This window comes from Hibiscus syriacus, unplaced genomic scaffold, assembly GCF_006381635.1.
Source record: "Hibiscus syriacus cultivar Baekdansim isolate YM2019G1 unplaced genomic scaffold, ASM638163v2 tig00016115_pilon, whole genome shotgun sequence".
Taxonomy (NCBI): domain Eukaryota; kingdom Viridiplantae; phylum Streptophyta; class Magnoliopsida; order Malvales; family Malvaceae; genus Hibiscus; species Hibiscus syriacus.
Genome location: NW_024062383.1, coordinates 102,518 through 162,613, shown reverse-complemented (window position 1 = coordinate 162,613; position 60,096 = coordinate 102,518). Strand labels below are relative to the sequence as shown.

Genomic DNA, 60,096 nt, shown 5'->3' with positions numbered 1-60,096 from the left:
AATTTAATCCATTTAATTTGATTTAAAACAGATTAAAACAATTTTAAACATCCGTATGGTAGATGGATAAGTTAACTATTATTATCATTTATAGCAAATTAATTAAGCCTCCACCATAAAACATAAAGTAATTTCCCATAAATATGTACAAAATGTCGGTTGGGAACTCAATTAATTGCCCACAACTTTGCTTTTGTCTGCTCTTTAAACCCAATATTCATGTGACGGTCATTCATTTTTCTTGATGCAATAATTTTATAATGAGAAAATAACATCAGTGACCAAAAATCTCATATAATATACGATTTTAACTAATTTTTTTCGGATTTGCCAAAATGACCAACAAAATCGCAATGCGATCGCTAATTCGCAACGCGATCTCCATTATCGCAAATTCGCGTTGCATTTTCGCAATGCGATAGTTGAAAATCGCTTTGCGATGGTCTACAGTGTCGTTGCGATTTTCCCAATTCGCAATGCGAATAAGTAAATCGCAACGCGAATTGGGAAAATCGCAATGCGATACTGACTATCGCAATGCGATAATACAAAATCGCAACGAGATACTTACTTTCGCAACGCGATACTGACTTTCGCAACGCGATTCTGACTTTCGCAACGCGATAATACATAATCGCAATGCGATTTTCAAAGCGCCATTAGTATCCTGGCCAAGTATTTTATTTTTAAATTCCAAACACGAATATTAATATATTGGAACACTAAACCGTCCACAGTATATCCCGTAATCGTAACTCATAACCTAAAACCTAAAATCACAACTCAGTCCCATCTCCATCTCTCACTCTCTCACCCATCTCCGACGAAATCCGTCTCCATCTCCGGCGAAATCCGTCTATCTCCATCTCTCAGAGCCACCCTCACAATCAGAAATGGAAAATCAACCAAATCAACCAACGAGGGTTAGTTTTTTTAATTATTTTCTTTTTGAAATTTTTGCATTATTATTAGGTTTTTCATATTGAAATTGATGATAAGTTTACTGGTAATTTCAATAATAGATTAACCATTTCACTTAGATTGCTTATTAAATCAACCGAGAATCGCAACGCGAAATGCAAATCGCAACGCGATTTTAGTTTCGCGTTGCGATTCTCTCGTTGCGATAGTCAAATTCGCGTTGCGATAGTCATTTTCGTGTTGCAATTTTCATTTTCAGAAACTATTCTTCTTCTGCAAATTGAAACTTGAATGAATTGCATTACTTCAACCAAAAAACAAAGACAAATACGAAATTCACAGTGTTGCAAATTTAAGTTTGAAGAATAAACTACTACTCTTTATGTTTATTATTGTTTTTGGTATATCTTCACAATGTAGTTTTTGGTATATCTAATTAGTATGTTTATTGTTTTTGTAGAACTTTTATTCGGCTCAATTGACCTTGAGAATAAAGTCAGCCTGGCCAAACAATTGCGTCGAAGCTTTCACCTGCACAAAGAAAAATGTTTGAGGATACATGCTTCGGGCCATGGCTGAAAGTACAACATCCCGGTGGAAATGCGATGTTGACACACCTGTTTCTTCAAACCATGACTAGCGATCTACCAGAGACTATACAACGTCGTGATGAAGAGATATGGTTTGATTTTCCACCGGCGTATACGTGTTTTGGGCGGGAGGAGTTTTGCTTAATTACCGGTCTACGCTTCGGACACGATGATGTAGGTCGGTACACTAGACACATTACCGCCCTCATGGCTATCCCGGGTTTTTCCTGAGCTGGAGAGGCCGAGTCTACACGTAGAAGACCTGACAAGATTGTTGAATAATAAAGACGGTTTTACTCGGATGGATGACGTCGACGTTGTCCGAGTATGCCTTCTAATTCTTTTGCATGCCAGCTTTTAGGCAGAGAGGCCAGACAACCTATTCCAAATGATCTAATCAAATTGGTAGAAGACCTAAATGCGTGGAACCTGTTTCCGTGGGGCTCATATTTATGGAAAGCTACATGGAATAAGTTATCGTTTGCCTTGGATGATCGAAAAAGTTTGCATGGCGATGGTTCCAAATACACTTTGACAGGCTTTATTTGGGCCTTTAAGGTAAGAATTTTTATATGATGTTTCCAAAATTATAAGTAATTATTTAACAATTACTAATGTTTGTTATTATATTGTTTGTAGATTTGGATATTGAGGCCTTTCCCGCCATGAAGACATATGCAATAAAAACTTCAAAGATATTCCCAGGGCTATTTCCTGGAAGAGGAAACAGACCTTGCAATGGGAAGATTTACTACGGTATACGACAATAAATAATGAAAGTTAACATAAATACTACCATATGTTTATAAACAAGTTATTACTAGTACACGTTTAACTTTGTTTGAGCTTTTATATTGTTAGGAGGCCAACACTCCTCTACAGAGGCTGACACCCACGGAAGCTGAGCTTGTCATTGATTGGTGGCAAGCTAGTAAGCGTTTTTTTTGATGGAACGGTTGATGAGCAGCCTCCACTTCGGGAGCCATCACCTCGCCCAGAGCTATCACCTCACCCAGAGCCATCATCTGATCGACCCGTCTATACACCTCCACAACGATATGGTTTCATGACGTCTAATAGTGCAGAATCAATTAACGCTCTAAGTCGTCATTCCCGAAAATTACCCATTACTATGTTAATGGAGTTTTTTCGAGCCTCTATTCAACAGTGGTACTACAAGAAAAGAAACCATGCATGTATTATTTCTTTGAATTCGTAACTTATCATATATTTTACTAAGTATTATTTATTTAAATTTACAGGAACATTGGAACATCGTGTTACACCATGGACTGAAAAAAAGATAACGAAACGTATTGTGAAGTCAACGTCATGGAGAGTTGAACCATGTTCAAACACTTTGTTTGAAGTACTGGATAATAACTTAAATGGGCTTGTCGATCTAAATGCAAGGACGTGTAGTTGTATGAAATGGCAAACATCTGGTTATCCGTGTGGCCATGTTATAAAAGTTGCTCTTCATCTAAACCAAGATGATTCAAGCACATACGCTATGGATTGCTACACTACAGAAGTATATCGACAGACTTATGCCGAGATTGTCTACCCTATTTCACATCCTTCTGAGTGGGACATACCAGATGACTTACAAAACAGTTTTGCCACAAGCCATGGACAGAAGGCTACCTGGCCGACCAAAAAGTCACGATCGTATACCGTCTAAGGGTGAAGAGAAGAAGAGATCGACATGTAGTCGGTGCAAGGAAAGTGGTCATACAAGGTTGACATGTGGATCACCAGTGCCATCACAATAATCTTTTCCTCTACCAAAATATGGATCATCATCAAAATCCAAAGCTCATATGGGTCAAGAAAAAGGCAATCAAAATCGCAATCATCTTTAAAATCCCAATCACAACTGGCTTCACCTTTTGGACTGTTAACTTAGGTGATTTTTAAATGCAAACGTTGTATTATGTAGATTTATGTGTGAACTTTTAACATTTTCAGTTAGGCATGTATTAGTAACTTGAGTTTGAAAATTGCTATGATCTGTTCAGTTGTTATCACTTAATAGGCAATCATCTTAATGTCTATCGCAACGCGGGCGAAATGAAAATCGCAACGAGAGAATCGCAATGCGAAATGAAAATCGCAACGCGAATTTAATTTCGCGTTGCGTTTCTCTCGTTGCGATTTTCATTTCGCGTTGCGATTCTCTCGTTACGATTTTCATTTCGCATTGCGATAGTACTTTTTGCCTTCAACATAATACAGATTGAAATCAACAAAATCAACCATTACATTTCAATCAATTAAACAAGCACAAATAAGAATTATGTTAACATCAATTAAACAAATCAACTTTTACAAATCACCTTTTACAAATCAATTAAACAATCAAAAAATAAGCAATAATTATTAGAGAAAATAACACTTCTACTATTGAATCAACTTTTGCAGCCATACATCATTTTCACGCAGCTCACTTCTGAGATTAACCTGCATAAACCAAACATTTGCTCAAACAACACTTTCTACACATCTAAAACCTACAAACAGCAAATTATTGAATTCTAGGTACTTAACCAAACATTTTCAAACCACAAGCATATAAACATACCAATTGTTTATGGACATTTTTATAACGCGGATGCAGGTAGGCAGCGTCTCGTATATATCGATCTAGCCATATAATGTCGAAACACAAGCCTACTGCAGCTCTATCTATATCGGTGGGAGGTAGATACTTTATACTTCCTGTGATCAAACGGTCCAACGCCAAGCATACGAGAGGACCACAATCACCTCTGGGTCCTTTCGTTTGCTGTGGTGCGGTCTCATCTCTGCTAACTGTAATATTGAGCTTCTTTGGCTTCTTGTTTCCAGAACGAGTCCAATAATTTATCGCATCCAAGAATTTAGCCAAATAAGAGCTCCATCCCTTAATAATATCTCTTAAATCAGCCAATGATATGTAATTTATCATGATGTCATATACTATTGCCTTAAGGGATGGGATCTGAAGCTCGACGAGAAGCCAATGATTACGTTCCAAACAGGATAAACACCTGCAATCATAAGTAATAATTCATTCATTTGCGCACTTATTTATGAATACCTTTAAACTCAATCTAAAATAAACACTAACCTTATCGACCTCCCACCATGCAGGATAAAGTTTAGCTTGTCCATTGCCTAACGCAAATGATTCATCTCGTTGATTCTTCAAGTGAACGGCGTTAAAAGACGTCGGCATAATTGTATATCGTGTATTTCTTTTATTTTCCTTAAGTTTCCTAATTATTAGAAGACATGACACCCACGCATCGATATGCTGTTTTACAAAAAAATACATATTAGTAACTTACATAAATTTACAAAAAAAAATAATCAAATTAAAATATAAGAAAAATATAAGACTTACCCCTCCATCGAAATAGCCATTGTCTTCGACCCCTAATAATACGCCCCACCAAGACCGATCAAACAACAAATAGATATCATCATTGAGCTTGCATATGTCAGTGAAACACCCCTGGCTTCGCTCATGTAGATAAAAATCAACTGCGGTCTTAGCCCAAAGGCTGTTATCCAGAATTGTGTCCGGTAGTTGTTTCCTCTCCTCTTCAGATACCGGTATGGTACTGGCCGGTAACTCATACGAGAGCCAACTTGAATCCATCATGTCCGGCACGTCAGAGGGTTTCTCAAGAATCCTACATATGACGCCATGTGAATCGGGCTCTTGAATGGTGGGAGGGACCTCTTCAACGATGACAGTGGCCTCTTGAACGATGGGAGGGGACTCTCGAGGAATGATAGGGGCCTCTTCAACGATAGGAGTGGACTCTTGAGGGATGACAGACGAGTCGGGCTTCTTCTTGCGGTGTCTTCGCACTATTGGGGTATACGGAGACTTAATAGCACGTGCGCGCCGTCTGATGCGTGAACTCTGTCGTGCAAGAAAAACCCGAGTTAAAGCATCCACCTTATCGGTCCGCTAAATAATTAAATACAAATATCAGTAAATAAACGGACATGATATTTAAACAGTGAAAACAAAGACAAATATATTTCAAAACTTCAACCAAAAGACAAAACAAAGACAAATACTAACTTCACAGTGTTAAAGAATACACAGTTTAGCAGAATTGGCAGCAACCGAATAAATTTACTTCAACCAAAAGACAAAACAAAAAGACAAATACTAACTTCACAGTGTTAATAAACAGTTTAGCAGTATTGGAATCAACCAAATAAATTTACTAAGCAATCTAAGTGAAATGGTTAATTTAAGTGAAATTACGAGTAAATTTATCATCAAGTTAAATATGGAAAATCTTAAACTTACCTCGTTGCGTAGAGTATGAACCTCATTCTGCAATGATACTACTATCTCACTTAGAGCGGCAACCTCACCACGTAAAGTAGACACCTCCACACGCCATGCACCATCGTTATCGCGTAGAGTACCGATCTCCTCACGCAAGGCATTGACCTCCACACGCCATGCACCATCGTTATTGCGTAGAGTACCGATCTCCTCACGCAAGGCATTGACCTCATCACGTAACTCCCTTGACTCATCCCGTGGAGGTGGAGAACAGGGAGATAGAAGTCGTGGCATCTTTGCCGGTCGCCTATCATGAGGTGATGGTGGAGAAGAGGCTCGATGATGTGACGGGATAGGTGATGGCTCTCGTTGTAGAGGTGTATAGTCGGGTCGATCAGGTGATGGCTCTGGGTGAGGTGATGGCTCTCGAAGTGGAGGAAGTGGAGGCTGCTCATCATTCGTGCCATCAAGAAAACGCTGACTAGCTTGCCACCAATCAGTGGCAAGCTCAGCCTCCGTGGGTGTCAGTCTCATTAATGGAATGTTGGCCTCCTAAAAATATAAAAACTCAAACAAAGTTAAACGTCTACTATTAATAACTTGTTTATATATGATAGTATTTGTGTTAACTTACATTATTTATTGTCGCATATGGTATTAAGTCTTCCCAATCCAACAGACGTTTCCTTTTCCAGGAAATAGCCCTGGGAATATCATTTGAAGTTTTTATTGCATATGTTTTCATGGCGGGAAAGGCCTCGAATATCCAAATCTACAAACAATATAATAACAAACATTAGTAATTGTTAAATAATTAATTATAATTTTGAAAACATTATATAGAAATTCTTACCTTAAAGACCCAAACAAAGCCTGACAAAGTGTATTTCGACCCATCGCCCCGCAAACTTTTGCGGTCATCAAAGGCAGACGACAACTTAGTCCAGGTAGCTTTCCATATATACGAACCCCACGGAAACAGATTCCATGCATTTAGGTCCTCTACCAATAATATTAGCTCCTGAGGAATAGGTTGTCTGGCCTCTCTGCCTAAAAAGCCGGCATACAAAAGTAGTAGAAGGCATACTCGGACAACATCGACGTCATTCATCCGAGTAAAACCATCTTTCTTATTAAACAATTTCTTCATGTCGTCGACGTATAAGTTCGGCTTCTCTATTGACTCATCAGGAAAAACCCTGGATAACCATGATGGGCGGGTGATATGACGAGTGTACCGGCCTACATCATCGTGTCCGAATCGTAGACCAGTGATTAAGCAGAACTCCTTCCGCCCAAAACAAGTATACGCCGGTGGAAAATGAAACCATATCTCTTCCTCACCACGTTGTATACTGTCGGGTAGATCTCTAGTCATGGTCTGAAGCCACAAATGGGTCAAATTAGCATCTCCACCCGGATGCTGTACTCTCAGCCATGGCCTGAAGCAGGTTTCCTCAAACAATTTTCTTTGTGCAGGTGAAAGCTTCGAAGCAATTGTAGTGGCTAGGCTAACTTTATTCCTTAATGTCAATGAAGCCGAAAAAAATTTCTACAAAAACAATAAACATACCAAGTTAGATATACCAAAAACTACACTGTCAAGATATACCAAAAACAATAAACATAAATAGTAGTTTATTCTTGAAACTAAAATTTGCAACACTGTTTTGTCTTTTGGTTGAAATGAAAATCGCAACGAGATAAAGAGAATCGCAACGCGAAATGACTATCGCAACGAGAGAATCGCAACGCGAAATGAAAATCGCAACGCGAAATGAAAATCGCAATGCGATTTTGGTTTCGCGTTGCGTTTTTTATTTCGCGTTGCGATTCTCTCGTTGCGATAGTTATTTGCGATTTTCATTCTCGAAACTATTCTTCTTCTGCATTACTTCAACCAAAAGACAAAACAAAGACAAATACTAACTTCACAGGCTAAACAGTTTAGCAGTATTGACAGTAATCGAATGAATTTAATAAGAAATCTAAGTGAAATGGTTAATCTATTATTGAAATTACCAGTAAACTTATCATCAATCTCAATATGAAAAACCTAAAATAATGCAAAAATTTCAAAATAAAATTAAAAAAAATTAACCCTCGGAGGTTGATTTTCAATTTTTGAATGATTGTGAGGGATTTTTGACTGTGAATGGTTGTGAGGGATTTCGCCGGCGATGGGGACGGAAATCTTCGGAGATGGGGACGGATTTCGCCGTAGAGAGTGAGAGATGGAGATGGGACTGAATGTTGTGATTTTGGGTTTGAGGTTATGAGTTGCGATTACTGTGGACGGTTCAGTTTCCGATTTATTAAGAAAAAATTCGTGTTTGGAATTTGAAAAAAAATACGCGTTAATACGAATGACGCTATGTAAATCGCGTTGCGAAAGTCAGAATCGCGTTGCGAAAGTCAGTATCTCGTTGCGATTTTGTATTATCGCATTGCGATAGTAAGTATCGCATTGCGATAGTCAGTATCGCATTGCGATTTTTCCAATTCGCGTTGCGATTTACTTATTCGCATTGCGAATTGGGAAAATCGCAACGACACTGTAGACCATCGCAACGCGATTTCCAACTATCGCAACGCGAATTTGCGATAATGGAGATCGCGTTGCGAATTAGCAATCGCATTGCGATTTTGTTGGTCATTTTGGCAAATCCGAAAAAAGTTAGTTAAAATCGTATATTATAAGGCATTTTTTGGTCACTGAGGCGATTTTCTCTTTTATAATTGCAAATAAGATAATAAACTATAATATAATAGAAAATTCCATACGATACGTAAAATAACAAGAATGTAATAGAAATATAAATATATTGAAATATATAATAAATATTATTCCTATAAACATATCTATATTAAAAGCAAGTAATATATTGAATATTATATGGTATATAAAAAAACAAATATGTAGCTAATGAGTGCTGGCACAAGTGGTTGGGATTCAAGAATTTGAGCTTGTAAGTCCAATCTCGAATCTTACTAGTGTCACTCTTGATGGACAAGCAGTAAATTCTTATATAAATCCTAATTGAGTCTTAAGTATGTCCTGACCCTGGATTAAGAAGTCACCCTTTACCTAAATTTTATGTAATAAAATATATATACTTACCTAAATTTTATGTAATAATAATATATATATATATATATATATATATATATATAAAGTGATGGATTATTTCATCTAATTGGATTTATCTATTAATCGAATCAAGTCGACTATGGCTCTCTTTTTTTTTAGTTTTTATTCGCTACTCAATTTGGCCCGACCTAATTTATAGGCCCCACTCACTTGTCTATTTAAAATAATATAACATTTTAATTATGAACAATAAAAATAATTTTAAATTATTAAATAATAATTTAACTGAAATTATGATCTAAAATTGCTAAATTTAGTGGCCCAAGATCCTGCCCATACGAATAATTCTGTCTATTTAATTTCTGCTAAAAAAAATTCAAAATTAAAGCATTTATCACCCAAAAAGAAAAGCACAGGCTGTTGGGTTGTTTGCTTTGGAAGTTACTTTTCTCACCTCATGAATTTGGAGCCTTTATTTAGATGTCACCATTTTTTAAATAATTATTTAAGGAAATAATATTTATCGTTAATTAGTTATAAAACTATATTATTTTATCGTATGTGACATGTTTATTTATCAATCAAAATATTAAATTAAAAAAAAATAAAGTACGACTCATTTAGTTTGTTTTCATGGTATACAAAATTTTACACAAGTAGTGAATTTTATAAAATTTAATTATTTTTTATATTTTTTATAGATGATCTAACTACGTCTCTTCTAAAATTTTGTAATTGTGTATCTTAAATTTATAATATAAATTATCAAATATGAGGTTCGTTCTTCTTAACAGAAAATCATGTGTCAATTTCTACACACTAAAATCGACATAAATTATTTATTTATTTTTAGAAAAAATCTTAAGACAAAACCTAAAACAATTCTCTTTTTCTTAAGTGTTATCGCTCACTATTAAGATGCTGTTTACTTAAGATCGAAATGACATGATAAAATTATTTCTTTTAGTAAAAGTAAAAGTAATTAAGATGCTATTAATATCTCCCTCCCTACTTTATATATGCCACTCACATGGTGATGGCACTATTTGAAAGCTCCATAACTGAAAACCAAAGGGGAAGAGAAGAAGCAGCAAAGGGAAGCCATGGGAAGACCACCATGCTGTGATAAAGTAGGTATGAAGAAAGGTCCATGGACTCCTGAAGAAGACATCATCCTCGTCTCTTACATTCAAGAACATGGTCCTGGAAACTGGAGATCAGTCCCCGCCAATACTGGTATATATATATTAACTTAATCTGTTTCAGATTTTGATTGAATTTCATAGGTTTGTTTGGCTGATCCAGATCTGTTTAGGGTTGATGAGATGCAGCAAAAGTTGCAGGCTTAGATGGACTAATTATCTCAGACCAGGAATCAAAAGAGGCAACTTCACTCCTCATGAAGAAGGGATGATTGTTCATTTGCAAGCATTATTGGGTAACAAGTAATTGTCAAATCTTTTCCTCTTTTTTTTTTGAATCGGATTTCGAGCTTTGATCGTTTTTCCTTCAATATTATGCGTTTTTTTGTTTGTTTGTTTTGGTTATAGATGGGCAGCCATAGCATCGTATTTGCCGCAAAGAACAGATAATGACATAAAGAACTATTGGAACACTCACTTGAAGAAAAAACTCAGGAAGTTCCAGTCAGTTTTGGAGCCTTCTTCAGTGGCGGCTGCTACCGATGAGATCGATTCGGAGGATAGAAAGAGCTTAGGTTTTGGTACCGACGCTCGATCTGGTTCGAGCAATGTTAAGCTAAGCCAAAGCTCTTCTACTTCTTCTTCTTCGTATGCTTCGAGCACTGAGAATATTTCTCGTCTTCTTCAAGGTTGGATGAGATCGTCTCCCAAGGTTAACGGTGACAGTATTCGGAGCTCTTCTTCTGCTACTGCGAACTGTGATTTGATCTCCCATGGAGACGGTCAGTTAGAATCGATTCTATCGTTCGAAAACATGAACAACGTTGCATTAATGGAGAACTCTACTTCAAAGGGTACTTTTCAAGATTCTGGAAATGGTGAAAGGTTGAACCCAGAAAAGAAGCCAAAAGCTGGTCATCTGAAAAATCTTAATAATAATGACGATGATGATAACGATAACGATAACGATAATCCTCCATTATCGTTTCTTGAGAAGTGGTTTTTGGATGAAAGTTCTGCAGGTCAAGTAGAAGACATGAATCAAATGATGGAATTGTCTTCAATTTTCTAATATTTCTTATTCTTTTTATTTAATTACTTTAATTTCATTTTCAAGCTTTCCGGGGGAAGATGGGAAATAAAAAAAAATAAGTTTGGATTATTTGTGTAGGGTTTAAAATTTTCATTTTTGACATTCTCGATAAGTTTGGGATCTCTTAGTATTAACAAAATGTAATTAGCCTCGACTGTTTCTTTACGAACGCTCGAAGTTAATTATATTTATAAGTAGTAATATATGTTCAAAAGATTCAATCGTTTAATAATGAACATTCAAATATTCTATAGTTACTACTTACTAGTTTTTGAATCCGAAGACTCTGAAAACAATTATCTTTTTAACTATTGAGATCGCTTGATTCAATTTGAGTATATAATTATATAGTTTGTAATATGTTTAGACAACCGTACCAATTTATGGATCTCTCTAAATTTAATATAATTGGAAGTCTCCTATTACACTCTTCCATTGAAAGAAGATTGAGAATTGATGCTACATAATTGTGCTCTTTATTTTTTTATGAATATTTTTATTATTCCATAAATTAAGATTTATTATTATTATTATTAATTAATAACTCGTATTCGATTTATTGATCAACTAATTCAGATCGAATGCTGCAGAGACAATAACAACCCTCTTAACCCAATTTGCTCCATTCACAAACGTCAATATTCAAACCTCTGACCTTGCTTAAGAAATTCAGTGTCTCATCCCACTAGATCAACTGGTTCATGGTAGATTTATTATTATTATTATTGTTTTATAATTTTATAATAATATTACCAATTTTATGTATGTACATTTTTCCTTAAAACATCATCTTTATATATGTAACATTTGAACTCCCATTTTTATATATATACATCAAGTGTCTGTCCCACTAAATTATTAAATTATTGATTTTTTTAAAAAGTTAAAATTTTTAAATTTGATTATGATTATTTTAAATAATTAAACCTTATAAAATAGATAATCAAAAACTACTTTATTTAAGGTATTTAAAATATTTTTTATAATTTTATCAATAATTTTTTTTAAATAATAATAAGTTAAAATTAAAAAAAATTGACTAAAAAAGTCAACAGTAGACAAATTTAATGAGACAAAGGGAGTATATATTAATTTTCTCATTTTTTAATAACATCAATTTACAATTTATTATTATTCTTACATGTTTGAATTCTATAATATATATTATATAATATATATTTATAACATCTTTATTCAATCTTGATAGTTTTATTTTTATTAATATTTTTTTACTTCCAAATACTTAAATATTTATAAAAATATATACGTTTAAGATTGTTTTTATAATGAATAATATTATTTAAAATTTAAATTACATAATTATAATATGTATGATCAAATATGATATTAAAAATTAAGATGCAATTACATTGTCCTTGCCAAACATATCTAGATAGTTAGATTTTTTTTGGTCCTCCTGATTCTAAGGTTTCGTCTTTATTAGTCTGCATTAATCTGCGTCACACATTTGAATTTTGTGGATGAATCTCCCATCATAGATTTTATGCATACATAATAACTCAAACTTGAAATATTACTTACGCGATATCAAGTTACTTACCACTTGAACTAATCTCTCTTGGTAGATAGATAGAGTTTCTAATAATTATACTTTCATAATATAATTATTAAGATAGAAATTACATTTCTATGTAATTACATTATGGTGTCTAAATAAGTTGATTAATGTTTTTACTCACTCGTGACTCGTGAACTTATTGATAAATTCTTTATTACTCCACTAATAATAATTTTTTAGTTAAATTCTGATTTTTTTTCTCTCTCGATTTCAAGATTTTGTCTTGACTATGACGAATCAACCCTCATCGCACACTTGATTTTGGTGGGTGAGTCTCCAAATAGGGATTTTCTGTATACACAAAGATTCGAACTCGAGACCTTACTTAAACGATATCAAACTACTTATCACTTGAACCAACCCATATTAATTTTTATACTTTATAGCCTTTAAGTTTCATTAACTTATTTAAGGCATTAAACAAATTATTTAAAGAAAAAAACAAAGGAAATAATGAAGGGAAAATATTAATTTTATGGATTTAAAATTATAAAAGAAAATGTATATATCATTTTCAGTAAAATATTAATGCAACGGTAGTAATAGCAGTAACAGTTACCAATTTAATAGCCATACCAACGATGTACTTTCATTGTTGTTATTTTATAATTTTGATTTTTATTAATTATATTATATTTTTTTGTATATGTTATATGAGTGAATAAAAATATTTTTTATAATAATATTTACTATACTTAAAGTATAAAAATAATTGTTTTCTAATTAAATTAATGTTAAAGTAAATCAACGGTATTGATTCAAATAATAAGCTGCTTGATCTCTCTTAAGTAAGGTCTCATGCTTAAGTCCTTGTGTATGCATAAAATCCCCGTTGAGAAACTCACCCACCAAATCAGGTGTGCAACCCGGATATGTCCAAAAGGGTAACAAAAAAAATTAATGTTAAAGTAACTTGTAATATCAAAGAATAAGTGTAGATTTATTATATATGTAGCATTAAGAGTGTGACAACTTAATCAATAAAATGTAAATTTAACGACAAAAATGAAATATCAAATGCTTTTATTTTACTTAAAACTTCGTTTTTCTTTATATATAAAAAAATTCCATGCAATTTTTCTTTCGCTGAAAAAGTGCATTCGCATGGATTCATGGACAAGGCAAAGCCAGCGTATATACCGGTTTTGTCGAAACGATTTTTAAACGGGTGGGGGAGCGAGATTTTAGAAACCGCATCATTTTAATTAGGATTGATTTTTTAATTAAAAACAGTGCGATTTTAGAAAACCTCTCGTTTCGAAAAATTGGAAATTCCTTTACGATAAAATATAAGGTTCGAGGAGTCGCCACCAATCTTTGATTAGGGTGTGATTGGGCACCCAAAAACATTGTCATTTTAAATAAAAATTAATTTTAATTAAAACGGAAAAATTTACGGTCTACGTTACCAAAATCCAAGTTCGAGAGTCGGTTACGCGTGGGGAAGGATTAGCACCCCCACAACGCCCTAAATCGGTACCTAGTTGATTAATTAATTTCTTTGCAACGAATTTCGTAAGTTCAAATTTAATTTGATTAATGATCCCTTTAAACAACAAAAATGCAAATTTGCAACATTCAAAGCAACAAAATAGATTTAATTTAAAATTACCAAGTCATTAGAAAGATAAAGAATATTCGATTATTTAAAAATATCAAGACCAGATCTTTAGTTCAGTTCTAACGACCTTTTCTCGAAAAGTTTAAATAGTCGAATATTTCCTTTTCTTTCGCTCCCAAATTTTACTATGATATATCCAAATTTAATTAGGCGTTACTGACGGGATACAATTTTAATTTAAAATTGTCAAAACAACTCTCTAATAAGTTAAGAGAAGCCATTCCGACAGTTTTAAATTAAAAATATATTACCCTTAATCCAATTATGTAACAAGAGTCGAGTCATGCACGTGAGGCTATCATGCGAATCATACAAAGTGATGTTAATGTAAAGATTAATTAAACATGCGATTAAAGTAAATGAGGCTAATCATGCTTTAAAAAGAAATACACCTAAGTGCGTATGGACAACATGCTCGAAATAATATACACATGCAACATACAAATAAACTACGCTTGACTCTATGCGTATGGACAAAAATGCTCGAAATAATATACGCATGCATATATTTAAAATAAATCTAAATTAGCCTAACAAACATGCATAAAATATTAAAAGGACTAAAACATAAAAAATAAATAACAAGTTTTTTCATAACATTTTCATTTTTGGGTACTGCAAACATAATACAACCAAAATACTGCAAATGACCAAATTGAAAGTTTCTCAAATTACACATCCAATGCCTAAACAACATTAAAATGGCCCTAACATGGTTCTGGACTAAGATGTAACACGCTGAAAATTAAGATACAAACTTAGAATTGTAACAAAGCTCGGTTCAGGGATTGAAATAGGACAAAACAAAATTGGGATGACCACACTCACAATTACCCCCCCTAGCAAAACACAGTAGACTCCAGCTTCATGAAACGCAACCGTTTCAAACCATCAGGGAACGACGCCGTTTTGACATATGGGATAATAGGGTAAGTCCTATACCTAATTTCATTTTCTCTTCTCATCATAAACCAAACAGAAGAGCCCCAGCCGTTTTCTCTCATCTCTCCTTCTTCAACCTTCAAACCCCAGACGAAGCATGGCCAACGCCGTGGCCACCGCCGTCTAATGGCTCCGATGAGGAGCCGAGACGTCCTCTAAACTTCCTCCGACGACACCCCTTCAAATACCAACCTAAACCAGCGATCTAAGCCCAAACTAAACTTGAAAACCCGACCGGCTTCACCCTCTAGTAACCTCACAACACTACGGCCACCGTGACCTTTCCCCTCTCTGGAGGACTCCGATGAGAAGTCAAACCCTCACAACCCTGAACCCCTAGTTCGAGCCTCCTTGGTGAAAACTAGGCCCCCCAAAACCTAGGTTCTAGCCGAGTCATGAACCCTAACAAACTAAACCCACCGCCACCGTGACTTCAAGGACTCTGATAAGGAGTCAAACCATTACCCAAACCGACCCTCATCACGAACCAAACTTCCAGAAACCTTTGAATACCCACAGTTTGAAACCTAAAACAAACATGCATGACTCTAGAGGTGACTCCAGAGCAAATCGAAGGTAAAGAGTTTACCTTCTCCTAGACGGGGTCCTGATTCCTAGCGAAGACGACGAAAGTTAAAAGGTAACCTTTCGTTTGCCACTATTCTCTCCTTTCTACGGATGGGTCCCGGTTTTTGTTGGTTCTTTGGTTGATAATGGCTGGTTCTTTTTTCCTTTTTGCTGTTCTTCCCTGTTGCTGATGACTGAGAGTCCCCTCTACTCTCCTTTTCTTTCGTTTTTTTTTGTTCCCTCGTTCATCCGCCCCCCTTTCTTCTTCTTTGGTCCCTCTCTATATCTATTTTTTTGTTGTTGGTTTTCTCTCCTCGATTTCTCCGTGCCTCTCGTTCTGCTTCTTGTTTCGTGTGTTTGCAGGGCACTGGCGAGAGCAGATCACGGGCAGCAGCTGTGGGGAGGTGAGCTATTGTCCGGTTGGGCGTGCGTGATCTGATAGCAGGGTTGGCTTCACGTGAGACTGCAGCTGGCTCGGGGATTGCTGGGAGTTGGGAACCGTTGGATCTTGAATCCAGATCCAACGGCCTTCAATGATACGGTGCTGGAGGCTGTGACAGGGAACCCTAACGGGTTTAGGTTTTCTAGAGTTGGGCCCATAACAACCGGGCTGTTGTGTTTTTCATTGGTTCAAGCCTGTTTGGTTCGGCCTGTAACAAAAATGGAAATATTTAGTGCATATTTTATATATTTAATTATTTAATTATTTAACTATTTAATTACTTATCCGCATATATATATATATATATATATATTAATAACTACATAATACCAAACTTATAATAATAACCAAAATAACAATAATAAAACCCGAATTAAACTCAAATAATCCCGGACAAATCGAGCATCTACAGCTGCCCCTCTTTGCTCATTGTTGTATAACGAGAATAGAGTAAAGATCAAAAGATGATCAAGTTTGTCCGACCATAAGAACTTTGATAGACTCATCCGCTCCACTCTTCCTCTAGGGTGAGTGAGAGTTGAAAAAATCTTTTGAAAACGGGTTCGCTCCCTCTTTCTCCCGGAGAATAGAACTGGGGCATCTTCAAAAACCGCGTCAGCTCCCCAGTCCTTCAGAGAGTATAGAACTCGAACATCTTCTTCTTACGGGTTCGTTCCCTCTTTATCTAGGGAGTATGGAACTCGAACGTCTTTAAACGGGTTCACTCCCTCTTTTTTCAGGGAGAATAGAACTCGAATATCTTCTTCAAACGAGTTTGCTCCCTCTTTCTCTAGGGAGTATAAGACTCGAACAATCTTCAACAATCGTGTCTGCTCCCTATTTCTTCAGAGAGTATGAGACTCGAATAATCTTCAATAATCGTGTCTGCTCCCTATTTCTTCAGAGAGTATGAGACTCGAACAATCTTCAACAATCGTGTCTACTCCCTATTTCTTCAGAGAGTATGAGACTCGAACAATCTTCAACAATCGTGTCTGCTCCCTATTTCTTCAGAGAGTATGAGACTCGAATAATCTTCAACAATCGTGTCTGCTCCCTATTTCTCCAGAGAGTATGAAACTCGAACAATCTTCAACAATCGTGTCTGCTCCCTATTTCTTCAGAGAGTATGAGACTCGAACAATCTTCAACAATCGTTGGGAAACCTGTAAATATTTAAGTCGTCATGCAATGTCATGATCCTATTCATGCCTAAAAGGTATGCAAATGTGCAATTTAATGCATTTTCTTCTTCGAAGGAACATCATCTCTTTTGATTTCAATGGAACTCGATTTCGTTTCGGGTACAGAGCATTTGACCCGTTCACCCCAGCTAACACTCTCAATACCATATCTTTTGGCTCGACAGGACTTTGACTTCTTTCTTTCTTGAAACCTGCCGATACACATGACCAACTTCTTGATAAATGATAATTTCTTTGGGTCATCTATTAATGGTTAAGATTGTCTATGAATTCCAAAGTTTTAGCTTTTCGCAACCCTACAAGCTTATGGGTAAAACCATTGCTAGCTTCAGAATACCTGCATTTCCAAAACCTTTTGCATAATAATACAAAATGATCTCATGTACCACAAGTTAAGCTATGCGTTTTAACTTTTTCAAAATTAGATGCTTGTAAAAGGGAAATTAAGAAGGTAAAATATCTCTTTATTTATATAAATGCGAAGAATTTTTAGGCAACTACATGACAAACTTTTAATCGGAAAAGAACCAAAGGATAGGTGTCTTCAAATATCAATAACACAAATGCTTTTGAACTGGCACGCCGTCAGAATGACTCGAGTGTAGCTTCTGTCAAAAGGATCTCCAAAATGGTGATGACACCTAAGAGTGAAAAACTCTTTCTGAACCCCAAAATCTCCCATTATTAGATGCCATAAACCAATATTAAATCTCACGTGCATTCAATTCCTCCTCTGGTTGTCCCCATCGAGACTCATTAATCTTTGGTCTCAACCCCCATGGCCATTGTCGTTACCCATGTCAGGAGCTCTTCCTACTCCCCAAAACAATTCAGATCCTCCACCATACACGAACTCTGAATTTAAAACTCAAGTCGCCCTTTGCGGGTTTTCGACTCGACCTCCTTTGGTTTCAAGACGCCCTTTTCGAGTTTTCATCTTGAACCCTCATTTTTTCATTCATTTTTAATTTTTTTATTATATTTTTTCACTCATTTTTCTTCTTCTTTTTCTTCAAGCAAAATACTTCTTAACTGCGTCAGAATTCACTGGATAAGGTAATTCAGACCCATCCATCTCAGTTAAGACTAGAGCTCCCCCAGAGAAGGCTTTCTTGACAACATAGGGTCCTTCCCACTTGGGCATCCATTTCCCTCGGAAATCTTTTTGAATGGGCAATATCCTCCTGAGCACCAAATCTCCTTCGTGGATTTCTCGAGGGCGAACTTTCTTATCATGTGCGCGTATCATCCGCTTCTGGTATATCTGACCGTGACAAATAGCCTTCAATCTCTTTTCTTCAATCAGATTCAATTGGTCATATCTGGCCTGTACCCATTCTGCCTCATTTAGCTTCACCTCCGATAAAACCCGGAGCGAGGGAATTTCCACTTCAATAGGGAGGACAGCTTCCATCCCATAAACTAGAGAAAACGGAGTTGCCCCAGTTGACGTCCGTACAGAAGTCCGATTGGCAAACAAAGCAAATGGAAACTTCTCATGCCAATCCTTATAATTTTCAGTCATCTTCTCTATAAGCCTCTTAATGTTCTTATTAGCCGCCTCCACTGCCCCATTCATCTTTGGGCGATAAACCGTGGAATTATGATGCTTTATTTTGAATTGCTCACATACAGATTTCATCATCTTGTTGTTTAAGTTCAATGCATTGTCAGAGATAATTCTCTCTGGTAAGCCATATCTGCAGATGATTTCCTTCTTCAAGAACCTACATATCGTTGACTGGGTAACACTTGCATAGGAAGCTGCTTCTACCCACTTGGTGAAGTAATCTATTGCTACCAAAATGAAGCGATGACCATTTGACGCTTTCGGAAAAATTTGCCCAATAACATCCATGCCCCACATAGAAAACGGCCACGGAGCTGTCATCACATGCAACGGATGAGGAGGGGTGTGCATTCTATCCCCATAAATCTGACACTTGTGACACTTTCGGGCATAATTGATGCAATCAGTTTCCATAGTTGACCAATAATACCCAAATCTCATAATCTGTCTGGCCATTACATGCCCATTAGCATGGGTGCCACATATTCCTTCATGTACTTCTTCAAGAATCATTTTCGCTTCTTTAGTGTCCACACACCTTAATAAGACCTGATCCATGCTTTTCTTATATAAGGTCTCATCATTAAGCACATACCCTGCTGCCATTCTTCTAATGGTTCTTTTGTCATTCTCAATTGCCTGTTCGGGGTAACTTTGATATCTTATATACTGAAAGATATCATAGTACCAAGGTCCTCCATCATCTTCTTCTTCAATGTTAAAGCAGTGGGCTGGATACTCATAAGCCTTCATCTCAATAGGCATCATACTTGAATGCTCGTTCATCTTAAAGGCCGCTGCCAAAGTAGCCAAGGCGTCTGCCATTTGATTTTCTTCTATGGGGAGGTAATTGAAAGTCACTTCTTCAAATTCTTCAATAAGTCCCAGAACTAGTTTACGATATTCCACAAGTTTGGGACCTTTCGTTTCCCATTCACCTCTGAGCTGGTAAATTACCAAAGCTGAATCCCCATATACCCTCAGCATTTTTGCTTTGAGTTCAATAGCTGCTCTAAGACCCATAACACAAGCCTCATATTCAGCCATATTGTTTGTACAATCAAAATTGAGCCGACTGGTAAAAGGATAATGCTCTTCACTTGGTGAGACCAAGATTGCCCCAATCCCATGCCCCAAGGCGTTTGAAGCACCATCAAAGTTCATCTTCCAGTATTTACCGGTGAGCGCAACTGTTTCTTCCTCCGAGATAGCCATTAAATCCTCATCTGGAAAATCGAAGTTCAACTGTTCATATTCTTTTGAAGCCCTACTCGCAATGAATTCTGCTATGGCGCTCCCTTTAACTGCCTTCTGGCTTACATACTGGATATCAAATTCGGACAACAGGATTTGCCAACGGGCTAACCTTCCAGACAATGCAGGTACCCCCATTAGATACTTTAAAGGGTCCAGCTTAGATATGAGCCAGGTAGTATGATACAACATATACTGTCTAAGTCTTCTGGTAGCCCACACTAAAGCGCAACACAATTTTTCAATTGGTGAGTATCTGGCCTCACACTCAGTGAACTTCTTACTGAGATAGTAGATAGCCCTCTCCCTCTTCTCAGTTTGATCATGTTGCCCCAACACACATCCCATTGAATTGTCATAAACGGACAAGTAAAGAATTAAAGGCTTTCTTGGGATAGGTGGCGCTAGGATCGGAGTATTCGAAAGATATCTCTTTACTGCCTCAAAAGCCTCTCGGCAATCCTCACTCTATTCTCCTGAATCATTCTTACGAAGAAGGCGGAATATGGGATCACATCTTTCAGTCAGCTGCGAGATAAACCGAGCGATGTAATTTAATCTCCCCAAAAATCCTCGAACCTCTTTCTGTGTTCTTGGGGCTGGCAAATCTTGAATGGCTTTTACTTTATCGGGATCTATTTCAATTCCCTTTCGGCTCACTACGAATCCCAACAGTTTTCCCGATGTCACCCCAAAAGTACACTTATTTGGGTTAAGTTTTAGTTGGCACTTCTTTAATCTTTGAAAGAGCTTCCTCAAATTCTCGATATGTTCCTCCTCCGTCTTGGCTTTGACAATCATATCATCGACATAGACTTCAATTTCTTTATGCATCATGTCATGAAACAACGTCACCATGGCCCTCTAATAGGTTGCCCCTACATTCTTTAATCCAAACGGCATGACCTTATAGCAAAACGTCCCCCACATAGTGACAAACGTTGTTTTCTCCATATCTTCAGGGTACATTTTAATTTGATTATAGCCGGAGAAACCATCCATAAATGAGAATAAGGAATTTCCAGCAGTATTGTCCACTAACGTATCTATATGTGGCAAAGGAAAATTATCCTTTGGACTAGCTCTATTCAGATCTCTATAGTCGACACACATTCGTACCTTCCCATCCTTCTTTGGTACTGGGACAATATTTGCTACCCACTCAGGATATTTGGCCACTGTGAGAAACCCAACATCAAATTGTTTCTTCACTTCTTCTTTAATCTTGAGCAGCATCTCGGGTCTCATTCTTCTCAGTTTCTGTTGTACGGGCTTACAATCAGGCTTTATCGGTAATTTATGGACAACCAATTCTGTATCCAGCCCTGGCATGTCCTCGTACGACCAAGCAAATACATCCTTGAATTCTTGAAGTAATTCTATCAAGCTTTGCCTTCCTTCAGCAGACAGGGTGGTACCAATCTTTACTTCCTTTCTATCCTCATCTGTGCCCAGGTTCAAGATCTCTGTAAGCTCTTCGTGAGGCAGAATCTGTTCATCTTCCTGTTCCACCATCTTTAGTAATTCTGAGGGTGGTTCACATCCCTCCTCATCATCACAACCTTCGATTTCCCCTTGACATATGGGCATCTCAAAATCAATCTCCGGGTCAGAGTCATTAGCATTCGTATTATTGATATCTGAGTTCCTGAAAGGATAACGAAAAAGAAGATATATATACATATATACATATGGGAGAATCTTTTCCCATATAAACAAATAGAAAGAAATAATATATGCGTATATTCAAACAAAAATGCATGAGGAAATGTTTGCCATTTGGGAATTAACAAAACACATCTTTTATTGAAAGCAAGTAAAAACACACAACTTAACCCTTTACATCAAATCACCTACTGTCCCAGGGTATGAACAATAGGGAAGAGTTCTAGTGTATTACTCTGCAAAAGATTTGTAAACTACAGGCAATTCCTCCGCAGTCCAGTTGTTCAACACAAAGCCCAGTGGCGCAGGGTAAATGCCCGTAGCTCTCATTTCTTTGAACTCCTCATCGGTTATGACATTAATGCCCAAGTCCTCCAAGGCATTCTCAACTATCACTTTACTGCTTTCCAAAGTCCCTTGAAACATATATCCTCCTGATACGAAAATGCTGCTCAATGGCGGGAATGTCATGGGCTCCCAGCTTGAGTCCTCACCAGTCAATCTTGCCTTTCTCAATTCCTGAATCTTCTTGATGCTTCTCAGTTTTTCTTTTAAAGTCGGCTGATACCCTAAACCGAACCTGTCTCTTTTAGTTACAGGGTAGATTGGGCCCACCAATCCTTGCAACCGACGTCCAAACCCTTTGCCAGTTTTTGCTCCTCTTCCAAGAGTCAGCTTAAGCCCCATTTTGGTGCAGTTTGACAATCTAGGCTTCGGGATCTTCTTTCCTTCTGCCACAAACATGGCATTGATATATTCTAACGATCTGAAAGAACATTCAACAGCTTGCTCTTCCACTTCAACGTATGGAGCAGTAGTAGAAACCGAAGCAATAATGTCTTCTTCAGCATGAATGCATATAAGCCTCCCATCAATTGCAAATTTTATCCTTTGGTGCAACGTTGACGGAACCGCACCGGCCTGATGAATCCAGGGCCTTCCCAATAAACAGTTGTATGTAGGCATGATGTCCATCACAAGAAAATCCACTTCGTATATCGCCGGGCCAATAGTCAAAGGGATATCAATCTTGCCTAGAACTTCTCTCTTCGTTCCATCAAAAGCTCGAACCACAGTTTGACAGCTTCTCATCAGGGTGCTATCTACTGGCAGTTTTTTCAGGGTCACCAAGGGCATCACATTTAACGCCGAACCGTTATCTATCAGTACTCTGGATAGAACATGCCCTTTGCACCTAACTGTGATGTGTAGGGCCTTATGATTGCCAATCATCCCAGAAGGGATCTCGTCCTCAGAAAAAGATAAAAAATTATCGGCCTGGATGTTGGCAACTAGTCGGTCCAGCTTTTCTGTGGGTATCTCCTTCGGGACAAAGGTTTGGTTTAAAACTTTTAACAGGGCGTTGCGATGAGCCTCTGAACTCAGAAGAAGTGATAGGACAGAAATACGGGCAGGCAGCTTGTGCAGTTGCTCAACAATACTGTATTCACTATGTTTCAAAAATTTTAAAAATTCCATCGCTTCATTCTCCGTTACTGGCTCATTGACGATGGGTTCATCTTCTCTTATCTGCACATCGATACTTTTTCCTTTCTCGACAGCAATCTTTTTCTCAGGTTCTTTGTGATAACATCTACCACTCCTGGTCATGTGTCCCACTTCATCTACCTCTTCCTGTTGCTTTGTCACCTCTCCTATTTGACAAGTATATCTCCAGGGTACCTGTTTATTGTCTTTGTACGGGAACGGAGAGGGAGGTGTAATAATCACCTTTGGATCTACCTTCCCAGCCACTCGATTCTTGGGAGTAATGACGAGGGGACAACTAGCACTATAGACCCCTTTGGATGATCCCTCAGAGGCATAAATTTCCGCTTCTTCTTTCTCAGCCATTTCTTTGAAGAACTCGATTTCCTTACTATCCATCATCTCTTGTACCAGCCCTAAGAAATCAGAACACTGTTGTATACTGTGTCTCGTGCAGTTATGGTAGTGGCACATCTCTTCATTGTTGAACTGTTTACATGGCAGATTAGTCTTTAATAGTCCTACCTTGACCATTTGGCACCACACCCAAGACATGGGTGACATCACCTCACTAATATTTTTTACAGTCATTCTTCCTTTCTCTTCAACGACTGTATTAATCCCGGCTCCTGCATGGTTTGGCAATGGATTCTGGGCTATGTTTGGCTGTTCACTGTCACCAAAATTGATGACGTTTCTTCTCCTCAGAGCTTGGACGACCTTTTTGAAAGCGGGACAATTTTCAATAGAATGTCCAGAAACCCCTGCATGGTATTCACACTTAGCACTAGCATCATACCACTTGGGATACGGGGGTTGTATAGGGTCCACATGATAAGGTGAGACTACATGTCGATCATATAATTCGTGGAATAACTTCTTATAAGTCATAGGAATCGGATCAAATTGAGGCCTCTCTCTCCTTGGATCTCTTGCCCCTTGTCTATTGTCAATTTGGGGTGATGCTACCGTTCCCTGTGGTCTGGACACTGTGATATTATGGGAATCATATTGCCTTATGTTGCTGACTTCGTTTTCCTTCTTCCTCATCGGCTGTTTCTTGCTGGAATCTCCTCCCTCAAGCTTCCCGCTTTTAATCGCCATTTCAATCATTTCTCCCGCCGTAACTATATCAGCAAAACTTCGAGAAGGATTACCAACAAAATGTGAGAAAAATGGAGCCTTCAAGGTATTAACAAAAAGTAGGTTCGTTTCCTCCTCTACCAACGGTGGGTGGACTTGTACTGCTACCTCTCTCCACCTCTGAGCATATTGTCTGAAACTTTCACTATGCTTTTTCTCCATTGCTTGTAGCACAATTCTGTTAGGCCTGACGTCCTTCACATGCTTATACTGGTCAAGAAAAGATTTGGCCAGGTCTTTCCACGTCCTGACATCAACTCTCCTTAGTTGATTATACCATCGCAATGCTGAGCCTACTAAGCTTTCCTGGAAACAGTGGATCAACAGCTGGTCGTCCCCTACGTAACCAGTCATTTTCCTGCAGAACATTGTGATATGGGCAGAAGGGCATTGGGTACCGTCGTATTTCTCGAAGTCAGGAGTTTTGAACTTGGGAGGTAGGACCAGATCAGGAACTAAACTCAGTTCCTTAGCGTCGAGACCATACAAGCTGGTATCTTCTTTCATAGCTTGTACTTCATTTGCTAGCTGCTTATATTGCTCCTGCAACAACTTGTTTTCGCTCTTTTTTGCTTCTTCATCAAGGTCCGGGACCTAGTGATATGGGCTTTCTTCGGGATGCGAACAAGATCCCGGTTGTGGATTAACTGCAATGCCGTCAGGATTTATGTGTACTTTGGTATGAATAGATGTTCCTTGGATATTCGGAGACTGTACCGGGGTAAACCCTGGAGGGTAAAGTGGTTCTTCACTTGTTTGCTCATGGGCCTTTCCGTGCTCTGGATTTCTCCCTCCCAGCATATTTGCCAACTTAGACAACATATCCTCTTGAGCCTTAAGCATATCTTCTTGCATTTTCCTTAGATCATCTTGCAATTGCAGTTGAGTTCTTTCAATTTGAGCAATCTTATCATCCATGGCCTTCCTTGTGTTATAGTGATGCTTGAAATTTCCCAGTATTCTGTAATGTATCCCTTATTGTTAATCTTAATGCTTTGAGGATGAATGCAAATTATGTAAAGTGTGATAAAGAATGCAACACAAAACTTAAATTGCAAATAAAATGCAAATGCATGTAGAAAGGCATTGATTCATAAGACGCGATCAGTCTTAGAACAACTTTCATTTAGGACAAAAGCATCATCTTTACAAGAAAAGTCCATTACAGAAATGGCCTAGCTCTCATGTTCAGCTCTACTATCTGATTGACAAGCCAATCGACCCTCTTTCCTACGCCTGATGCTGGATTGGTATAGCTCTGGATGACTTTTGCTTGGAGGTCCATCTCTCCCAACTGCCTCGCAACGCCGCTTAACTGATTCATGGTCTCTCGAATCACGTGATTCACGTTTGTATTCCAGTCTCTAAAGTGATCGTTTGAGTTTTGCCATTGCAGTCTGGTGCCTTGGACGGTGCGCTCGAGACCAGCGATTTGTGTCTGGCAGCTTCGTAAGGCAGCCTCTAAATCATGAATCTTCTTTTGCAAAGCAGCGTTCTCCTCGAGGCTAACCCTTTGATCCAATGGGCAACGCTGACTGTTTTCTGCAGATAAGGAACTTTCAAGCTGCATAACGTAGGCATTGTACTCTTCATTCTTTGCCTTGGCTCGAGCTAACTCTTCCTCATGCCTTGATTCCATTTCATGCATCTCTTGATTGAGTACCTCTATCCGTTCGTTCTTTGCTCCGCACCTCTTTATCCAGAGGAATACTTCATCCTGTTTTCCTTGGAGCACACTCTCCCGATGTTGCCTTTCTAACCTCAAGTTCAAGTTGCATGTTATTTGCCTTCATTCTGAGTTCTTCAATATTAGCATGCAATTCTTCTTCTCGCTTCTTGCTCAAGGTGTACCTTTGTCTTAACTCTTTAGCCTCTGTCCTTTCGCTCTTCAGTGCTCTAACCCAGGACCTTCTCTCGGACTCAAGTTCTTGATTTCTTTTCTTCTTCTCTGTCTCTACTTCTCTAACTCGGTGCTCTCTCTCGGCTCTGACGTCTCTAACTCGACGATCCCTCTCAGCCCGGAGCTCTAACCGCCACTGCTCTGAAGTTCTCCCGAGGCCAGCAATTGCCCGTGCTCGACTCATCTTTTGGTAATCGCTCTGTAAACTAGTGAGATTGGCCTCCACTTCATCCTTTCTCTTGCGCATAAGCTCAAACTGTGTATTATAGAACCCCCTATCGATGTCCAACATGAAATTCTTTTGTCTAAGGGCCTCACACTCTGCTTCCTTCCTGGCGATTTTCGCTTCGAATTCACTCTTCAGTATCTCCAACTTAGACGGTACGTATTTAAACTGTGCTTCCAAAGGAATTGTTTGGTCACGATCCGCCAACGGAAGGATATCATTCTTTCGCACCGCCCTCCATGCCACGTAATCTGGTGTCAGCATGACCTCAGCTGCTATGAAATCAGTTCTAAAGGTTGACTTCCACGCCTCTGACATTGCACGAGCAGTCTTCTTGTAGTGATTTCCACAGTACACAAATTCAGATGCCTTCAGACCGGATGTAGCTGGGACGAATTGGCGTGCCCCAAATTGCCTCAGTACCATCAGTGCCGCATAACCTACTCTACCCCATAACCCTAATAGGGTTACCCAATCAGAATCCCCGCATTTGTACAACACATCCACAAAAGCTAACCAGGGGACACGCCACACTATATCATGCTCCTGTAAATTTCTGAAGAGTGAAACCCAATCCTTCCTGGTGAGATGCTCTGGCCACTCTTTAGTGAGGAAATCTTTTAAGGGTGAATAGGCCGTAGAAAACCGTCGACTATACTCTCGGTCAATTTTCCAGAAGTGACTGCGTATCCAAACAGTAAGCAACTGGACACACCCGGTGAAGCGGCTACTCTCAGCTCTTCTGCAACTGCTAAGTGCTCTGAATGTTTCGGCCAAAATCGCAGGAATAGGGTTTACCTTCCTTTCCAAACACTCGAATAAATCGACCACTGCGGCTTCCACGTGATAAAGAACTTTCGGGAAAATCATCAAACCATAAATTCCCAAGGCGAACATCTATATGCTCTTCTCAATATCGCTATGCTTGACGATAAGCTCCTTGAGGTATGACCAAGGGAAGCAATCGGACTCTCCCTTCCTTTGGATTCGATCAGCAACCCACTTCTCTCCCATCCCAGTAATCCTTGCGAGCTTGCTCTTAAAGGATTGTGTCCTTGAGGCTTTTGAGTAGATTCGGTCCAAGTGTATCGTCTCGAAATGAAACAAGGAGGTGTATTCTTCTAACGTGGGAGTCATGTCTTCCTTGTTGAAAGTGAAGCAGCTATATGCGGGATTCCAAAACTGGATGAGAGCTTTGATTAGGGGTTCGTTTACTTTCACGTACAATAGAAGGGCGATGTCACCATACTTTTGCCAGAAAGAGTATTTCACATCAGAATTTCAACTTTCCCAAATTTCGCATAACTCTTGCAAATCGTTTTTCTTTAGACTGACCGGAGCAACCTCTAGTAGTACTGATATGTAATCTTCAGTCAAACTGTCACCTTTCTTCCTCTAAGTTTCCTCGGACCACGACCTCACTTCTGCGTTATCCACTTCCTTGTTATGAAAGCTCTTGTCCATTTTATGACCGCCTTCTACTTTTATGACCACCTTGTGAATCAACACCTTTCTTCATGAATGATGATGCAATGCAGCAGTAATAAATAAAACACAAAACACAAACAAAAATAAAACTGTGTTAGTATATACAATGAATAGTCGAAGAATACATAAACAACATGGAGATAGAAAATATATACATCTTAAACCTTATTCACATGATATCTACCCAACATGATATCTACCCAATCATGCTTTAGTAGATCCTACCCAACATGGTATCTACTCTCAGGTTTCGTTATTCACAAAAAATCCTAACCGCATGGTATCTAATTCACATGCTTGCTCAAAAAATAAACCTGACCACATGATCTCTAGTTCGCATACTTTTTGCAAAAATAAATAAATTCGAGGAAAAGATTAGAATGAGTTTCCCCTCCATGTTTGTGGACAGAGATTTAGCATAGGACGGGCAGAGTTCTGGTATCACTAAAAGGGTCCTCGAATTGTCCTTTGCTGGTGCCCCCTTGAACTTGCCAGACCCTCGATCCTCACCCATTATAGGCTTAAAACGGATCAAGTTCAATTTCGAGAGGATACATTTCCCTATGTCCATGCGAGGAAACTCAATGTTTTCTCGTAGACATAAGGCATGTACCCCAGAGGTTACTAGCTAAAGCCCGTGCGGAGAAAAATAATTTTTCTCACGTAAGCGTAACTTTCACCCCTACTTAATGGGACAGAGCACAGTTAGAAGGCTCTGAATATTGAAGGTTTAGCAACAGTGGGGAAACTCATAATCCTTTGCCTCGATCCAAGAAACTCAACAAACTAAAGGTTAGAAAACTGAAACATGTAGATCACACGTTAGTACAACTATTTATTTGTAAACCAAATCACAAATAAAAATGAAAACAAGAAATTCAACACAAACAAGGGATCAAAAACCAAATTAAAATGAACTTATAACTTTTGTTTGCAAAGACCATTAATTAATCGACCATCGGCTTGACTCTCTAAAAAAAAGTCCCCAGCGGAGTCGCCAAGCTGTCGAAACGATTTTTAAACGGGTGGGGGAGCGAGATTTTAGAAACCGCATCATTTTAATTATGATTGATTTTTTAATTAAAAACAGTGCGATTTTAGAAAACCTCTCGTTTCGAAAAATTAGAAATTCCTTTACGATAAAAATATAAGGTTCGAGGAGTCTCCACCAATCTTTGATTAGGGTGTGATTGGGCACCCAAAAACATTGTCATTTTAAATAAAAATTAATTTTAATTAAAACGGCAAATTTACGGTCTACGTTACCAAAATCCAAGTTCGGGAGTCGGTTACGCGTGGGGAAGAATTAGCACCCCCACAACGCCCTAAATCGGTACCTAGTTGATTAATTAATTTCTTTGCAACGAATTTCATAAGTTCAAATTTAATTTGATTAATGATCCCTTTAAACAACAAAAATGCAAATTTGCAACATTCAAAGCAACAAAATAGATTTAATTTAAAATTACCAAGTCATTAGAAAGATAAAGAATATTCGATTATTTTAAAATACCAAGACCATATCTTTAGTTCAGTTCTAACGACCTTTTCTCGAAAAGTTTAAATAGTCGAATATTTCCTTTTCTTTCGCTCCCAAATTTTACTATCATATATCCAAATTTAATTAGGCGTTACTGACGGGATACAATTTTAATTTAAAATTGTCAAAACAACTCTCTAGTAAGTTAAGAGAAGCCATTCCGACAGTTTTAAATTAAAAATATATTACCCTTAATCCAATTATGTAACAAGAGTCGAGTCATGCACGTGAGGCTATCATGCGAATCATACAAAGTGATGTTAATGTAAAGATTAATTAAACATGCGATTAAAGTAAATGAGGCTAATCATGCTTTAAAAAGAAATACACCTAAATGCGTATGGACAACATACTCGAAATAATATACACATGCAACATACAAATAAACTACGCTTGACTCTATGCGTATGGACAAAAATGCTCGAAATAATATATGCATGCATATATTTAAAATACATCTAAATTAGCCTAACAAACATGCATAAAATATTAAAAGGACTAAAACATAAAAAATAAATAACAAGTTTTTTCATAACATTTTCATTTTTGGGTACTGCAAACATAATACAACCAAAATACTGCAAATGACCAAATTGAAAGTTTCTCAAATTACACATCCAATGCCTAAACAACATTAAAATGGCCCTAACATGGTTCTGGACTAAGATGTAACACGCTGAAAATTAAGATACAAACTTAGAATTGTAACAAAGCTCGGTTCAGGGATTGAAATGGGACAAAACAAAATTGGGATGGCCACACTCACAATTACCCCCCCAGCAAAACACAGTAGACTCCAGCTTCATGAAACGCAACCGTTTCAAACCATCAGGGAACGACGCCGTTTTGATATATGGGATAATAGGGTAAGTCCTATACCTAATTTCATTTTCTCTTCTCATCCTAAACCAAACAGAAGAGCCCCAGCCGTTTTCTCTCATCTCTCCTTCTTCAACCTTCAAACCCCAGACGAAGCATGGCCAACGCTGTGGCCACCGCCGTCTAATGGCTCCGATGAGGAGCCGAGACGTCCTCTAAACTTCCTCCGACGACACCCCTTCAAATACCAACCTAAACCAGCGATCTAAGCCCAAACTAAACTTGAAAACCCGACCGGCTTCACCCTCTAGTAACCTCACAACACTACGGCCACCGTGACCTTTCCCCTCTCTGGAGGACTCCGATGAGAAGTCAAACCCTCGACAACCCTAAACCCCTAGTTCGAGCCTCCTTGGTGAAAACTAGGCCCCCCCCCAAAACCTAGGTTCTAGCCGAGTCATGAACCCTAACAAACTAAACCCACCGCCACCGTGACTTCAAGGACTCTGATGAGGAGTCAAACCACTACCCAAACCGACCCTCATCACGAACCAAACTTCCAGAAACCTTTGAATACCCACAGTTTGAAACCTAAAACAAACATGCATGACTCTAGAGGTGACTCCAGAGCAAATCGAAGGTAAAGAGTTTACCTTCTCCTAGACGGGGTCCTGATTCCTAGCGAAGACGACGAAAGTTAAAAGGTAACCTTTCGTTTGCCACTATTCTCTCCTTTCTACGGATGGGTCTCGGTTTTCGTTGGTTCTTTGGTTGATAATGGCTGGTTCTTTTTTTCCTTTTTGCTGTTCTTCCCTGTTGCTGATGACTGAGAGTCCCCTCTACTCTCCTTTTCTTTCGTTTTTTTTGTTCCCTCGTTCATCCGCCCCCCTTTCTTCTTCTTTGGTCCCTCTCTATATCTGTTTTTTTGTTGTTGGTTTTCTCTCCTCGATTTCTCCGTGCCTCTCGTTCTGCTTCTTGTTTCGTGTGTTTGCAGGGCACTGGCGAGAGCAGATCACGGGCGGCAGCTGTGGGGAGGCGAGCTATTGTCCGGTTGGGCGTGCGTGATCTGGCAGCAGGGTTGGCTTCACGTGAGACTGCAGCTGGCTCGGGGATTGCTGGGAGTTGGGAACCGTTGGATCTTGAATCCAGATCCAACGGCCTTCAATGATACGGCGCTGGAGGCTGTGACAGGGAACCCTAACGGGTTTAGGTTTTCCAGAGTTGGGCCCATAACAATCGGGCTGTTGTGTTTTTCATTGGTTCAAGCCTGTTTGGTTCGGCCTGTAACAAAATGGAAATATTTAGTGCATATTTTATATATTTAATTATTTAATTATTTAACTATTTAATTACTTATCCGCATATATATATATATATATATATATTAATAACTACATAATACCAAACTTATAATAATAACCAAAATAACAATAATAAAACCCGAATTAAACTCAAATAATCCCGGACAAATCGAGCATCTACAGGTTTTTAAGCTATTTGCCCAGTATACGACACCGAGCTTAGCATCATGATTCAGATAAATGTTAAATTATAGTATATATCTAATGTAAATATAGATTTTCTTTTTACATTTAAAATATTATAATTAATTGTACGAACCAACTTACTTCAATGGTTTATGAAATCGTTATCCTCCGGGTTATATCCTTAGAGAGAACAAGCTCAATGGCAATGAGAGAAAAGCAAAGGTAAGTGAGTGTACTCTACCCAAAGCTCTGAGTTTGGTGTCCCTGAAACGAATCCTGATCTTAGTTTTTGAGGGCAAGTGATGGAACTCATTAGAACAGTCAACTTTATGTAACAAGATAACTAAGATATGGTTTTAGTGTCGATGAGGACATCGACCAAAGTGGGTGGGGGAGAATGTCGGGGACATCTCATTTCCATGAGATTGCCCTGACCGTAACCCATTGGAGGGTCGAGTAGTTGCGACTGTGGAACAAGAAAAAGATTTAAGAATGAATATGGAGGGCCTGTCAAGGTAATGACCTCAGTGGTTTATGAAGTTGTTATTCCTAGAGGTTATTTGTTCGAGCACAAAGGACTGCAGCAGGGTGATTGAGGTTCATTCTCAAATAGTGAAAAGTACATAGAACATATATTACTTTACAATCATCCTAGTTTAATAAATAAAATTATAAATTTTTGAAAGATTTAAAGATAAAATAGTTTAAATTAAATAATTAAGTTTAATAAAGGTAATAAAATATAAAAAAATCAAACTTTTTAAATTCGTTTGATAAATTTAGTCGAATCGATTCTTAAATAAGTTTAATCAAGCTAATTTTGAATACTTTTAGGTCAAATTAATCAATTTAATTCCGAAATGAATAAGAAATAATTTGATCAAACTTATTAAATGTCATGGTTATTTTATATTATAATTCTATTATAGGGACGATTATTCTAACTCGATTTGATTCGTTCACAACATCAAGATTTAACATTCGCCTTTACTTAAGAAATTTAGTGCTCATTAGATCAAGTAATTACTGGTATTAAGTTGAGCAAGTTGATTTAATATAAAGTTGGTAGTTTTTATAAATATAATTATTAGTTTATAAGACGTTAAATATTATACGAGTCATATAATATCTATTGGTCGAATATTTTCTTTATGGCCTTCAAATTAGGCCCGTCCGATGACAATGCAGAAAGACTCCTATAACATTTTTCCTTGATCCGGTTAGGAACTATTATAATAAAAATTATTAATTTCCTAGCTAAATTTCTATTGGTCGAGTATTTTTTTATTAAGATAAGGTGATTAAAAAGTAATATATATTTTAAGTTCTCCTAAACATTTAACAATTAACTATCAATCATTCTCGTAGATTCTGATACTCAAACTCGAGAGATCTAAAAATAATAACGATTCTTTTAACTATGAGACATATATAAACCCTAATTCACTCTTCCACAAAACAGAACAATTTATTTTAAAATGTATAGATCCAGGTGAGTAGGGGAGGGATAAGAATTAATATAATTGTGCATATAGTTAAACTTTTAATTTTATAATTAATATTATTTTAAAATTTAATTATTTTTACATATAAAAATATAATTTATATTATCAAATATGATATTAAAAAATTATTACATAATTAGATTCTGCCAGTCAAATATGTATGAAAAATTAAGATAATAATTACATTTTGCATTTTTAAACAATTACACTATAATATCTAAATACGTCCTTAAAATTATTTCTATTCACATATATTTTAAAATGTTAATTGTAATTCATGATTTTTCTAATATGTTAATTTTATAGGTAAACTACATGCTTAATACCTAAACTATCACTTTTGTTCCGTTTTAGTACCTAAACTTTTAATTTTTTTCAAAACGATACCTAAAGTTTACATTTTGTTTCATTTTAGTAATCCCAGTTAAAAATTTAGGTATTAAAATGAAACAAAAAAGTAAATGTTGGGTATGATTTTGAAAAAAACAAAAGTTTAAGTACTAAAACGGAATAAAAGATATACTTTGGGGTACTAAACATGCAGCTTTCGACATTAATTCTCAGCTATCTCTAGCCACAAATGAAAGGTTAAGTGTTTAACTGTGTTATATTTACTCATATTTCTCTAAAACACTCGTGTTCGATATCAATATCAAATGTATATCTCACGTACTTGAATTAGACATATATACCCACACTCACCAGAACCTATAATTCACCAAAAGTTTAGTAGTGCTGCTATAGTTCTTAGCCCCCTCCTCTGGCGAGGAACAGAACGAGAGTACCTCCTAGACTTGTTTATTTTCGTCTTCACACCAGCAACCTTGTGAGCCAATGACTGCCATATCATTTGTACCGCGTCGCCTTCCTTCGATGGATACCGAAACTCGAAAAATGGCTCCACTTGTTTCAATCTCTCCCACATTCGGGTCCATTCATCCTACGTGATGCTGCGGATCCGGTTTATGAGGAACCCTTTTTTCACGGCGTCCAATGCCCGGATGAATATGCAGAATTCGGAGTAGTCGAGAACGTCTTCGTAAGGGAGTTCGATGTCGTCGCTGATGATGACCAGGACACAATGGCTGGCGATGGAGTTGAATAGGCGGTTCGACGACGGGGTGTCGCCGGCAATGTTTAGGCGGAACTTGGATGAATGCATACCTTGGCTTGCCTTGCGAATCCCATTACGTTGAACGCTCCCATATGAGAAATGTACGTCTTTCTCGTTTTTTAGAAGGAAAAACAAATCTTGCCTAGCAAATCCACCCTGCAATCAAGAAAGACATTAATTAAAAACCAAAATAGAAGTATGTGTTCGGAGAATATTAACAAACAACGGAAGGGGCACTTGCATCTTTCCTGTGTATGGCACCTTGGAAGAACAAAAGAGTTTTCCGGCTATCGAAATCGGACGAATCATTAACATAACTTCTGATTAAATGTTTGTAAGGCGCGATCACATCTTTATCGACATTCGCTATGTTGGTCGGATACCTTCCGAAATCGGAAAGTACGAAAATTGCAGGCCAAAGTTGCATCCTGGCATAAAGCATGCTATTGGGATGATGAGCCAAAACCACATGATTTCTCCCACCTGAAACTTTCCATTCCTTTTGATTCCTCAAAAACTTCACCAATTTGGCTTGCAATTCCCAGTTCTTGCTCTTCTTTTGAGGGCGAATCACCTTCGAATACCGATTGTAACTCAGCGATGAAAAGAATGGCACGAATATCAAATCAGCTTCACTTGAATTTTTCTCCCTGATGGCTTCTCGGGTGTTTGGATTCTCCGACAATTCTGAAGCCAAGAGGTCCAATGTCAGCCAGTATTCCATGCTGTGTTGTGAATTCAATGCACCTGGATACGGTGGGATTCTTGTTCTAATATCAGGCCAAATTTCGTTTCCTTGGGTTCTCCAATCCAATAACCCGATGTGAAACTCTGGGTCTAAATCGTACATGTAAATCTTCAATGATTCTTTCAAATTCCCATTGCAACTCACTTGGAACCCTCCTTCGTTGGGTTCGTTGTCTACGAGGATTGTTCGGTTCGAAGATTCGACGTTGCTTTGATCAGATGTTTGAGAATCGCCATTGTTGAACACAGCGGGAAGCTTATCGTCCGACATCGACTTTCGATCAAAGACAGCTTCTTGAAGTTAACACGAACATCACCGCTGTCGTTAAAAACGAGCAGAAGAAAGAAATCCTGGTGATGGGAGATCCCCTCTTTTCAGCCATGGAAAACAAAATCCAAGAAAATACGTATTCGATTTCCCGAGAATCTTTCTTTATCACGTCTTAATTGAATCCCATTGTGAATTCAAATCACTTATATGCAAGGCCATGGATTCAAAACCAAGACTTCTCTTTGGAAACACAAGAAATCGGCTGGCAAAAGGAAGCAAACAATGAAGGAAAAAAACAATCAAAATTCTCAGGAATTGAAGCAAACAATGGGAAGCAGTAGTTGTTTTGAATTTGATATTTGCGTGTTTGATCCAGTAAGCAATCAAAAGAGTTGAAACGATGTAACAGCGTGATAATAGTGTCCTTCGGAAGAAGCGGGTTTTAGTTTTTCTTTGCACTGCACTTCTAGTGGTGTTCTGGCTAACTGCCTATATATATATATATGGGTAAATTACAAATTTGATAACTGTACTTTATTCTCTCTCCTAGTTCACTCACTATACTTTAATTATTTTCGATTTTTTCATTAAACTTAATACATTTGATTTTTTTTTATAATTCGGCCGTTAAATAGTTAAAAACGTTAAAACGGACTATTATATAGATGCAAAACAATGTCTTTTTGGTGAAAATTTTATTTTTTTTAAAACGTCATCATTTTTAACTTCATTAACTATTTAACAGCGGAGTGATCAAAAGAGAAAAGAGTGCAAAATTCAATGACAAAAAATATCCAATGTATTAAGTTCAATGAGAAAATTAAAAGCTTTTAAAGTTCAGTGAACAAAATAGGAGTGAGCATAAAGTTCAGTGATGAAATTTGTAATTTACCCTATATATATTAAGAAAGTAATTTTAGCTTAGGAGATTTTTCCCCAATAAAATACAGTTACTTTTAGTTTCCAAAAGCCTCTATTATATTATTAAATATCTAAAAATGTTAAACATAATTAAAGTTGTTGCATTAATAATAAAAGGTTAAACTTATTACATTAATTATATTTAAATGCATTTTATATTGGATCAGTTAAATCACTTCATTATTAACATCATTCGATAAAGGTGTCAATCAAACTAATACAAATACATATAAATGTATTCACAAAAAATTTAGAGTAAATAATATCAATAAAATAAATAACTAATTGAAGAAAATTTAGATTTGAAGTGTGCACATGCTGACCCTCACCACGCCCCGAATCCGCCTCTGTGGGAAGCCACTATGACAGTATCTCAAAAAATAATGTAAATTAAAGACATAATTGGCCCCGAATGCTTAAAAACTTCCCTCTACAACGCAACAAATGGCTTTTATTTTGATCACACCAATGAAGAATACGAATACCAGTCTTGAGTGAAGGATGAACTCGGCCGAGACGGATCGGAACTGGAACTGCGTCTCGTTACTACAGATTACGATATCCTGTTAGAGTTTATTGTCGATATCGAGTTCATGCACCCTGAACAATGGCAATTAGCCTCCTCAAGTACTATAACGATATCCGGTGCAGGGCAGTGCGTCTGAATCATTTCCTTCGACACAAAGCCAAGGCCACCGTGCCGTACTTGAGGAGGCTGAAGAAGTAACATCGTTATAGTACACTTCGTTAATAAAATGGCAATTAGCCGTTATCATTCTTTGTTTCAATCATTACTGAAGAAGTAAAAGTCTACCTTGCAATATGCACATTCGGTCATATGCCAAAACATGCAGGAACCTGAACAAATAACGGCTAAAACGCTGTCTCAACTAGGGTGTAAAGGAAACACCTTTGCTCATAAACTATTCAGGTTTGGCTCGAAAAAAAACTCGAATTTGGCTCAATCATTATTGGCCCTTGGAGCTATTAAGTGAGGTAAATTTAAGAATCATAATATTCGACTCAAATAGCTCGGAAATGATACTGAGTTTATTTTTTACAAAGTAAACGAGTTTAATCGGCAACGAGTTATTTTTAAGCTAACTAGTGATTTAAAAGTGAAACCGGAAAGAGCACAGTTCGAGATTCAAGTGGAGCTCAACCTCAAGCTTCTTAAGATCGAGTGCAGCTTGAGTTATTACACACCTAATCTGAATAATGATGGGAGCTACTCAAACAATCTGAAGATTTTCATACCTCAGTTTCTCTTTTATTTATTGGATTCTACGAAGCCTATCATATATGAATTTTGATTGTGTAATTTTATATATAAATATAAAAATAAATAAATATTCTACTCCTAAACTGCTGGTATAATTAGGGGTGAGCGTTCAATTGTGTCGAGTCGAGTCAAAAAAATTTGAGTTATTCGAGTTGACGAATCCTATTTTACAACTCAAAGTTGACTTAAAATTTTTTTAGTCGAGTCAAGTAGCTATAAACATTTATAATATGATGATATTATTTGATTCTAATTTAAATGGTTTTTTAAATCATATACAATACATGTGTATTTCTTCATTTTTTTTTTCATATGTGATAATTTATGATACAGAGTTGAGGGACTCAACTCAAACTTGAAAATCAATCCACTAAGTACTAAAAATTTTGAGTTATTCGAGTTGTATTTAACAACTCGGTTTGAACTTGAAATTTTTTCGAGTCGAGTCGAGTTTATGAAATTACAACTCAAAGTTAATTCGAGTTAAGTTGAAAAAAATTTGATTTTTTGAAATCCTCACTGTTCATGAACACTACGATCCATTGTAATTTAAAACTATAGTCTGTAAGGAGCAATAAGAGTTTTAATCACTATAATCGTCAATATGTAATGAAATCCTCACTGTCCATATTATCAAAAGCTGTACCACGATGAAACTAAAACCAGAAACAGAACACAAAATTCTTCCAATACCTTCCCGCAAAAATACAACACCTACAAAATAAATAATGAAACAAACAATCAAAATTCTCTCCGGAAAAAATAAACACTGTTTATGAGCAAGAAAATCACTTACAGAACACCTTCATTGAGGCGTTCTCTGTTGGATATATGAACTGTAAAACTACACCGTTAGCACTGACTGGAAATATAAACAGTAATTAAAATGAACAAATTCATAAATCGTGTCGTGGCAAAAACCATTGTCTTAGAAACGAATTCGTCCCGATGTGTGTAATCACTGCAGTAGGCGGTCCGTCCCCCGAGATTAACACGGTCGCTCCGAATTCCGTACACCCGAAACCGGAGTGGACTGCTGGTGGTATTGCTCTTCTGATTGGAAAGCACAGAAAGAATAATTGCAGAAAACACTTTGAGAGTGAATTGTGAATGTTGAGAGTGAGTTGAGAAGCTGTTTAATTTCTGATAACTCTCATAAACCAGCTGTTATCATTTGTAGCCTATAAATATTAGTCAAAGACACGTATTACCACGAGCCGAGACGAGACGGACGGACGGCGTCGGTGCGCGAGAGTCCCCCTTGTTCTCTATCACTCAACAAGGAAGTGGGAAAGCCAAACCTTAAATATCATTCCCCATAATGTTTCCAATATTATGTGGGATTGAGCATTACCAACATTCTCCAGCAACGTTGCTGGAACAACTAGGACAGAAAACCATCCTCGGTAATTACGAGTTCTAAAAAAATAGCTCGATTTTTTTCTTCTCCCTTTTGTAAGTAACGAAATGAAGTTCTCCAAATTTCGAAAATGAAACCAAGTTAGTAATAATACAAATAATTTACATCAAAAGAGATTAATATTAATAAATCATAATAATACTTGGAAGAAGAAAATATGAAGATGTCGGAGGTTGAGAAGCAAATGGGGAAGTGAGTGACTGAGTTGAGAACCAGGGGAACGGTTAAGGGATGGCGTTATGGTTTAGGCCATAGGAGGAAAGTAATTTTCTTAAGGAAAGGAAATTTACTAAATTTTTTTACTTTTGGGGCAGTAAGCGCGCGAAAATATACCTGTGCATCGCACTTTTATCCTAATCGAAAAGATATGACCGTCCACGAGCAGTCGCGGGCCGAGCTCAAACATTGATGGGCGATGTCGCAGCTCAAGGGAGCGTTTAGAGTCCTTGATTAGTTGGAGGGATACAAGAGCTACCGGCATTTTTGTAGTGTTGTGCCTACTTGCTTCATTGTTTTACCATTCAAGGTGTTTGTGTTAGGTCTAGGATTTACTACCTCCGGCACCCTAGGTTCCGAGGTGACATACCATCGCTTCCTATCATCTTCTTTCGGCGACTACCGTCGCTTTCCGATCAAATTATGTAGACTCTTTATCCATCATTATCTTTCAAAATGATTAAAGTGTGATATTACTGTTGTTATTTTACAATTACAAATCTTCATTATATTTATAAATGATTGTGAACCGACAGGTAATTGACAGATTTTAAAACGAAAACATACATCATTAGAAAATGGCTCGAATCAAATTACTTTATCAAATTTCTTTTATCAAGAACTACATGACTTGAAGAAATGAAATTCCAATGTGTAAATGCTACATATAAAGGCCAAAACAAATTTCCCCAGAGGTAAAGAGGCCGACGGCATATTATTTGGGCCCTAGATGACCTCGGCCACCGCACTCCGAGCACATAACATTGCCGGTTCCTCCGCAACCTGAACAGTAACAAAATTCATACTTCATTACAACATATCAGCCGCATATAAACATAACAGAAAAACCATACTAAAAGCAAAATCAGACACGGGAAATCTAACGCTTAATCCAACTGATTTATACAACAAACAAAATCTGGGATTCAATTCCCTGTATTCCCAAACTGTGGCTATCTTTAAGACATGACATCTAACATGTTTTTTGGGTTCAAATCCAATATCATCAATCTTTCCCCTTATTCCAAACTGCAGCTTCCGTTGTTGAAAAAATAAAAAATCTTCGGACTCGTGATGTTAAGAGTTTAGAATATTCGAGTGTTCCTCAACATGATAGCAATGACAAACAGAGTTTTGACAAATAATTTTATTCTACAAAAGTCTTTCGTGATCGGACAAAAATACAGAACTGAATCACAATCACAGTGTTAATAGGTAGAGTAGTCGAGCCACTTCATACGCATCGACTTTAATATAAATCGCACTGTTCAATTTGGTAATGTAAAATCATAATGCATTTCACCAAGAAGCATCTGCATTGCGCGAAAGCAAGCTATGGAAACCTTAAATGCAAGAAATGGCCGATAATGAGGAGATTCTCAATATATTTTGAACTTCAGTTAATCTGGTAGCATCAATGTAAAACCCTAATTTATTCACTTTATAGAGGATTCTTCACATGATAAACAGGTTTTAAGGGTCTATATCATACATAATAGATGCAGGAAATTGACAGCATAAAAATACTTTTAGGAACATAAAAATCATTGAAGAAGCATTAACTTTACCTAGGCAGCGGACTTTGACAATGATGCCCTGGCTCTCTAATATCGAGTCCACATATAATCCGCAACCAGAACAAGTGGAACAAAGGACAACACCTTTGGCCTGACAATCAATGCAACGGGGATTATCTCCAACTAACTTTTCAGCCAGATGTACCCCAGCTGGTTCTTCAATTCTTTCCTCGGGAATAGGTTTATCATAACAAAATAGCGATTCAAGACTGCTTCTTTGTTTGTGTGCATCTCCCACTGCCCTTGACTCAGCCTGTTACATCAAAATTCATCCTTTCAAATATACATACCGTAGCCAACCTACTTTGAAAGTGTATAATAATCGCAATTACTCAGACAACCTGACAGAAGAATTATCTTAACAGTACCTATATCAAAGCAACCACAAGAAAGCAATCTGATAACGATTTTCAATGAACCTGATCAAGGCACCATGACAAAAACAAAATCAACAAGGCTTTCCAAACTGCAGCTTGCTCATCATAGTGTAGCGGTGAAGGAGGAGTTGCTGAAGAGAGGAGTTACTAGGGTGGAAGACACTGTGTGCTCTTTGTGCAGGAAGTGCAATGAGTCGGTCTCACATTTGTTTCTGCATTGTGATGTGGTGTGGGATTTGTGGGCTAAGTTTTTAAAGTATTGGAATGTTTTCTTTGTGGTTCCGGCTAAGTTGATGGAATTCTTAATTGCGTGGGATGAGCTTGTTCCGAGATCTATCATATGGAAGTTTATCCCTAGGGCTGTGTTGTGGTCGGTTTGGAAATGTAGGAATGAGGTGATTTTTCAGCAAGGGAAGGTTGATTTTGCGCTGTTGTTCTTCATTACAAGATTCAGAATTGTTTCTTGGTTTGGAAATTCATTTAAGGACGTCCATGTTCCTTTCGATTCCTTGATGGGGGATTTACAACTAGCAGACTTGAATGGTAATCTGAAAAAGAGGTCTCCTCCTTCTTATAGGTGGAGTCCTACTTCGGAAGGGTTCTTAAAAGTAAATGTCGATGGTGCAATGGTCAAAGGTTGGGATAAGGGTGGAATAGGTGGATTGATTAGGGATGGTAGTGGTTCGGTGCTTGGGTCGTTTTCAGAGAAGGTAGGGGGAGGTCCTCCTTTACTTGCAGAGCTTTTGGCGATCAAAAGAGGGTTGAATCTTATAGAGGAAGTTGGTTACATTCCAAGTCAGAGGATTATTTTGGAATCGGATTCTACTAATGCTCTAAAGTGGATTAAAAATCTGCACCTTAGTACTTCTTTGTTCAAATCCTTGGCGAGGGATATAGCTACTCGTGTGGAAAGGAAGGGTATTATCACAAGGCATATTTCGAGAGCTGCAAATTGGGAAGCGGATGAATTAGCAAAAGTTGGTATAGGTTGATTTTTGGGTTTCTGTTGTGGTTAAAGGTGTTATACCTTGGCTGTTCTTTTTAAGGGAGTTATGAGGGTGTGTTATGTATTCAGAGTTATGGATTAAAGGTTATGTTGTTAGTAGTTAGTCATGAAGGTGTGGAGGTGTATTATTGTTCTCATTAATAAAAGTTAGAGGCACTCTTTTCCTCCTTCCTATGTCCTTCATGTTATGTTTATAACATGTAGGATATGAAGGGGTTTTTTAATGAGGCCTTATTTGATCAAAAACAAACAAACAAACAAGGCTTTCCAAACAATCGAGGATTTGTTTGATAGGTGTGATTGCTTATTGCATTTTGTTACTATTCGCATTTTATTCTTCGTAAATGCTTCTAGAAATCAAAAGAAAACAGTCTAAATAAAATTAACAAAAATGCTAAAATGTAACACCAATTCTAACATAGTTCTATACAAAAGAGAAAAAAAGATATTTTCTATTGGATTTCTTAACCATTTAAACATATTGTTTGCTTCTGTATGCAAAGTGTACCTTTGCTTTTTACCTAGTAACTCAAACTCGAGTGTGAGTCATATATGGATACGAGTCTGACACTGTTTTGTTTAACTTTTCAGAGCTTATGCATTTTGAATAACCTTTGAAAGGGTCATATCCCAAGGTACCTAAGTTTGAATATGCCAACATTTATCATGTACATAAAAGAAATCCTTGAAGAAAGTGCCACATCTCCACAGTAACTATTTCCGAATATGCATCCGACATGGGTATTTCAAGGAAAATGAAAGAGCCGAAGCAACGTAGGTTTTACTCCGGACATAGAAAACAAGTATCAAATGAAAGATCTAAACCGTACATAAGTTCATGAAAAATTTCACTGGTCGTTCTCTAGTTAGACTAAAATTGCCATAGTATAAGTATTTCTAAAGGTTAATGAAGATTAAAAAATAGCACCATAATACTTCTTAAAGCTTTTCTTAATGCATACAAATGGAGAAATTTAAAGTTCAAAACTTTACAAGTATAACTAAGATCAAATAAAAACAAACCAGACAAGGAAAAAAGTACTGCGAAAAGAAATTCACATATAATAGTAGCAGTCCTGTCCTAACTCCTAACAATGATATATGCACTGTAATTCAAGTAGCAAAAAATTACTGTTTTTTTTTACATTAAAAATGGTTGAAATTAAAATTAACAGAAAAGGGCACCCTTTTCATTGTACAATTTCTCAATTAATAAAATTAAGTGAACACGTCACATTTAATATGAATATACATAGATATTATGAAAGAAAAGGGTAAAAGGAAAGAAATGTAGCTAAACTGACCTCATGAGAAGAAGAAGAAGAGGATGAAACAGGGCCATTGGAACAAACTGCGCGGATTTTGGAGATCGAATTGCGTCCATTGGATCCGAAACCGTAAGAAATGTTGTTAATTCTTTTCAATTTTGGAGTTGAATTTATGGGAAATATCATTGGGGATGAAACTTTCATGGCAGACTCCATTATGTCCCAAAACTTAAACAACAAAGAATTATTATTGTTAGTAAGAAAACACAGCGAGTTTCTTTGATGAAAACTGGGCAAGCGGAGAATTGGGTTTCTGAAGTAAATTAGAAATATTTTTCAAAAGAGAGCTTCGAGGAAATCGAAGAATCGAGGGTTTCTTTGCTGCGTCTCGTTGTCCACGATGTTTAGTGGATGGTCGGATATCGTGTTAATTAAAAAAAAAAAAATTATGTAATTTATCATTCAACTTTTCTTTCGTTCCATGTATACTCTTATTCGTATTTATTTTTATTAGTCTTTTAGTTAGATTTTTAATTTTTTTTTTCATGTATGTTCCTTATATGATCTAAAGTTACTAGTTTTAATGTTATAAGAAAAGTTCAAATTATGTATTTAGTTTATGATAATTGTAAACTCTTATTATAATTTTGGATATTTTAACTTCTTAATAATACAATCGGCTTCTATTAAAAAAATCTATTGATTCAAATATCAAAAATAAATGTTAATATGTCAGATTAATTGATCAATAGATTGAATATCAGTGATTATACAAAATAATTATTAAATTAAAAAATAAAATTCAGATGCAAATGATTAATATTAAGCCTAGACGACATCATGCATTATCCAACCCTCTTACCAAAGTTTTCATTAGCCCCACATCTTTTTCATGATTATAAATGGGGTATGGTCCAGCAGAATTTGGACAATTCCACATCGTTCGCCTTAATGAAGTGGGGCTCTTGTCCAGCCTTTCGTCCAAATGGAAAACCAATCGGTTCACGTTGAATCTGAACTTTCAGGACCATACAAATAAACACACGTTTTGTTTAATTCATATTTTTTTTCTTTGGACATGTTCAATCATCCATGTCTTATTCGTGTTTCTATGATTGGCATGAAAAAAGAAGAAATAATTGCAAGACGAAATATACATATATGAATTATCACACATATATATATTCATTCAATAATCTTTAATAAACAATATCGAAATAGATCTATAATCCATATTCATGTATTCTAGACCATCATCTCATTTCATATTAAAAGTTGTGGCGTCTTTATTAGATGTATAATAATATTTTATAAAGCTTCACACCCCAATATTTGGGTAAATTATAAATTTCATCATTGAATTGTATTATCTCTCTCCTATTTTGCTCACCGGTCTTTACAAGTTTTTAATTTTCTCACTGAACATAATACATTAAGTTTTTTTAGTCACTGAGCTTTACTCTCTCTCTCCTATTTTGGTCACTTTATCATTAAATAGTTAACGACGTTAAAAACGATGCCATTTTAGGGGAAAAAATATCAAACGACGTCGTTTGCATCTATATAACTGTCCATTTTAACGCAGTTAACTATTTAACGGCTGAGTGATAAAAAAATCCAATTTATAAAGTTCAGTGAGAAAATTGAAAAGATTTAAAGTACACTGAGTGAAATAGGAGAAATAGTAAAGCTCGGTTACCAAATTAGTAATTTATCCATATTATGGTTAGAAATGATTTTATCAAAACTTCAACTTGAAGACTATCTTCCTTAATAATTCTATATATGTTACTAAAGTAAGAATAGGAAATTGATTATTTAGATTATTTTAGTTTGAATTTAATATTTACACAGTGTCATCTTGTAACCCCCTCAGACCGATGCGGATATCCCGATCCGATCTGGAGTGTCACATTAGGGTTACCGTAGCGACCCATTGTAAAAATAGCAGAAAATTTAAAACTTTTATTAAAACATGTAACTCATAATTGCTTTATCAGCATTCAGAAATAAAACATATTTTCAGACTCGTATATAAAACAAAATACAATCTACATGCCCCCTAATCACATGTATCATACTCTGAAAATAACGCCGGAAGAACTACCTTACTGATGTCGATAGCTGCACTGGTACAATTCTTTTAACCTGCAATGTTGAGTAATAGAGTGAGCTTCGGAAAGCTCAGTAATACAGAACTACCAGATGATGCTACATGACATGTAGATAAAGGGGAAGCCATATAATTTCTTTATTGAATCGTACGTAAACCAGTTTGCAGAATAATTTGGGGTTCCCTTAGAAGTTCATCAAGTAGAAGCCATGAATCTCAGTTCATAAGAAACCTTTCAAAGTATGACATTTTCAGGAGATCGAATATGATGTCTAGTGTGTTCCAACAGTATAATAAAATTATAATAGGTACACTTATCAAATGATAGTTCAGTAAATCTCATAAAATCATAATGAAATTTAACTTTTGAAAATCATAGTTTAAACTCTTTTCTTGTACACCATCAGTAATTTCCAAAACTATTTTCCATATAGCTTACTCTAAGCACACAGCAAAAAGAAAGCCAACCTAAGGATAAGCTTTATAGCTTGTATCCTTAAGCCCGTAAGTCCAAGTCCATATAGCTTACCCTAAGCACACAGCAAGGGAAGCCAACCTAATGTATCTTAGGGCCCCAAGAGTCACATTAGGCCCATTCTGTTTATTAGCTTGATCAGAGCTATACTATTGTAATTCAATCCAAAAGTTCAATTGCACCGTGACACAAATTCCATAAATCATCACATTAAATTGGTGCATCAATAAAACAGTAACCAAAGAACTCAGTGTACCTCATATTAAAACCAATAAAACAGTTCAGTAATAATTAGGGAATACACTAGAGAATCCAAGTATTTTCAGAGGCCATTGTAGTTATCATTTTGGATAACATGAAACTTATGAAATTTGATCAAATTCCAGGAACAAGGTCCTATTGAGGAGAATCGATTACTAACCGATCTAGCCAGACATTTAAGGTTGGTACATTAGAATCCCGCTATATTTTTGTATGCATTAGGAAAACGTTCAGGAACCTTTATACATAATAATTCTAAATTCAGATTTAATGCGAGTGATTCCATTACCCAAACAATCAGGGGTATTCAGGAATATACTTTGAATTCATAGGATTTCAGCCCAATTGAACCAAATGAGATATTCAGAATCTTTTCCTTCTGCGTTACTTGTTTTTTTTTCAAACATAACCGAAGTGATTTTAGATGAAATATAGAATCGAAGATTCAAGTCATTTACAATCTACGACTATCGATCATATTATCAAACAACTCGAGTTATACAACTCTCAAACTGATGCATGTCAACAAGTCAATTCATTATCCTTCCAGTGTATTCACTCTTTAATACCATAATGCAGATCCATAGATCATCCCCATAATCATCACTGAATAAATCTTCCAACGGTCTTTATTTCATTTCCACGTTTCAACAATATCAGGAAATACTGATGTACTTGATCCATGGCTCATAACCCATAATGACAATTCATCATGTAAGTTCAACAGTGTTTCCAAACTCATCAAATCACCTATTTAATCCTTAGTCATTGATGTTACTTAGTTCGTTTGGTAAGCAAGTCTATCCCGATTACTTTAAAAGTTTTCCAGAATAATTCAGACGTTTCTGAATTTCAAATACATGTTGTACTTCATTTCATTTCAATTTATTCATATAATAAAGTCATTCTGGTATTCGTGGTTGATTTGACTAACGAATACCCACTTATTAGTACTGTATGCGCTCTAGAGTTGAGCTGAGCCAAGTACTTCCAGAATTATCATCGATCTAAATTTGAGAAGATGAATAAACATTCAAGTGATACTTATATCATTCAGGTAATGATATAGTACTAACGTTAGTTGATCACTTAAGTTGCGTTCCACAACTTTTACTGGTAGCACAACATCCATGTTTTATTTGGATTTCTTAATTAATCCAAGACATTTACTTATTCTAGGTCATAAGGGTATTTTGGTCATTCTGGTGCCCAGTTTCATTCCATTCTTTTCAGAGCTCGAGGATATCCAATCATTCCTGAGCTTGGTAATATTCTTGAGTCTTTTTCATTACAGGGGTATTCTGGTCATTTTATAGATCCAGTGTATTTCAATTCTTTCCTTCAATTTTGTCTTATTATTTAATTCCAACTTATCATTTATTCCAGACCTTTCAAATAATTCTGACAAAATAGCACCCTCGATAATTTATTCTTAACTCGAAGATTTTCAGATCGATTGTCTTCTCAGATGTTACCAACAGGTTATCAGAAATTTTATGTACAAAGACAAGATCTTAACAATTAAATACGTAATTCATTGAGTTAAGTACAAATCCTCCAAGAACTTTCTCATTCAGGGTTAACTCGAGCTATTTTTACCTTTCAAGGGTATTTTCGTAATTTCTTAACCAGATGATTTCGGTATTAACTCTTAACGAGCATACTTATAATTTAAAGATCCTATGGTTAGTTGTTTCCTCGAACATTCTCTGATCTTGAAATGATTCCTTAACAGACTTCTAGTATCTTGCAAAATCCCTATTGAGGTTAAAAACCGGTTATCCATAATTTCCAAGTAAAACTAACATTTCTTATGCACATCAATAAATTTATCAGATCAATATGTCTTTTCAGATTTACTAATCCACTTCCAGGGACAATTCTTGTCATTTTCCAACATAAGGGTAATTTCGTAATTTTACCTAATCGAAATATTCTCATAATTTCTCATATAAGTACCTTTAACATTTAACCTTTGATGATATAAAATATAAGTTACAAATCCAGGGCTGGTTTCTTTATCACTTATCACAAACTTGTAATTTAATTATAACAATTCCTCAATCTCTTATATTAGTCATTCGATCCGTATTCAGTTACAGAATTTCTACCACATTCATATCGAGTGAATAAATTATTCAACTCCACAAAAGTAACCAACATTATTTTATTCATGCATTTACCAATATCAACATGTTCCATAAAGCATAAAGAGGTAGTAAAGTATTACCTCGATTTTCATGCCATACTAATCGACCATTTAAACTCCATTCGAACGTCTTCGATACATACAGATGGATCGGAAGGTGCTGGGTCGAGATTCCAATTTTATTCTCTCACGAACCCGGACCATAAAATATACAAACTTGAATCCAATATATTTCCCCTTGTGATAAAAATTATTATTATAACTAATTTAATAGTTTGGGAATCCAAATGATAAAACTAAAACTTTAAGAGTCGCTAAAATATTTAATAACTAAAATCAGGTACTATATCGAATTGATTTAAACTTGTCATAGCTTGGTTGAAATTTATTGAAACTTAAGGACAAGTTAGAACCTTACCAAACATAGAGAACTGAAACTATGATTTGCCCATCTTACTATTTCTACACCCCACAACCACTTGAATTTCAAAAGAAATTATGAAACCACTTCTTCATTTCACGCAACCTTCCACCATTTCTATATTTTTTTTCTTTATTCTTCTGTGCTGTTAATATCTCTCGCAAGGATATTCCAACGGCTGATCATCGGCTTCCATTTTCTGTCAGTGGACACCACATCGGCCGTCGTCGCTAACTGTCAGTCGAAACCCAAATTATACAATTTGAATCACCTCATTTTCCTATCAGAAATCCAGCCTTTGATCATCGATAATATTTATAAATAGCTACATATAATGGAATTGTACTCAATATGGAGTTCACATCGTCGATTGTTGATATTGTTGGAGCTCGACTAAGCCTGGTGGTAATTTGTATCTCAGCTACTGTAATGATGTTGATCAAAGGCTGATGTGGTTTAACGATATGGCTCAGGATGTTTAGCTTGATAGTCTATTAGTCTGGTCGATCTCCATTATTTCATTGACCTGCAGATCTAGGTTTCCTTAATTTACCATCCATGAGTCGAATGCTTTCTTCCATTAGAGTTTCTTTTGGGGGAGAGTCTGCACATCCATTCTCCGGAGGTAGCAGCTGTAACATCCCAAAATACGGGATAGTGACCAAAATTGTAAAATTTTAGAATATGGTGATGAAAGTGTAATAGTTTAATAGTTTAATGATTTGTTCAGAAATATTTCCTAAAAGTTTATTGTAATTATCTAAAGAATTAAAGGGCAAAATGGTCATTAGACTTGAAATTATAATTAAATGATATATATATGGATAAGGATGGAGATTTTTCCAGAAAAATCTCTTCTCTCTTTTCCTTCTTCATTTTCTCTTCTCCACGTGTGAAGCCAAGCAAAGGTAAGTTGTCTCTTGAGTTGATTATGTGCTGAAATTTAAGTTTAGTTTTGATTATTAGATGCTAAGTAAGATTAAGGAAGGGTTACTTTGCTTTAAAACAACAAAATGAAGAGGTTATGAGGATTTAAAGATTATGAGTTTTTGAATGAAATATTGAAATAAAGTGAATATTGAGAATTGAAAGTTGAATTTGACTTGTCATCAAGTTAATTAAGGGATAGGAAGTGTTAGAATAGGAATTTGAACATGTTGCAAAACTAGTAGAATTTTTGTAATTACATAGGAAGGACTAGATTTGAAGTTAAAGAAGTGATTATGGAATAGAAATAAGTTTAAGTATGTGTATTAAAGTTAGGAGTATTAAAGGAAGTAAAATAGGAAGGTTTGAGTTGAAAATTGATGATTTTCGAGCTTAGAATGCAATTTCTGGGCAGAGGGAACCGATACCCTATGAATGGGAATCGATTCCCCCTCTTGAACGAAAAATTCCAGATTGTTCAAGGGGTATCGATTCCCCTGGGGGGGTATCGATTCCCCCCTAAATGAAAATATAGAATTCGATTTATTAAATTGGTTTAAGTTATTAACATCAAGTTTAAAGTTTAGGCTTCTTATAGTTGTTTTGAAATGATATATTTATGTAGATATTGAGCCTAAACAAGTTCCGGAATAATCGAATCAAAGCAAGGCTAAGGTGAGTGCAATTTAAATTGTACTTATGTGATTGATCAAACATTGGCTTGCGATGAGTCAATGATAGAGTTACTATGGTAAGAAGTAACTTATATAATGTTATGTGATTACTCTGTATGCATTAGTACATAGAAATGGATGTATGTTTATATGTTACATGATTTACATGCTTACATGAAAATGCAACATATGATATTAGATATGTGTTTACACATACATTTGGTATGTGATAGAAGAGAAGGAACATGTGATTATGAGATCAAGGATTACACGTATATGTAATACGTGACTGAAAAGAAGCGATATGTGTTTATAAGAATAAGAATATGAATAAGTAATGTGAACGGTCATAAATGATAATGCCCATGTTATGTGATATGAGAGCTAGGGGTATAGTTGGCATGCCAAGGGTCGAGGGTTACCTATGTTCTTCGGGACATATGGACTGTTTACCTATGTTCTTCGGGACATATGGACTGTTTACCTATGTTCTTCGGGACATATGGACTGTTTACCTATGTTCTTCGGGACATATGGACTGTTTACCTAGGTTCTTCGGAATCTATGGACTGGTCCTTCGGGACATTGATCGAGCTGTTGTGACAGCATAGTGGTGCACAACCTCAATGTACTCACATACCTTGAGTTCTCAAGAGTATACATGGGCTAATACATTGTCCTTACAGAGAGTAATTAAATGAATTGATTTGCTACTATGTATGCTTTGTTGTGAAGTAGTGTATGTGTTCCATGGTATGTAGAGAAAGGTTGGATATATGTAATTATATGATAAAAAGGTACTAAAAGTACTTGTATTATCTCATGTCATCATGTATACTGAATTATATGCGAATCGATTGAATGTTATATTTATGAGTAATGCATTATTATTATGTTTTTGCTTCACTAAGTCTATGACTTAGCGTGTAAGTGATTTACACGTAGGTACTGAGAAGCAGAAGGATCAAAGCTAAGTTCATAGTAACAACATATCTCTGCTCAAAGACCAGATCAGAAGTAAATTACACAGTATGTATTATTATGTGATAAATAGGTTGGCATGTAAATAAAGTAGGAAAATTAGGTAGTCATGCTCTGATCGAGTTTTGTAATATTTTAAACATATTTATATAAGTACAAATGCAAAGAAATGAACTGTTAAATTTTGTACGAGTGTTATGGACAATTTACGAAAATCACTGTAGCACGTTACTGTATTACTGTTCATATCGTATTTCACCGTTTATAAACACGTTTTTATCTCAAAATTTTATACCCAACATAATTGAATCATACATGATTGTATTTTCTTAATATAAATTCAAATGTCCAGTTATTTTACAAGAATAAAGGTTTTGAAAATGTCAATGTGACATCTCGGACTCGTATCCAGGTCGGGTACGGGTTGGGGTGTTACAGCAGCAATTCAGTTTCCACATGCTGGTTGGTTGTTTCAGATGCAGTATCTGCTTTCTGATTATTTAAGGATGCTGAACGTGCAGTTGGTTTAGCCAACTGTGAAGGAACTTTTGAAAGCCTCGCATCTTCAACTACTTTCTTTTGGTGTTGGCTTGAAGATGTGCTCGATGCTGGTGATGACGGTTGCTTAGCCCCGGAGTGTGTTGATTGTGCTTTACTAGTTGTTTGAAGGTTCGACCCACCAGAGGGTTGGGAAATGGAGGAGGTTTCGAGAAACCCAAAAACATGAAATTAATGGTCTGTAAACTTCCATAAGTGGCAGCTGAGGAAAGCAGCAGAGATGAAGTAGTTGCAGTGTCTACTTTCATTCCTTGAACCCACCAACAAATAATCCCCATAAAATAATTAAATATTGAGCAATGATATGAGGCTACTCAACCACTGCAATCATCATCCAACACTACATTATTTTATAATTTCATTTGGACCATTCTTCTGGAAACAATGGTGGATACTAGCTGAAAATAAAAGCTGGAAACAATGGATTATAGCAATGCCATTATCATAATTTAATCCCATCACACCCAATAATTTGTCCACTTCAACCAAACTCATTATCCTCCATTTGTTTAATAAAATAATGGTATAATAAAACAATTATTTTCCAACCAACTTCATATTTAATCTATAAGAAACATAACCCCAAATTAGGGTGTTACAATTCTCTCATTCTTAAAAGAATTTTGTCCTCGAAATTTATTCACGTCACGGAATTACAGGAATGAAAATTCCATCAATTCTCTCATATCTTTCATGTAGCTCTTATAGAAATACGGATCTTCCACTAATCCTTAATTTGTTGAGTATACATTCTTATCAGAACTCTCCCTCATTTCAATAAAAGAATCTGAACGAAAATTTCCTTGAGTAATCAATTCAGTCTTGGTTGTGAGAATAGACTCATAGGGCAGTAGCATAACACAATTTCATTTTCGGAGACGAGTCAGAATTTCTCAGATGAGTAACTTTCACATGGCTCATGAGGTACTTTACAGCGTTTAGATAGATGTTACTGGTATTCCTTTATAAAATAATAGAGTCTTAACGGATGAAAACTTAGGTTTGCTCATTACAGATAGAGACTCAACCTTGTATTTCCGGCTCAGATAAGTACAATTGTAGTCTAGGGGCATGTACTGATCAGACATCTTTCTGAAATTCGACCAGCCGGTCTATCTTGAAATTTTTTTACTCAAACCATAGCTCTGATACCACTAAATGTTACCCCCTTAGACCGATGCGGATATCCCGATCCGATCTGGAGTGTCACATTAGGGTCACCGTAGCAACCCATTGTAAAAATAACAGAAAATTTAAAATTTTTATTAAAACATGTCATAGCTTGGTTGAAATTTATTAAAACTTAAGGACAAGTTAGAACCTTACCAAACATAGAGGACTGAAACTATGATTTGCCCATCTTACTATTTCTACACCCCACAACCACATGAATTTCAAAAGAAATTATGAAACCACTTCTTCATTTCACGCAACCTTCCACCATTTCTATATTTTTTTCTTTATTCTTCTATGCTGTTAATATCTCTCGCAAGGATATTCCAACGGCTGATCATCGGCTTCCATTTTCTGCCGGTGGACACCACATCGGCCGTCGTCGCTAACCGTCAGTCGAAACCCAAATTATACAATTTGAATCACCTCATTTTCTTATCAGAAATCCAGCCTTTGATCATCGATAATATTTATAAATAGCTACATATAATGGAATTGTACTCAATATGGAGCTCACATCGTCGATTGTTGATACTGTTGGAGCTCGACTAAGCCTGGGGGTAATTTGCATCTCAGCTACTGTAATGATGTTGATCAAAGGCAGATGTGGTTTAACGATATGGCTCAGGATGTTTAGCTTGATAGTCTATTAGTTCGGTCGATCTCCATTATTTCATTGACCTGCAGATCTAGGTTTCCTTAATTTACCATCCATGAGTCGAATGCTTTCTTCCATTAGAGTTTCTTTTGGGGGAGAGTCTGCACATCCATTCTCCGGAGGTAGCAGCAATTCAGTTTCCACATGCTGGTTGGTTGTTTCAGATGCAGTATCTGCTTTCTGATTATTTAAGGATGCTGAACGTGCAGTTGGTTTAGCCAACTGTGAAGGAACTTTTGAAAGCCTCACATCTTCAACTATTTCTTTTGGTGTTGGCTTGAAGATGTGCTCGATGCTGGTGATGACGGTTGCTTTGCCCCGGAGTGTGTTGATTGTGCTTTACTAGTTGTTTGAAGGTTCGACCCACCAGAGGGTTGGGAAATGGAGGAGGTTTCGAGAAACCCAAAAACATGAAATTAATGGTCCGTAAACTTCCATAAGTGGCAGCTGAGGAAAGCAGCAGAGATGAAGTGGTTGCAGTGTCTACTTCCATTCCTTGAACCCACCAACAAATAATCCCCATAAAATAATTAAATATTGAGCAATGATATGAGGCTACTCAACCACTGCAATGGCTAAACTCTCGAGATAACGTTCTCGAATAAATTAATTCACGAGATAATGCACTCCTCAGATTAATTGCTCAAATAGGGTGAAATCTACAGTGTTGGTCGTAGGTCGCCATACCATCCGGGCGACCTACTAGGTCGCCATGTCTTCCCAGCGAGCTATGAGAGAGATTGCATGTGTCATGCACGTTCCAACACGTTGGGCATCCGAAGGCATCCGACCGAGGGCATCCGACCGAGGCCATTCGAGCGACCTACAAGGTCGCCAGGAGGAGTGCATGGCGACCTACAAGGTCGCCAGGAGTGCATGGCGACCTACAAGGTCGCCCGGAGTGCATGGCGACCTATGCTGGGAAGCTGCCACACCGTAGGTCGCCCGGAAGGCATGGCGACCTACGGCCAACACTGTGCAATTCACCCTATTTGAGCAATTAATCTTGAGAGTACGTTATATCGTTAAATAAAAAATTCGAGAACATTATCTCGAAAATTTTGCCCACTGCAATCATCATCCAACACTAAATTATTTTATAATTTCATTTGGACCATTCTACTGGAAACAATGGTGGATACTAGCTGAAAATAAAAGCTGGAAACAATGGATTATAGCAATGCCATTATCATAATTTAATCCCATCACACCCAATAATTTGTCCACTTCAACCAAACACATTATCCTCCATTTGTTTAATAAAATAATGGTCTAATAAAACAATTATTTTCCAACCAACTTCATATTTAATCTATAAGAAACATAACCCCAAATTAGGGTGTTACACATCTTTTATAAAAATAAAATTGTTAAAGATAAGGATAATTAAAAAACAGGTATTAAAATGTATGAGCCAAGCTACTTCAATGGTTAAATAAATTATTATTATTCATAAAGATTTTAGGTTCAAACATCAGAGATTGTAAGATATTTAAGCGTTTATTATAAAATAGATACAATTACAAAGATGGAACTCAAACTTGCATCGATAACACTAATCAATCTCCATGTATCTCATGCTCAATAACATTTAAAGAAGCATTCAAGTCATCAACTTGCAACAAATCGAGACCATATTGAGGAGGTTGAGCATACTGTACTAGATCAAATATGTCCAATTGAGCCATCTCTGTTAGGCGATCCGCCACAACATTACCATCAGGTCGAACATGCGAGAAAATTACCTCCCACTGCTTCTTGCCAAGCTCGTGAACAAAATAAATGATAGTTGGACTATCCGGTTGAACCGTCGAACCTTGCATCAAATTTATTGCATTCAGACCATCTGATTCAATCAAAATACAAACCTACGCTAAAGTGAAAGGATTATCCCTTTAATCTTGTAGGTGTTGAACAATAATTTTTAATTTTGACTTTCAGGTTTCTATAAATATTTTATTTGAATATTATCTTAGGTATTTATTTTAGACTACTGGATGCTTGATTGATATAAATACATGTACAAACATGGTTGAAGTAGTTAGAATTATAGTATAATTTGTGGCTTTTTTAGAGATAAAATCAATTTTTTTATTTTCTTTAGTCGACGTTGATATCGATTTTGATGTTGGTTGTTGATAGGTCGTCTTTCTTTTTATTTTTTTTTAGTTTTTTAATAAGAATAATTTTGTTTTTGTAACACGTTTATCTGTCTTTGTGACACTTTTTTCTTTATCTTTTGGTAGTTTTCGATCGTTGTTTTCGTTTATCTTTTTTCTCAATGTTGGATTTGACATCGCTACAACTAATCAATATAGCATTTACTTGTTATCATGTTGATATTCTCTGTCTTAGACCATCGGATTAATTTGGATACGCGTTTTGAATTCGTAGATAGTTTTCGCACGTCGATCGAATCTGATTTACGACTTGTCTATGGTCTTTTAGTAGTTTCATCCCTTTTTTGGTTTCATTACAGATGTAGTCAGATTTCTTGACATCTTTATTTTGTTTGAGATTTTTAGTTAGGTTTTTTAACCTTTCATTCTTTAGTTTTTATATGAGTTAGGTGGCTAATTTTTGTGTCAATGGTTATAAAAAATATCCTAATTAAATTTTAATTTACTATTATATTTACAAATCTCTATTGTAATTTTAAATATTTATTTATTATTAATAAAACTAACTGATTTTTTAAAAAGTTAGAATTATAGCAGCGAAAATTCACATCAATGTCCTCCTCAAGTTTTTTTTCAATTTCGTCGGCTTTAAGATAAGACCGACCAAGTGTCCCCATTTTCTGGCCACATATAAAATATACAAGTTTGATCTTCCTGCAGTTTTCCTTTTTTTAAACAATAATTAAACTTTTAATTTTTATATAATTAAAAAAATCTAAAAATCTCATCTTAATTATGTTTCTTCACACATTGATATAAATTACTTTAGAAATTATTAAAATTGGTGGTTAAATTAATAAAATTATGAGATATAAAAACTTAATTATTCAAAAACAATAAGATTTTTATTGATTTTATTATAATTCAAGTACTTTAAACACTCTTAAAAAACAACAATAAGAAAAAAATGAAGATACGTGTAGGGCTGCATGGATATCGATTCGCATATTATATTCATTTTCAGAGATAAAAGTATTTTTTTAGCTTGAAAATTGATTGTTTATGTCCAACTAAATTTTAGATTCAAAATATTCATCAGTAATTATTATATAAATAGATTAGGTCTATAAAATGCATAATCCTTCGACTTATCTGAATGAACCATTAAAATAAATATTTTTATTAAAAAAATAATGAATTGATAAATTAGATCATGATATCAATTCAATTACCGTAGTCCGTAGGTAGGCATGAAGCTAGGAGTGTAAATAAGACGAGACAAATCGTGAGCTATTCGAGATCGACTCGATCAAGGCTCGATAAATACTCGGATCGAATGGACTTGACTCGAGCTCGAGCTCGACTCGAGTTCTTAACAAGCAGAAACGAGCTACTTAATATTCGACTCGAAAAATTTGTGACTAGCTCAAAAATATAATATATTAAGATTTTATTTTTTAATAAAATCTTAATAATATTAATATTTATGTATTATTTAAAAAAAACATATAGTAATATTATTATGTATTTAAGGTTCAAATTCTAGTTTGAGGCTTCAATCGAGTTAAGTTTAAGATTTTTTTTTCCATTTCGAGCAATTTCAAGCTGCTCACGAGCTTCAGCTCAGGATTTCGAGTCCGAGTCGAACTTGAAAATTTTAAGCTTGCGAGTTTTCAATTCGAGTCGAGCTCCATTTCAGAGTTTTCAAGTCGATTCGAGATCAACAATACTCAAACTCGACTCGACTAGTTTACACCCGATATTGTGGAATATTCTATGTTTATGCCCAAACCCTACCTCTCAGCCTGTGCGCATTTTTTATAATAATGATTCTTGGCTACTTCCGCATTCTCTCTCATAAAACAAGCTGGAGGTCGTCCTTTGTTTTTGATTTATATGATATTTTAGTGGATATGACGAATTAACTGTGTATAATTTTATTTATTAATAAAAATAATAAAAATAATTTAAAATTTTATAATGAATTATCATTTCAATTAGTGTTGAATTACGAAATTATACTTAATTAATGTGTGAAATATTTTAATTATACCAAGTGTCGAAAGTGTTTATACACTTGAATTGATTTGGGTGGGTTAAAATAGTCCTCCCTTGAAAATTTAAAATTGTTATATATTTTATAATTTTTTTATGTATTTTCTATTAAAAATCTGATTTCGTTCTTTGAAGTTTTAGTTTATCCCATAACATAAAATCACGTGTTCATCTCTGTTTAAATACACCCTCGTTTGTGTTTTTCTACTACTTTCAAACCTCTAAGCACATGATATACTGGTCGTTTATCAATCTCATATTTAAATCATAAATTTTTGTTAAAAACAAGTACTTTGTAAGGTTACAAATGAAGCTCGATCAAGCATAAAATTGGCTAATATTTATTGATGGAAAGTTCTCATAAAAAATCATTTGTTATTACTTTTATGGTTGAATGTAGTCAGTGACGGGGCCATGTAGGCCATGGGGCACTGTTCCCAAATTTTTTTTATCATTAAAAAAATATGAATAATTATCAATTTAAACTTTTAAATTATATTCTCATATTTTATTGTTAATTATATTTTGTCATTGAACTAAAATCCTGACTCCGTCCTTAATATAATTATCCAATTGCTATTTTGATATGTTGAATTCACGTGTTTGATAGTACTGTAATATATTGATTGAATTTTTTAACGTGAAAGTTGAATTTATTGAAATATTTTAAATTATAACCAAATTGATATTGAATGTATAAATAATTAGTAACTTGTTTATAATAATATTTCAATTAAATAATTGAATTATAAGTTTTAAAATATGATGACTTATTTTTAATCAAATTAATAATTTAATGACTTGAAGTTTATTTTACCCTTTAAGTAAACTCAAAATTTTTAGGACAGAGCTAAAGTCATAAATATCCCGTCGGAATGGACAACCAAACACCTAATCTTATAAAAGAAAAAAGAATTCAAAAGGTGAAATACTGAACAGCGAGAGCCATTGAATTCAAATCCTTCCACTAATATTTTCTCTTTTGTGTCCTCAAGAATCCAGGGACTAGAACAATATATTTTCATTTTTTTACCTTAATATTTAAGATTTTGTAATAAAGGTTTATTATTTAGTATTTATAAAAAAATATTATAAAATAATAATGTGTGAAATTTATAAGTGAAAAATGAATAAAATTATGAAATGTTTATCATATCATTTGATAGTTGAATTTGTCATTTTTTATAAATGTGTTTTTTTTCATTTTTAATAAATTTGATATTAAAAATTTATGTTTTTTTATAATTTGATACATATTTTCAAGCGTTAAATATTTATTTGATGTTATTCTAAATATATAAAATTTAATAAATATAAGTATTAGTTTAATTTAAAGGGTAAACTATGCGTTTAATACATTAACTATCAGTTTTGATTTATTTTAGTATCTTAACTTTCGTTGATTTTAAAATCATACCAAACATTTAGTTTTTGTTTCATTTTAGTACACCGTCATTAAAAACTTAACGGATAGGCTATCGTGGCATAGCTTCAGTTGACGGACGACCAATCTGAACAGTTAACCTTGGAGATCAAAGGATGAAGAAATCGAAGAGTACATCATTGATTTAGGTAGATTGAGATATTTTTTTGGTGAAACGAGGTCGAAATTACTTTTCAAGAGGTAAAAAAATTGTGCAAGCTAGAAAGTTTGGGTTTCACCGACCGACAAATGAGACAATCGACGACTATACACACTGTGACTAATGAGCCCGTCCGTTAAGATTTTAACGACAAGATACTAAAATGAAACAAAA

The 60,096-nt window shown here is 35.9% G+C and overlaps 2 protein-coding genes, 1 long non-coding RNA gene and 1 pseudogene across 3 annotated transcripts; 2 read left to right on the top strand and 2 right to left on the bottom strand.

Annotated features, from left to right (window-relative positions):
• Nucleotides 1-9,959: 9,959 nt before the first annotated feature.
• Nucleotides 9,960-11,116, top strand: LOC120208275 (transcription factor MYB60-like). The gene is made up of 3 exons (XM_039207586.1): nt 9,960-10,135; nt 10,215-10,344; nt 10,450-11,116. The coding sequence occupies exons 1-3, from the start codon at nt 10,003-10,005 to the stop codon at nt 11,111-11,113; spliced, it is 927 nt and encodes a 308-aa protein (XP_039063517.1). The 5' UTR covers nt 9,960-10,002; the 3' UTR covers nt 11,114-11,116.
• Nucleotides 11,117-11,828: 712 nt separating this feature from the next.
• Nucleotides 11,829-40,203, top strand: LOC120208287. Its single transcript, XR_005524302.1, has 5 exons — nt 11,829-11,838; nt 19,737-19,744; nt 28,087-28,098; nt 30,431-30,432; nt 40,083-40,203. It is a non-coding gene; the product is annotated as an uncharacterized LOC120208287 (long non-coding RNA).
• Nucleotides 34,291-35,819, bottom strand: LOC120208285 (annotated as a pseudogene).
• On the bottom strand, nt 40,095-44,193 carry LOC120208286. The gene is made up of 3 exons (XM_039207596.1): nt 43,811-44,193; nt 41,115-41,376; nt 40,095-40,329 (listed from the first exon to the last, which is right to left on the bottom strand). The coding sequence occupies exons 1-3, from the start codon at nt 43,988-43,990 to the stop codon at nt 40,262-40,264; spliced, it is 510 nt and encodes a 169-aa protein (XP_039063527.1). The 5' UTR covers nt 43,991-44,193; the 3' UTR covers nt 40,095-40,261.
• Nucleotides 44,194-60,096: the final 15,903 nt, after the last annotated feature.

Bases quoted from the DNA above. Each gene is read 5' to 3' on its own strand.
- LOC120208286 (XM_039207596.1), bottom strand. From the start codon at position 43,990: ATGGAGTCTGCCATGAAAGTTTCATCCCCAATGATATTTCCCATAAAT. The intron at 41,377-43,810 runs GTCAGTTTAGCT...TTGATGTAACAG, and splicing joins CTTCTTCTTCTTCTCATGAG to GCTGAGTCAAGGGCAGTGGG. The intron at 40,330-41,114 runs GTAAAGTTAATG...GTTACTGTTCAG, and splicing joins TGTCAAAGTCCGCTGCCTAG to GTTGCGGAGGAACCGGCAAT.
- LOC120208275 (XM_039207586.1), top strand. From the start codon at position 10,003: ATGGGAAGACCACCATGCTGTGATAAAGTAGGTATGAAGAAAGGTCCA. The intron at 10,136-10,214 runs GTATATATATAT...AGATCTGTTTAG, and splicing joins ATCAGTCCCCGCCAATACTG to GGTTGATGAGATGCAGCAAA. The intron at 10,345-10,449 runs GTAATTGTCAAA...TTTTGGTTATAG, and splicing joins CAAGCATTATTGGGTAACAA to ATGGGCAGCCATAGCATCGT.